The 68,842-nt window shown below is 40.9% G+C and overlaps 1 protein-coding gene across 3 annotated transcripts; it reads left to right on the top strand.

Annotated features, from left to right (window-relative positions):
* Positions 1 to 12,020: 12,020 nt before the first annotated feature.
* On the top strand, positions 12,021 to 60,016 carry DDHD1 (DDHD domain containing 1). 3 transcript variants are annotated; one of them, XR_014490893.1, is made up of 13 exons: positions 12,021 to 12,945; positions 26,179 to 26,349; positions 33,586 to 33,687; positions 36,227 to 36,355; positions 37,110 to 37,257; positions 38,330 to 38,436; positions 40,231 to 40,337; positions 45,712 to 45,974; positions 49,794 to 49,869; positions 51,567 to 51,716; positions 54,726 to 54,978; positions 57,328 to 57,655; positions 58,671 to 58,784. XR_014490893.1 is itself a non-coding variant. In XM_083349965.1 (13 exons), the coding sequence occupies exons 1-13, from the start codon at positions 12,072 to 12,074 to the stop codon at positions 58,853 to 58,855; spliced, it is 2,751 nt and encodes a 916-aa protein (XP_083206091.1). In that variant the 5' UTR covers positions 12,021 to 12,071; the 3' UTR covers positions 58,856 to 60,016. The 3 variants fall into 3 exon arrangements, 2 of the variants coding, with proteins under 2 accessions (XP_083206091.1, XP_083206092.1); XM_083349965.1 differs by having other exon boundaries at positions 57,328 to 57,513; positions 58,671 to 60,016; XM_083349966.1 differs by lacking the exon at positions 33,586 to 33,687 and having other exon boundaries at positions 57,328 to 57,513; positions 58,671 to 60,016.
* The last annotated feature ends 8,826 nt before the right edge of the window (positions 60,017 to 68,842 follow it).

Raw genomic sequence — 68,842 nt, forward strand, 5'->3', positions numbered from 1 at the left:
TGATTAATCCCCTCTTTTTGTACTTGCGTAAGAAACTGCCAACCTTCTGATCGACAAGCTCAGCGTCCCTTTTAGATAGCTTGGCATCTACTAATTTTAAGTATAGAGGTAACTGCTGTTCCTTGCAACCCCCAAACAACAAGACCCAAATGCCAAAAGGAGACACTAGAAAACTGAAGGGAATGAAATCTTTTTTGTTAAAAACCCTTCTGTGGTGTGTGGCATAATGAGTCTCAAATATTCTTGGACATACTCAGTGGCCGACTCAGGGATGCCAAAATGGTAACTGAATTTGGAAGCTTGTGGTGAATGAGAACTGAACATCTTTTTAGGGCTTTTCTCCACTTGTACATAACCATAACATAACTGTGAGCTGGTAAACCTCCATTTTCTGCTGTGTCACCTTGACACTTCAGCCTGTGTGTGAAACAGTAATCTTAGTTGTGCTTGCAATAGTACCATTTTCCCTCTTAAGTTCACACCCTTTAACAGCAGCCATAAGTTGTGTAAAAGTTTATTTAACACCTATTAGTTTGGAATGTAGGACAAGTAATCAGTAGTAGGCAGGATCTGGGTGGTGCTTATTTTTTTCATTTCAGTTTGATACAGGCATATTATTTATTATTATTTATTGAATTTCTATATCGCCCTTCTCCCGAAGGACTCAGGGCAGTGTACAGGGCAATTAAAATGCAACATACAAAAGTTAAAAGTAAAATTAAATTAATTTAGCCCTAACAATAAATAGTTAAAAATAAACCCCAAACCCTTAGTCCAGGCCGGCCTGTTCAAACAACCAGGTTTTCAGGTCATGGCGGAAAGAGCGAAGGTCGGGAGCCATCCGGAGCTCAACAGGCAATTGATTCCAGAGGGCAGGTGCGCCCACAGAGAATGCTTTCCCCCTGGGGGCTGCCAGTCGGCACTCCCTGACCGACAGGCACCCTGAGGAGGCCCTCTCTTTGGGAGCGCACAGGACGAAGGGAAGTTGATGCCAGCAGCAGGTGCTCCCGTAAGTAATCCGGACCCATGCCATTTAGGGCTTTATAGGTCATCACCAGCACCTTGAATCTCCCTCCCAACTCAGTTTTTGGTCAACCTTGTCTATGGCCATTCTGCCCTTGCCTTTCTAAAATCTGAAAGTAGTAAGACTAAGTATCTATGGAGATTCTCAGTCATCCAAGTCCTGGTTGTCCCAAAGGTGCTTTTTCAAGAAGCAATTGGACTTCCTTGTTTTTCTTTGAAAAAAGGAAAACAAACCCAGCAGGACAAGATTCAGCAGTCCATCTGCATTTGAAACACAAAGGCCACTCTTTTGAAGAGAGCAAAGTCCACGTTTTGGACAGAGAGGACTGCTGGTTTGAAAGATGGGTCAAAGAGGCCATCTGTGTCAAAACTGAACAGCCTTCTCGCAACAGAGGGAGGGATAGACATCATCTGTCTTGTGTCTACAACACAGTCCTTTCAGCAGTTCCAAGAAGGCTCCATACCCATTTGCACTATTCAGGTGACCCTGAGGACACAGATAAACCTCCAGATGGCCTCAACGATTCTCTAAAACAGACACATCAAACTCACGATGTCACATGACATCGTATAACATATCGGGACGGTTTTGCCATTGCCAGCAATGGGGTGGACGCGGCTTCTGGATGATGCGTCCGGCCCGTGAGCCGGCAGTTTGACACCCCTGCTCTAAAAGAATGCAAATGAAACCAGCTGTCTGCGAGGAATATAAATCCTTCTGTTTCCCCACCATCCAGTCAGAACTGAAGAAGCTTCTTGGATGAGAAGCGAAACAACTTCAAAGAAAAAATAAGAAAGTCCAAGTTGCCTCTTGAAAAAGCACCTTAGGGATAGAAAGGCTGTACTGGGAATCTATCAGAATGGCATAATAACACAAGAGTGCTCAACCAGCAATAGCTTTAACTTTATAACCCTTGTAAAGTTAGTACAAGATTGTCATAGCAAAACAAGGATTGGCCACAATTGCTTCTACACAGAACATGGATTAATCTGATAATTGGCATTTGGTGCCCTTTTGTAATGGTATAATCTGTGGGAATGATCTTGGGAGATAGAAGGAAGAGTTACAAACTAGAGAACTGGCATGCCAAAAAATAGCCCACAGGTGGTGGGAGGGCATGGGAAACATTTCAGAAGGAATCCTTCATACTTTTTTGGAGAGTAAAAAGAAAGGAGGGAAGAAATACTTTCACTTTCAGTCTTGCAAGTTTCTGTTAATGTTAAGGCCCCCGACCTTCAAAACATTCTTTTTTGAACAAGCTGGCCTGGTCTGACGGGATGGGGTTGGGTTTTTAAAATTAGTTTTAATTTTAATATGTATTGATTTTATGGGCATGATGTTTAATGGCTTTTTAATTTTTGTATTCGGTTTTTTATTGTGTATTGCCCTGTTCACCGCCCTGAGTCCTTCGGGAGAAGGGCGGTATAGAAATCAAATTATTAAATTAAATTAAATTAAATGTAACCTTACAGTAAAAATACTCCTCTTGGTTGCACTTGTCTGGACTACCAGAAAGAGTTAAGACTTATATAAAGGAATGAAAAGAAGGGAGGGAGTACCTTAGTAAAGAGGATAACTCCTATCCTGAGTTATTAATTTTGCTCAATTTTAATTATGAAAGAATAGAATGTAGAAGGAGCACTTTAATCAGCAGTGGGGTAAGGCCATTTGGCTAAATGTGTGGCATTGATATTATTTTTATTTTGACATTCCAGCCTAGTTAGCACTTTGGAATACATCATATAATATGCTGATTGTCCAGCCATAACAAAAAGTATAATTGCCATGGATGCAGCCCAACCTATGGATAACAATCTCTGCTGTCTGTCCTAGAATACACAAAGGATTTTCTCCTAATCACCATACCTAGTTGACGCATCTTAAGGACTAGGCGGCTAGGCTGCTTGGTCTCTCTCCCCCCACCCATCTCTGCTTGTTCAAAATCAGAATACAGCCAGCTTTTCATACATGATTCTCAATAGACTACTAGAGGAAGCATTCAAAAGTTCTGCCCTCTTCTGGCCCATTGGAAAAACTGCAATTAACTGCAGATATTGGGTGCTAAACAAACAGCTGAGCAGGACAATTGTAATCCAATTTTTCTTGGGAAACTAGGGCACATGGATCATCTGAGTTCAGATAATTCAGATATTTTTCATCAGATATGTGAGGACTACAATGTGCAGAACTCCAAGTCAACAAAGATCATAGCAGCTAGGAATTGTTTTAAAAGGTGTAATCTCTGCAAAATTGCACTGCTTTAGAGAACTGTCCATTGGGTAACATAACTAAGGTTACATCAACAGGGTGGCAGAACATAGTTGTTAAAAAAATAAGTTGTTAAAAAAATATGGAGGCCCTCTCCAAAGTGCCTGTAAAATGTTCATTGTAGCCCCAATATGCTTGGATGTTGAATGAAGTCTTTTATCACCTAAGATAAAATCTTTGAATTGAGCTCAGTGCTTGATCACTTCAAGGATATGCAGTTATGCAGTCCTGGGCAATAATATATTGTGTTTTGCTATTGCTTTTTGTGATTTTTTTTTAAATTCTCAAATTAGCAAGCAGCCCTGCAATTCCATGATGGTCTCCTTTCTAGTACTAACCAGACCCAAACCTGCTTAGTTTGAGAACCAAGACAAGGTCAGCAGACACTGCAACCACCTGATGCTCCCATTATCACAGGCAGTGCAAATTACAAAACACAGAACCCACACTTGTTTTTGCTTGCACAGAAGTGCCCACCCCTCTTGTGGTTTTAAGGAAACCCTATCAAATTCTGATAAAAGATACTGCAGCTCTTTTACTGTAGCTTCGCCCACAAAAAGATTCACTACTTGCCAAAAATATTTGTTAATATATACTTTGCACACTACAACATGGTAAGGTAGACTTTTGAAGGGAAAGGAAGTGGTTACTTGGTGATAGAGAACTTCCAAAGAAACTAGATTTTTTTTATTGCAGAGGGAAGGGGACACCGTTTTGTGATTTTAAAGAAACGGGTAAGTAACAAGAGAGCAGAATTGAAGACTTACAGACCTACTGACCACACAAAGCCCTTATAAACAGAAGGACACGGACAGTAACATCCTGTAAATTCCACTGAAGATGTAACCTAGCCTGGTAACAAAACGTTTGGAAACCAACCCACAAGCTTGGAGAATGAATCTCCCCCACTCTCAAGTTACAGCTAAATCAACAATCCATAGAGCAGATACTTGTACAAGTTCTACCTCAGTGCTGACATCTTCAGGGAAAAACAGAGGGTTTTTGATGTATTGTGGAAGTTAGAAAAAGCTCTATATAATATAGTAACTACTGTCAAAATCCCAGTAGTTAAAACGTTCATTTTAAGTTCTGGACCTCAAGTGACCAGATCTGTCCTATGCTTTTCCCTGGTATCTCATCAAAGAAGGAGCTGATGACTTGCCAGAAGTTTGGGCTTGTGAAGATGTATAAAACCTTCCATGTGAAGCTTCTTCTCGAAGACAGTAGCATTTTTGTCACCCTTCTGGGTGACCAGTTTTAGGAAATAGCATGTGAAGACATTCTCTTTCTCAGTGTTATGAAAAGAGAAGCTTTATTTCATTTGTTCCGTAGGTGTGCTTGCTCAGTAAACACCACATTAGCTTTTATGTTTGAGATGCATATAATGTATAAATATTTTCTTTTATTTCTGAATTGGTGTTTTGTGTTTTTTAAAAAAATGTGGTTTGGAGACTACAGGTAGCCCGATAGGCTGTCCTTATTCCTGTACCAAGGCATAAACTCTAGCTCCATTTCTTCCTTTTCTGAAATATCAATTTATTTATTATTTATAGTAACACATTTATCTTATATTTCCTCGTTGTTTCTCAAGGTGGTGTCCATAAAGTTACCCTCATTTTTATTTTCACAACAATCCTGCAGAATACTTTCAAATCAGGGATTATGAGTAATACAGAATAAGTGAGACCTTACACTCCCTAGTCCAGCGTTTCCCAACCTTAGGAACTTGAAGATGCGTGGACTTCAACTATGCTGGCTGGGGAATTCTGGGAGTTGAAGTCCACGCATCTTCAAGTTCCTAAGGTTGGGAAACACTGCCCTAGTCCACATTCAACGTACTATTATGCCACCCTATTTAACTTTTTTTTTAAAAAAAAAAAATGGATTGGTCATCAGAGGACAAGGGATAGCCCCAGGCCTTCTCTTTCTTTGGTGTTACTCAACATTATACAAGTTTTCCTTGCAGTCTTGGTGAAAATGCTGTTTCTGTCCCAGAGCATCATGATGGGCTCTGATTTGGAGTCAGAAGAGGAAACCAAAGATAATAATAAAGTTGGAAGGGACCTTGGAGGTCTTCTAGTCCAACCTGCTGCTCAGGCAGGAAACCCTATACTATTTCAGAAAAATGGCTGTCCAGTCTCTTCTTAAAAATGAGCATTCACAACTTGTTGTTTCACTGATTATTTGTTCTAACTATCAGGAAATTTCTCCTTAGTTCTAGGTGGCTTCTCTCCTTGATTAGTTTCCATCCATTGCTTCTTGTCCTGCCTTCATGTGCTTTGGAGAATAACTTGACTCCCTCTTCTTTGTGGCAGCCTCTGAGATATTGGAACACTGCTATCATGTCACCCCCTCACCCTTCTCTTCATTAGACTAGACATACCCAATTCCAACAACCGTTCCTTGTAAGTTTTAGCCTCCAGTTCCCTAATCATCTTTGTTGCTCTTCTCTGTACTCTTTCTAGAGGCTCAACATCTTATTTACTTTGTGGTGTCCAAAATTGGATGCAGTATGCCAAGTGTGGCCTTACCAAGGCGTTGTAAAGTGGTACTAAACACTTCAGCTCCAGAAGGGCCAACAGACAATGAGCAACTAGCTCTAGCACCACCAGGCAGACCAGTGTTTGAGAGATGGGACAGACCAGTTATCAGCAAACACAGCTGCTGTTGCTCTCAAAGATGAGGGATGCAAGAGCTTGGAGAGTAAAGCAAAAGTGCTCTGTGGATTGCTCTTGTGATAGAAATCCCACATGCTAAATGAGCTACATGGTGTCTTGCTTCTGCTAAAATCCAGCAACAACCACAAGCTCTCCATTGATGGCAGCTGCCTGTTAATTCCCATTCCATGTGTCTTGACTTGATTTTGAACCTGGACCAGCTGATAATTCTGCTACAAGCTTCTGACCTTTAGATTCCTCTTAGCTACTCTCCTGTGTGCCGCTTTGATTTGGAACTTTTGTAAGACGAACTTGCTGAACTCTGAAGGGAACTTGTCTCTATAGTGCAAGCATGGGTGTTTGCAAGCCTCATTTAGTAAAGATAAAAAGAATCTTTTTATGTATTTGTAGGTTGATTTAGAACAGGACACACAGTTTCCATGAATATACAGTAGCAGATTCCATGAAGAAAATGTAATACAGATCTGTAATCTGAATCCCTCTAAACTGGTGCGAGCCTCATTTAGTAAAGATAAAGAATCTTTTTATGTGTTTGTAGGTTGATTTAGAACAGGACACACAGTTTCCATGAATATTCAGTAGCAGATTCCATGAGCAAAATGTAATACAGATCTGTAATCTGAATCCCTCTAAACTGGGATAGCTCCCAACATCCTTCTGCGAGGCCACATTTTTCTCAGTCCAGAGTAACTGCTAAGACACTAGGACAGACATGTCAAACACAAAGCCCGGGGGCCGGATCCGGCCCGCAAAGTGGTTTCATGCGGCCCGCGAAGCCATCTTGGAAACAGTGAGGGAACGGCCCCCACTGCCTTGGCCCTGGCCCAGAGACCCTCCTCCTGCCAGAGACCCTCAGATCTGTCCCACTCCTGCCCAGGCCCCCATAGGCACCCTTGATGCCAACGATGTAGAGCTGACCACGCCCACCCAGTAGGCCATACGCACTCTGGCCACGCCCACCCAGTAGGCCATGCCCACCCAGGCCACACCCACCTGGCCCCTTGAGGGCAACTGCAATGCTGATGCGGCCCTCAGTGAAATTGAGTTTGACACCCCTGCACTAGGACTAGGAGGTCATTAGTAAGCCAGCACACAATGGCTGAATCTAGCCATAAACAACAATGGCTCCAAACACAAGCTGTACTAAGCCCAAATTAAATGAACAAAATAATATTTCATCTACACATTACTAAAATTCTGATTCCTGTAACCTTTGACTTTTACCCACAGGGTAATATTTTTTGACCCCTTCATGGATTACTGCCTTGTCATGGCGAAGGGGCTTGTGTAATTCAATGAAGCTATGAGCTATGCTGTGCAGGGCCACCCAAGACGGACAAGTCATAGCAGAGAGTTCTGAGAAAATGTGATCCACTGGAGAAGGAAATGGCAACCCACTCCAGTATCTTTGCCATGAAAACCCTATGGACAGTACCAAAAGGCAAAACGATATGACGCTGGAAGATGAGCCCCTCAGGTCGGAAGGCGTCCGATATGCTACTGGGGAAGAGCAAAGGGCTAGTACTAGTAGCGCCAGAAAGAATGAAGCGACTGGGCCAAAGCCGAAAGGACGCTCAGCTGTGGATGTATCTGGTGGTGAAAGGAAAGTCCAATGCTGTAAAGATTTTTTTCCATAGGAACCTGGAATGTAAGATCCATGAATCAAGGAAAGCTGGACGTGGTCAAACAAGAGATGACAAGACTGAACATCGACATCTTAGGAATCAGCAAACTAAAATGGACAGTATACCATCAGGTATACTACTGTGGGCAAGAATCTCTCAGAAGAAATGGAGTAGCCTTCATAGTCAATAAAAGTGTAGGAAAAGCAATACTGGGATACAATCCCCAAAATGACAGAATGACATCAGTTTGAATCCAAGGCAAACCATTCAATATCACAATAGTCCAAGTCTATGCCCCAACCACCGGTGCTGAAGAGGATGAAATTGACCGGTTCTATGAAGCCCTACAGCACCTTATAGAACTAACACCAAAAAATTTATTTATTTATTTATTTAATTAGTTTTTTATACCACCCTATTCCCGAAGGACTCAGGGCGGTTTACAGGGCAACATATAAAAGACAATATAAAATTAAGATAAAATAGAATTAAAATGAATTAAATTAATTATAGCCCAAACAATTAAAACAATGTTTAAAAAAGCTTAAAACCCCTTCAGTCCAGGCCTGATAGATCGAAAAGCCAGGTTTTCAGGTCCCGGCGACACAAACGCAGATCGGGGGCGGTCCGGAGTTCCACAGGTAAATCATTCCAAAGGGCAGGCGCGCCCACAGAGAATGCCCTCCCTCTGGGGATCACCCGCCGGCACTCCCTGACCGGCGGCACCCTAAGGAGGCCCTCCCTATGGGAGCGCACAGGACGATGGGAATTTGATGCTGGCAGCAGGTGCTCCCTAAGATAATCCGGACCCATGCCATTTAGGGCTTTATAGGTCATCACCAGCACCTTGATGTCCTTATCATCATGTCCTTACCATCATGGGGGATTGGAATGCTAAAGTAGGAAGCCAAAAGATAACCGGAATAACAGGCAAGTTTGGCCTTGGAGTACAAAATGAAGCAGGGCACAGGCTGACAGAATTTTGTCAAGAGAATACGATGGTCATAGCAAACACTCTTTTTCAACAACCTAAGAGATAGCTCTACACATGGACATCACCAGACGGTCAACACAGAAATCATATTGACTACGGTATATGCTCTGCAGCCAAAGATGAAGAAGCTCTACAGTCAGTAAAAACAAGACCAGGAGCTGACTGTGGCTCAGACCATGAGCTTCTCATGGCAAAATTTAGGCTTAAACTGAAGAAAGTAGGGAAAAGCACTAGGCCACTCAGGTATGAACTAAATCACATCCCTGTCGAATATACAGTAGAGGTGTCAAATAGATTTAAGGAATTAAATCTGATAGACAGAGTGCCTAAAGAACTATGGACAGAGGTTTGCAACACTGTACAAGAGGTAGCAACTAAAACCATCCCAAAGAAAAAGAAATGCAAGAAAGCAAAATGGCTGTCTGAGGAAGCTTTGCAAATAGCTGAGGAAAGGAGGGAAGCGAAAGGCAAGGGAGAAAAAGAAAGATACACCCAATTGAATGCACAATTCCAGAGAATAGCTAGGAGACATCAGAATGCCTTCTTAAATGAACAGTGCAAAGAAAAAGAAAACAATAGAATAGGGAGGACCAGAGATCTCTTCAAGAAAATTGGAGAGATGAAGGGAACATTTCATGCAAAAATGGGCATGATAAAAGGCCAAAATGGCAGGGACCTAACAGAGGCAGAAGAGATTAAGAAGAGGTGGCAAAATTACACAGAAGAACTATATAAGAATGAGCTTAATGTCCCTGATAACAACGATGAGGTGGTCACTGACCTCGAGCCAGACATCCTAGAATGTGAAGTGAAGGGGGCCTTAGGAAAGCTGAGCAACAACAAAGCTAGTGGACAGTATTCCAGCTGAGCTGTTCAAAATGTTAAAAGTGCTACACTCAATTTGCCAGCAAATTTGGAAAACTCAACAGCAACCACAGGATTGGAAAAGATCAGTTTACATCCCAATTCCAAAAAAAGGCAGTGCCAAAGAATGTTCAAACTATCGCACCATTGCACTCATTTCTCATGCTAGTAAAGTTATGCTTAAAATTCTACAAGCTAGACTCCAGCAGTATGTGGATCGAGAACTACCAGAAGTACAGGCAGGATTTCGAAGAGGCAGAGGAACTAGAGATCAAATTGCTAACATACGCTGGATCATGGAGAAAGCTAGGGAGTTCCAGAAAAAAATCTACTTCTGCTTCATTGACTATGCTAAAGCATTCGATTGTGTGGATCACAACAAATTGTGGCAAGTTCTTAAAGAGGTGGGAGTACCAGACCATCTTATTTGTCTCTTGAGAAACCTATATACGGGTCAAGAAGCAACAGTGAGAACTAGACATGGAACCACTGACTGGTTCAAAATTGGGAAAGGAGTCCGGCAAGGCTGTATACTGTCACCCTGCCTGTTTAACTTATATGCAGAGCACATCATGAGAAAGGCAGGGCTAGATGAATCAAAAGTTGGAATCAAGATTGCCGGAAGAAATATCAACAACCTAAGATATTTTTTTATTTTTTTTATTTTTAATTCCATTTATATCCCGCCCTTCTCCGAAGACTCAGGGCGGCTTACAAGCTTAGCAGTAGCCTTCATTCTATGTATATACCTGCTTATTAGGGCTTTCGCCCCCCCCCCAAGTGGCATTATTACAAAGTCAGCTTAATTGCCCCCAACAATCTGGGTCCTCAGATATGCAGATGATATGCAGATGATACCACTCTAATGGCAGAAAGTGAAGAAGAACTAAAGAGCCTCTTGTTGCGGGTGAAGAAGAAGAGTGCCAAACATTAAGAAAACCAAGATCATGGCATCCGACCCTCTCAATTCCTGGCAAATAGATGGGGAAGAAATGGAGGTAGTGACAGATTTTATTTTCCTGGGCTCCAAGATCACTGCAAATGGGGGCTGCAGCCAAGAAATTAAAAGACCCTTGCTCCTGGGGAGGAAAGCCATGGCAAATCTAGACAGCACACTAAAAAGCAGAGACATCACCCTGCCCACAAAAGTGCATATAGTCAAGGCTATGGTCTTCCCAGTTGCAATGTATGGCAGTGAAAGTTGGACCATAAGAAAGGCTGAGCGCCAAAGAATTGAGGCCTTTGAACTGTGGTGCTGGAGAAGACTCCTGCGAGTCCCTTGGACTGCAAGGCGATCAAACCGGTCAGTCCTAGGGGAGATCAACCCTGACTTCTCTTTAGAAGGCCAGATCCTGAAGCTAAAACTCAAATACTTTGGCCACCTAATGAGAAGGAAGGACTCACTGGAGAAGAGCCCAATGCTGGGAAAGGTTGAGGGCAAGAGAAGAAGGGGACGACAGAGAACGAGGTGGCTGGATGGAGTCACTGAAGCAGTAGGTGTGAGCTTAAATGGACTCCAGAAGATGGTAGAGGACAGGAAGGCCTGGAGGAACATTGTCCATGGGGTCGCGATGGGTCGGACACGACTTTGCAACTAACAACAACAAAAATATTTTTTAAATCAAGTTACCTAAAGTGGTCTAACTTACACAATGTGTCCAAATTCCAGGTGGTACTGAAATTTGGCAAATTTCATTAAAACATTTTATAACACAAACATCATTATAAAGCAGTTTGTGGCCTAATGCAAAATGTGACAAAACATTTCCTGTGCTGATGTTTGATTGCGTTTTACACTTCAGCATGGGCTGCAGAATTTATGACATAATACAGAATGTCATAAATTAAAACATTTCCTGGGCTGTTTGATTGTGCTACAGTCAAACATTGGCTTTTGAAAGCAGATACACCTCTTTTCCAGTGAAGACAATGGAAGCTCCGTCCTTGTTGAAAGCATCGAGGAATCTTGATAAGGAAATCTCTCTGAAACGATGACTCAATGGGGCATGGGATTCGTTTGAGTTCATCTTAGACGGGAAACGTTTGGCTTCCTTAACACCCGGGGGGCTCTTACAATCCATTGCTTAAATACGGTCTAGACCAGGGGTAGGCAACCTCGGCTCTTTTATGACTCATGGACTTCAACTCCCAGAATTCCTGAGTCTCTGACTCAGGAATTCTGGGAATTGAAGTCCATGAGTCATAAAAGAGCTGAGGTTGCCTACCCCTGGTCTAGAGGGTGGAAAAGAGGGGATGGCTCCGGAAGTCATGGCGAATAAGCCTCTCCTCCTTACCCACCGTAAACGTGGCGTTCCTACGACCTCATTTTTCCGCCGCGAGGAGTGTACAACTTCCCTCGGGCGCGCATGCGTTTTTACCCCCCCCTGGCGGTGGCTGCAAACCTGGGCGGCGCGGGGAGGCGGAGCTAAGGCGGAGCCGGATCAAGAGCCCGAGCCGGAGACCTCCTCGCCCGGCCTGTGCTTCCTTCGTCCCCCCCCAACTCTCCCCCCCTCCCGACTTCCCTGCCCCTCCGCGGCGGCATGGAGAACCCTGAGGCATCCTCCGCTTCGAACCCGAACGCCGCCTGCCTGGGCGGTTTCCGCAAAGGCGCGAGGAGAATGTGTGATTCTGAGGGGAAACCGCTGGCAGATTCTAAGGCGGCAGCCGAACGCCCGCGCTCTCCTCAGCCGCCGGCGCGGTTGTCGTCTTCGGGCTCCGAGGAAGCGGCGCCGGACCACCCGGAAGGTCCCCAGCGCTTACCCCCGCCGCCCCCCCACCGGCGGCCGCCGCCGCCGCATCACTACCACCACCACCGCCGCCACCATTCCCCGCTTAACGCTTCTCTCCCACAGAGGCGGCGCCGGCGCCGCAGCAACCGCCTCCTGCTCCTCGACCCCGGCGGCGCCGCGCTGATGGACGCGGGCGGCGCTGCCGGGCTGCTCTACCCGCCGTTGGGCCGTGAGGAAGACGGGGAGGAGGAGGACAACGACGACGAGAAGGAGGACGACGACGATGACGACGACGACGACGACGACGAGCTCGACGGAGCGGGCGACGAGGAAGCCGCCGGCGACTTGGCCAGCAGCGAGAGCGCCGGCAGCGGTTTTTCTAGCCAAGGCTGCGCCGTGGCCGAGCGCCGCAAGCGAGCCCGCGGATCGGGCAGCGGGTTGAGCGGCGGGGGCATCTCGGCTTCCTCCTGTATCAGCCGCAATTACGAGGTCGTCCGCGAGCTGGGGGCCGAGGAGGTGCGCTGGTTCTACCGGGAGGACCGCAAGGGCTGGAAGCCGTTTATCGGCTACGACTCGCTGCGCATCGAACTGGCCTATCGCGCCCTTCTGCTTCTTGACGACCAGGGTTCGTCCAGCCCCACAGGTGGGCCTGAGAAACTCGCGCCGCCTTCCAGCATCCTGACCCCTGAGCCGGTTTGTGTCCGTGGAGGTCTCTACGAGGTGGACGTGGTCCACTCCGAGTGCTATCCGGTTTATTGGAACCGTAAGTGGCTTCCTCCTCTTCCATTTTATCATCCTTTAGGGGACTCACTGCTATTGTCTCCGGAGAAGGAATGCCTTGCCCTCGCTTGCTAAAGTGCTGAAATCCTTTGCCTGCCTGGTGAAGAGTGAATCCAGTAGGGTGATGGTTGGCTCCTGGCCGAGTTGGCTGGGACTAGAAGGCTAATGAAATGTTCATCCTGTAAACCTTGCACGAGAAAAAATCAGCTCCCCTGTATTTGGTAGTCATTACTTAACCAAACAATGCATTGTATTTGTAGGTTTAGGATTCTATATGAGCACCGGCCCCTGGAGTTGGAAATGACTAGCACGCATGTGCAGGGGAACCTTTACCTTTTTATAAATGTGTTTGTTCCTTAAAAAATAAAATGCTAGAATCCTGCTTGTAAGCATATAACATAAACACCATAGGAATAGGAGCAGGTGAAGGATGCAGAAGAATGGATATCCAGCATCTTTGCCCTTAATTGAGTGTCCCTTTTTTCCCCTCTGCTTGCATTGGCCATTCTTCAAATATGCACAATCACTGAGCACTTGCTTCATCTTATAGACTCCTGTTTTGTCAAGAAGGCGGCTCATGTCTTAAATACATGTCAGCATCTTCTCTTTATATTGTATTATTTTCTTCTGCTATGCAGCACCTTCCCAAATTTAATTATTATTATTATTATTATTATTATTATTAATTTTATTTGTATACCGCCCTTCTCCGGAAGGACTCAGGGCGGTGAACAGGGGAATACATGTTAAAAGACAAAATACAAAAATTAAAAAAGATTAAACAAAATGCCCACAACTCTTACAATAGGTTAAAACACATTTGAAAGTAATAAAAACCCAACCCCATCCCATCAGGCCAGGCCAGCTTGTTCAAAGAGATACGTCTTTAGATCGCGCCGGAAGGAGCGCAGGTTGGGCGCCATCCGGAGCTCAACCGGGAGACGGTTCCATAAATCCGGCGCGCCCACAGAGATCGCCCTCCCCCTGGGGGCCACCAGTCGGCATTCTTTGACTGGTGGCACCCTGAGGAGGCCCTGTCTGTGGGAGCGTACTGGGCAGAGGGAAGTTGATGCCGGCCGCAGGTGCTCCCCAAGGTATTCCGGACCCATGCCATGTAGGGCTTTGTAGGTCAATACCAGCATCTTGAACCTCACCCGGAAGACAACTGGGAGCCAATGCAGCTCACGGAGCAGAGGTGTAACATGGGAGTATCGGGAGACTCCCAACACAACTCTTGCGGCTGCATTCTGTACCAGTTGGAGCCTCCGAGTGGTCTTCAAGGGCAGCCCCATGTAGAGAGTGTTGCAGTAGTCTAAACAAGAGGTCACGAGCGCATGAGTGACCGTACGCAGGGCATCCCGGTCTAGATAGGGCCGCAACTGGCGCACCAGGCAAACCTGGGCGAAGGCCCCCCTAGTCACAGCCACTATGTGATCTTCCAAAATAAGCCGTGAATCTAGGAGGACTCCCAAGTTGTGAGCCCTATCTACGGGGGGTAATAGCTCACCCCCCATAGAAAGAGATGGAATATTCTGAATATCCCGGGATGCCGGTATGCACTGCCACTCAGTCTTGTCAGGGTTGAGTTGAAGTCTGTTCCTCCCCATCCAGACCCGAACCGCTTCCAGGCAACGGGACATCACGTCGAGGGCATCACTGGGGTGGTTTGGGGTCGAAATAAAAAGCTGGGTATCATCAGCGTACTGATGATACCCAACTCCAAAACCACAAATGATCTCACCCAGCGGTTTCATGTAGATGTTGAACAGGAGAGGCGAGAGGACCGACCCCTGAGGAACTCCACAAGCGAGAGGCCTGGAGGTCAACCTCTGCCCCCCTGCCAACACCGACTGTGAACGTCCCAGGAGATAGGAGGAGAAGCACTGAAAAACTGTGCCTCCCACTCCCAATCCCCTGAGACGCCGCAGCAGGATACCATGGTCGATGGTATCGAACGCCGCTGAGAGGTCTAATAGGACTAGGACAGAGGAATGTCCCCTGTCCTGGGCCCTCCAGAGATCATTCAACAGAGTGACCAATGCCGTCTCCGTGCTGTACCTGGGCCTGAAACCCGATTGGTACGGGTCTAGATAATCTGTTTCATCCAGGACCAGAGGGAGCTGATGCGCCACCACACTCTCAACAACCTTCGCAAGAGGTTGGAGACCGGACGAAAGTTATTCAAGACAGCCGGGTCCAAGGCAGGCTTCTTGAGGAGAGGTCTCACCACCACCTCCTTCAAGACGGCGGGGAAACTGCCCTCACTCAAAGAGGCAGATATAACTGCCTGGAACCAGCCTTGTGTCCCCTCCCGAGCCGCATAAACCAGCCAGGAAGGGCACGGGTCCAATAAACGTGGTGGAGCTCAACCTCCCCATAATCCTGTCCACTTCCTCCGGAGTCACAGAATCAAACTCCTCCCAGATAATATCGACAAGACCACCCGTGTCCTGATCGTCAGACTCTGCCCAGTCGGAGTCCAGACCGGTCCGAATCCGAGCGATTTTGTCCGACAGATGTTGACTAAACCCCTCGGCACGACCCTGCAAGGGTTCCTCCCTCACCTCCTGATTAAGGAGGGAGCGGGTCACCCTAAACAGGGCGGCCGGGCGGTTATCTGCGGACGCGATAAGGGTAGCGAAGTGATTAGACCTCGCCGCCCTTATCGCTGCGAGATAAGACCTCATATAGCTTCTTAGTCACAATTGGTCGGATTCGGATCGGCTGGATCTCCAACAGCTCTCTAGGCCCCGTCTCCAACGCTTCATCTCCCGAAGCTCCACGGAAAACCATGGAGCTCGCTGGGATCTGCACCGAGTCAGGGGCCGCAAGGGTACAACTCGGTCAAGTGCCTCCGTGGCTGCCCTTTCCCAGGCTTCCACTAAGGCATCCGCCGAGTTGTGAGCAACGGATGTCACATGACGTCGTGCAACGCATCGGAACTTTTTTCCCATTGCCAGCAATGGGGTGGGCGCAGTTTCCGTGTGATGCATCCGGCTATGGGCTGGCAGTTTGACACCCCTGGTCTAATGGATTTTTGTTCCAGTGATATATTGACATAATAATTCAGTGTGAAAATATTATGTGCAGTTCTTCACCTCTCTAAATCATGGTATATACAGCATGATTATCTACAATGAGGAATTTTTGTATATTCATGAAAAAAATCCTGATACAGCAAATTTCCAACTACATAGGAGTGTGGGAGTGTGTGTGTGTGTATGTGTGTGTGTGCTCACTGATTCCATGCAGTCATGAAATGTCCATGGAGATTGCCTTTAATAACGTTTCCTTCATGACTCAGAGAAAGGAAGGTATTTCCCTCATACTAAATTGTGTGTGTTGTAATGTGATAATTTTGAAAGAACTTGATGAAAGGTGCTGTTGAATACTTGCCACAGTAAGTTGCATATTCTTAATTGTTGCTTATAAGCTTTTTATATTTGCATCCTTCAAATCAATATCTTTGCTTCCGTCAGTTCTCTTACTGTTTTATTATCCTTCTGCTATCCAGAGAATTTTAGCCTTTTCCTTTGATAGGAAAAGGAAGTATAGGATAGTTTCATTTCCACTTATCCTGAGATATTATGTATTTGTTTTATTATATCGTTTATAGTCTTTCAGAGGACAGATGAAAGCTGTTAGTTTCTCTAATTTGATATAAGCTCTCTTTTATTGACAGTGTAGATTACTGTAAGTGGGAGCTAGCATAACAAAATAGTTTTCCAATGAGTCTGATGAAATGTTACCATTATACTACTTGCTTTTACAAAAGTACATAAAGGCTGTTCATTAATTTACATAATTTCAAGACCAAGAAAAATGCTAGCAAAGGTTTTCTAGTAGTGTATTGTATGTTTTAGTTGGACTGCTGATAAGAAGAAAAAAATAATTTGCTATGTATTTAAAAACGAAGCTAGTGACACAAGTTAACAATATGCATCATGAATACTAAATCTTTTAAATAATTATTCTTAAAGTTACCATATAACCCATGGATTGTTGGGTCATGATTTTAGCGATATTTCCTTATCAGATTCTTTAACGCCTTCAACAATGGTAGAGCTTCTAATGTACAACCTTCACTGGAAAAGTTGGGATACATTCAGAAATGGATTTGCCTTGAAAACCACCCATGTTGAACTGTATAGCACAATCATCAAAACATGTAGATGTTTATGACATTTTCCATTATATCATAAACTGCTTTATGATAATGTTTATGTTATAAAAGGCTCAATCAAATTTACCGAATTTCAGTTCCACAGCAGTCATGGGCCCTGGATTTTGAAGGCATTCTTTAAGTTAGCCCATTTGAAGTACCTTGGTTCAAATGTTTTGCCTAATAATGCACCATTTTGCCTAATTAAAGATTAGAACCAGAGTTTTAGTACAACAATATATAGATAGATTCCACACTAGTAGATAAACCATTAAACAGCTGGAATAAATACTCTCTGTTCTCCCAATAGATTCAATAGTCTATTGCAGAGGTCTCCAACCTATGGGCCACAGCCCACTACCGGGCCAAGGCCACTGGGCCACATGAGTAGCTGGGCAGTGCATGTGCTGCTGTGCGTGTGCTCACCTGCCCTTGTGCCACCGTTGCTGAAAGTGTGACGGCAGTGCTCCTAGTATCGTGCGGGCGGCGGCATTGCCACAAACTTTGCACGGGTGGCAGCAGCTCTGCGAGCAGAAGATGGGCAGTGGCACACCACACCCAGGTGGCGACATTGCCATGAACCTTGTGCAGGTGGTGGCAATGCTGCAAGTAGGCAGGCTGTGGCACAAGCCACGTGCAGGGGCAGCAGCGCGAACCTCGTGCCAGTGGTGGCATTGCTGCAGACTCTGGTGTGAGCCTCATGGGGGGGGGACGTGATGCTTGCGCTGGTGGTAGCATTTCTGTGAGCCTGGCAGAAACCTCACACAGGCACCGGTGTCACTGAGAGCCTTCCGCGCATGCTCAAGCCCCATTTGCGTGGTCTGCATGTTCATGGCCTGTTTGTGCATGCACATGCACATATGGCCACATTCACGTTTGGACATGCGTGCACAAGGCTCCTGCCTCTCCCTCTCCCACCGGGCCACCAAACCAGAAAGTTGGAGACCCCTGGTCTATTGTTACAGGTAGTACTCAACTTATGACTATAATTGAGCCCACAATTATGATCATAAGTGGTGACAGTCATTAAGAGAGATTTTTTTGTGGCAATTGTAAAGTGAACACAATGGTCATTAAATCCATTGTTTGCTGTGGGATGTTTTTTGCTGGAAACAGGAAATAAACACCGATTTCCAGTAAAATTCTCATAAATTGTAATCCTGTGACTAGGACACTGCAAACAGCCACAAATGTGGGTTTTTGCTGAGCAGTCAAAATGTTATCATGTGACTGCAGAGGGGCCCTGCCATCAGAAGTACAAATTTGCATCGTAAGTACCTTTATGGGTCTGTCAGAACCTCGAGCAATTGGTAAGCAACTGGTCATAAGTCAAGGTCTACCTGTATGTCTGTTGTTTACTTATTCTATTGTTTTCAGTTGGTTACTTTTTTCTGTTATTTTAGTCAGGTGTCCCTCACTTTGGAAGTCTTGTGATAGTGAAGTTACAGCAAAATGGCAGTGAGAACATTTTTTAATGTTTTAGAAAGGCACACATGATTCGTGTTAACATTATCAATATTTTATCACTGAGACACAGAGCACCAAATGATTTGTACATATGCTACACCTCTGGCAGCACAAGGAGCTGTGTCTAAAAGATGTGAGCTGCAGTATAGCCTTCTGATTCTCCTGGTATTCGGGGATGTGGTTATATCACAAAACAGGAGGGATTGACAGTTTTTTTTTCTATGTTATCCTGGGTTTTTTAGATAAAAATGGGTAAGTGGGAGGGAATTTTAGTGGTAATGTTTTGAAGTGGTGGCAGGCTATAAGGAGCTTGTGTGGCACAGGAATATATAGTACCTGTAGTCGTAGTTTAACCAATTGGGGCTAGCAACTGAATGGTTAAGCAAAGCCTTTGCTAAATTAAAAATGATGTGATCACAATTGTGCATATGGTTTTACTTCAGCTTTCTTTTCTTTTCTTTTTTACAAAATCAAAATATGGTGCCAAATAGCCAGGTGGGCCCAAATATCAGGGAAGGTCTCCAGAATTTGATTCATAAAGAAGTTGGAGAAAAGGACAAATCCAATAGTCCCTTTCATCCATTCCCATGCTTTTTGGAATGACCAACCCAATGCTGGGATAATTATCAAGAAGAGAATTAATGTTCATATTTACATGTATCGGGAAGGAAACGATTACAAGAAAACAAGCAGGCACACATTGGGAATACACATCGAAAGGAATGCACTAGAGCAGGCATGTCAAACTGCTGGCCAATGAAACTGCACCCACCCCATTGCTGGCAATGGGGAAAAAGTTGTGATACGTCGCACTACGTCACATGACGTTGTGAGTTTGACTTGCCTGCACTAGAGACTCTGCAAACTGCTTAGGAGGCAAAAGAAAGCCTTCCGTGTGAAACTGAATTTCAAGGTCTTAGTGATGCAGTATTTATTTAGCGTATGGCTGGTCACACACAGAATTAAAAGCACTTCATATTTACAGGTTAGAACAGTTAAAACATTTTTTAAAAAAAGAAGCAATTATAAAACCTAAGAGGAAAACAGAAATAACATTTCAGAGTTTAATGTCGAGTTTGGAGATCCAGTCAGTAGCTGCCGTTGTTACACAGAGGAAGTCCTTAAAATCTCCTGGTTATCTTCTATTAGTGCATTCCCTCACTATATGTTGGATAGTCTGTCGGGGAGCCCCGCAATCACATTGTGCTGAAGGTGTCTTTCCCCATTTATACAGAGAATCGGCACACACCCCATGAGTTGTTCTAATTCTGTTGTATGCCACCCATATGTGTCGGGGTAGATTAAATCCTGGAGGTATACTATTAGGATTAATATGCTCAGAAATATCTTGGGAGATATAGCTACTCCATGCTTCCATCCACTTTTGTATAGTGCTCTGATGTTCGGCCAGCAGCTTAAGCGCTGTGATGAGTGGTGGATTTCTTGGCTTTAATCGACATCTTAAGAGATCAGAGGTATAGGCATGAATGGGTAGAGAGGAGTTTAGCAGGATCTTACTATACTCCCGAATGGGAGCTTTTTGTCGTCGTAAGTATGTGGCTAAGAACTGGTAGCCAGCGAATAGGTGTAGATTTTATGCACCCAGTAATTAATCTCATCGTATGGTTGAGTTGAACATCAACAAGTCTTGTATGTGAGCTGTTTATCCATACAGGTGCGCAGTACTCCGCTACAGAGTAGCAAAGCCCAAGGGCTGCACATCGAAGAGTTGGAGTTGAAGCTCCCCAAGTTGTTCCGCATAGTTTTTGCAGAATGTTGTTTTTGCTGTTAACCTTGGCAGCCATATGGGAGCAATTTGTTATTTAGGTATACATTGAGTTCTCTTTTTGCCAGTTTATTATTAAGGTGGAAACATGATGTGACTGTCTTACTTACGCTTGGGATTAACCTCCATTGGTGGAAGTATGTGCTCAGAGTTGTAAGGTCGGCTGTAAGTACACCTTCTGTAACTTCGATGTCCTTGTGGCTATATGCTAATGCCAAGTCATCAGTGTAAGAGAACTTTGTTGATAGCGTGGGTGGTATATCAGAAATATATAAGTTGAATAAGGATGGGGCCAATACAGAGCCCTGAGGGAGTCCGTTATTCAGATGTCTTTGTTTACTAATTTTATCACCCATGATGACTTGATGCAGTAGTTACTGAGAACTAGGAGTTCTAGTCCTGCCTTAGGCACAAAGCCATCTCAATAATCTTGGGCCAGTCACTCTCTCTGAGCCCTAGGAAGAAGGCAATGGCAAACCACTTCCAAAATCTTGTGAAAGAAACTGCAGGGACTTCTGCCAGCTTCTAATCAACTAATTAATGTCACAGAACCAAGTTTGTGGTTAGTACATTTTAAGGGTTGGTGGTTAGTACGTTTTAAGGGTTGGCTGAGCTATAGAGAAAAGCAAGTCAGAAAGAGACAACTTGTTTAGGCAATATCCACTGGGGGCGGTGGAGAAAATGTCAGGCACAGGAGAACATCTACTAAATTACTCTAATGTAATCACTTGAAGGGACACGGTGGCTCAGTGGGTTAGGACGCTGAGCTTGTCGATCAGATGGTCGATCAAATGTTTGATAAAATTGACAGAACATGTTCTAATGAAGTTACAAAATAAGAACAGTGGATATCTATAAAATTAATTTAAAAGATCATTTAAATGTAATACAAAAGGATGTGATTGATGACTTATTCCTTGGAGGAGAGAACAGATATTAAACCAAGAAACTAATTTGGATAATTTGTTTCTTCTGGTCCTAAATGAATGCTCTGCTGAGATTTGGAAAGATGGTTTTAGCAATGACAAACAAAAGGATTAAATTTATTTATTGATATAAAACAATCTCTTAAACTCCTGAAGATTTTTCACTTGGAAACACAGATGATCAGCAAATTATCTCTGGGACTTTGAAATGGTTAATGAATAAATTTAAAAATTCAGAGAAGTTTTATAAGATTGATTTGTTTGACGAAGTTAAAAGAAGAAAATACAGTACATCTGGGTATCCTTACTGGACTTTTGCTGACAACAATTGATTGATGTAGCATTTGGAATTTGTTTTCTTTATCTAAGAGGTGAGTGATGGGGAAAACAGAAATTAGGTTTAATTTAGAGATAGTGATAAGTTACTAAAGTTGTTTTTACATGAAGAGGGAAAAACTATTTCTTTCTCTTTCCTCTTTATTTTCACCACCCCTTTTTTTCTTGTATCTTTCGGATTGTATTTTTTATTCTTTTTTATTTTCTTTTGAAAAAAAAAAAAGATTTTGTCTAAGCCAGATGTGTTTCTTAAAGTGTGTTCCTAAAGTGTGTCTCCTAGATCTTGGAGATCCCTCTAAGACTCTTTCAGGGCTTCTCAGAATCAAAATGATATGTAGATAATACTAAAATGCCATCAAGCAATCATGAGAACCAGTAGCAGCAGCGAATTATTTTATTTTAATATTTAATATGGTAAATATTGATGAATATAACCTATATAAACAAAACCTCTTTGGGGGTCTTGCATAATTTTTAAAAGTAGAAAGGGGTCCTGAGGGAAAAAATGTTTTAAGAAATACTGGTCTAGATCATTACATTTTGACCCTATTGATTCTATTAACCAAATAGTCATTGAATAATATGTAATCTCCATTGAATGTCAAAATACTGCATGTTAAAAGCTGAAGCAGGCAAGGTGGGAATCAGTGCTCAAGCCAGACCCAACACTGAATAAACATTGAATACTGTAGGTGCCACATAATCTTGAAGCTGAGAAAAGAATGGTTCAAAATCTATTAATTTGGAATGACTAAATAAAAGGCTTGGGATTTAAATCTATGACTAATAAAGTTTAAAGGGCTTGATGTATGTGCTTAAAGGTAAAGGTAAAGGTTCCCCCGCACATGCGTGCTAGTCATTTCCAACTCTAGGGGCCGGTGCTCATCTCTGTTTCAAAGCCGAAGAGCCAGCGCTTGTCCGAGGACGTCTCCGTGGTCATGTGGCCGGCATGACTTGACGCCAAAAGCACACGGAACGCTGTTACCTTCCCACTGTAGTGGTCCCTATTTTTCTACTTGCATTTTTACGTGCTTTCGAACTGCTAGGTTGGCAGAAGCTGGGATGAGTAACAGGCGCTCACTCTGTTACGCGGCACTTGGGATTCGACCCGCCAGACTGCCGACCATCTGATCGACAAGCTCAGCGTCCTAACCCACTGAGCCACCGCGTCCCTTTTGTATGTGCTTGGGCAGATGCAAATCTTTAGATGCATAATTTGATTTTTATTTCCATTAAAGCAATTTATTTAGCTATGACTAAGTTGCGAAGCTTCTGTTATAGTTGAATAGGCACTTGAGTTTCTGACGAACAGATTTAATACACCTCTTTCTGAAGTCTGACACTGTTTGCCATGAGAATCAACTTCTCATGCAAGAAAATTTCTGAAATTTATGATAGAATTTGTGCTGCTAGATATCACACACTGACATATTTACTGTCTCTTAAGATTCATATGTTTAGAGTTTCATTTGTGACAAGCAGGCATATACATAGAATGAAGGGTACTGCTAAGTTTGTAAGCTGCCCTGAGTCTTCGGAGAAGGGCGGGATATAAATGGAATTAAAATAAATAAAATAAAAAAAATTGGTGACAATTTATGCCTTTCACTGCTAAGTGGTGAACATTCTTTTTCACTTAGTAGGAACACTTTATAGAACAAGTAACAATTTCCACCATAGGATTCTCTCATACAGTATTTTTCTGCAGTCTTTCTACAAGCCTTATCCAAACCATATGAACAGTTCACTACTTATGACTTGCACCTGTTGTTTCTTGATGCCTATTGTATTACAGAGAGTCCTCAACTTAGAACCACAATTGAGCCCAAAATTTCTGTTGCTAAGTGAGACATTTGTGGAGTGAGTTTTGCCTCATTTTATGACTTTTCTTGCCACAGTTGGTAAGTGAATCACTGCACTTGTTAAGTTAGTAACACAGTTGTTAAGTGAAACTGGCTTCCGCATTGATTTTGCTTGTCAGAAGGTTGCAAATGGTGATCTCATGATCCTGGGACATTGCAACCATCATAAATATGAGTCAGTTGCCAAGCATCTGAATTTTGATCATGCGACCATGGGGATGGTGCAATACCTATAGTCAGACAACTGCCTGACTTTACATAGCGATAACACAGTGTTAGCCCAGGCATCTTATCTAAAGTTATTCAACCATGATTAGTTCTGTTAGTATTTTTTTCCTAAACATCTTACCCATTTGACAATTTATTAATTTCATGGATGCTGGGCTGATTATTGGGTTTTCATCGCCAAGGCTGAAATCTTTAGGCAGAATCTGTTTCATTCTTTTGCAAAGACTTTCAGTCTTTTTTACACATACGGTAGTCTCCCAAGACTCCAAATAGAGGAGTATTCTTGGTGGATCACATATCTAATATTCTTTGAGAGAACTTGCCATTTTTCCTTAAATGTGCAGTTTAAAAAAGAATGCTTGCTTTGTGTAGGCCTTTGAATGATCATACTGTATATGCATTATTGATTATCTGTTTCTGTTCTGTTCTCACATTATCTATTCTCATTTCCCTAGTAAATTTTCATTGCTGCTTCTTAGTTCTTTCTAATATAGCTGTGCTAACCTAGCAGTTTCAAAGCATGCAAATGCAAGTAGATAAATAGGTACCACTTCAGTGGGAAAATAACTGTGTTCCATGTGCCTTGGCATATAATCATGCCAACCACATGATCACAGAAGCGTCCTTGGACAATGCTGGCTCCCTTAGCTAAGAAACGGAGATGAGTCAGACACAACTGGGCCGGGGAAACCATTACTTTTATCTTTTTACCATGTGAATTGTAGCACTGTAGAATGAGAACAGTGTTCCATTGAAAATGCCTTCAAAAATAATGAAGTGATAATTATTAAATAATAATTAATTTAATTAATTAATAATTAAATAATAATTCTGGAGAAGCATCTGCATTCCATTGTTTCATATTCCTCCACCGCATGGACATAGTCTCTGTTTGAAGAGGATCTTTTGGTATCTCCCTTCAGTAATCGCTGTTAAGGGTATATTGAATCTGGCCAAGGATAAAGCCCTTCTATATTTTGGAACTGCTATGTGACTAAGATATCCAGCTGATTGTGCAGAGTGGCTCACAAAGATGTTTCTAGGTAAATCTGCTTGAAGCTCTAAGTCGGCCACTGCTTGAGATCAGCTGCTGCGAGTGCATAGCCCATCAGGGTGATGTCAAGTCATGAAAAGCCATAAAGTTGCAGTTTGTCATATATTGGCTGATGCCAGGAAGACTGAAAGCTGTCATTCACAATTAAAGGGAACAAGCCAGCTGGAAAAAAAGGAGAGCTTAAGCGAATTGGAGAAAATAAAAATCCAGGCAGAAATTTCTAATTTAGGTTGGCCAGGTTCACTGTTCTGAATGCAGCGAAGTACTGGAAAAATTGATCTCAAAAAGTTGGATTGAACTAAGAGGAAGGAATCACCTGTAGGGGCCCAACTGAACTCCACAAAGGAGCTAGGCTCAGATCTTCAACCACTGCAGGTATGTGCTGGGTTCCTTTCGAGAAATAGGATTGTAAAAACAGCACTGTTTTTTTTTCTATGTTTGAGATAACATAATTGACATGAGATGTATTGTTGCCCATAGCATGGGAAAAAATCCCCAGATAGTTAAAGGTCTTAACCTGCTTTGCTGAAATGTTATTTAGCTACCAGATGTGTCTTAGGACACTTAGCAAAAACTAAGGTTTTTGAGACAGGTTCATGGCTATCATGGTATCATGAACTTCAGAGTCGACTTTTTTCCCGGGGAAGATGAGTTGAAATTCCTAAAACCAATGTGTCTCAAGAACTCCAATCCTATAGTAAATTCCAGCAGCTCAAGCAGCAACAAAGAGGATGAAATGAATACAGGTGGTCCTTTACTTATAATCATTCATTTAGTGACTCTTCAAAGTTACAACAGCACTGGGGGAAAATATTTATGTCTGTTTTTCACATTTACAATGTTGCAGCATCTCCATGGTCATGAAATCAAAATTTGGATGCTTGGCAACTGACATGTATTTATTTATGACAGTTGCAATGTCCCGGGGTCATGTGGTCACCTTTTATGACTTTCTAACAAGCAAAATCAATGGGGAAGCCAGTTTCACTTAACAACTCTGGTACTAACTTAACAACTGCCATGATTCACTTAACTGTCACAAAAAAGGTATTACAATGGGACAAAATTCACATAACAACTGTCTTGCTTAGCAATGGAAATTTTGAGCTCATTTGTGATCACAGATTGAGGACTACCAGTATTCTATGTGAGATTTTTCAGCGACATTGATCACTCATTAGTTTCATCCTTATTAGCAATCATCAGACACAGATAGCCTACTAATAAAATTATTTTCCTATTATTTATTTTTATAATACAGCAGAGTTTATTATTTTGTGCTGTATAATCTTAGGAAAATAAATACATTCATGTGGTCTCTGTTGTTGTTTAAATATTCAACCACATTTCTCTAGTCTACATTGGATCTTAATATTCTGTTTCTTTCCATTTTAGAATCTGAAAAGATTCCTGTGATGCGTGGACAATGGTTTATTGATGGCACATGGCAACCACTAGAAGAAGAAGAAAGTAATCTGATAGAACAGGAACATCTCCGCTGTTTCAAGGGGCAGCAGATGCAGAACTCTGACACAAATGTGTCAAAACCTATAGATAGAAAAGAGGGTAAGATTTGCTACAGAAAATTTCCTGATATCTCTTTGTTATGATGGTCATAGCTTTTGCAGGACATCTGATACTTAATTAGATAATTACACTTATATTTCCACATTAATGGACAGAACATCTCCCAGAATGTCAGAAGTCTTCCTCAGCGTACACAGAATTGCCAGGAACCTGTTCTTCCATGAATATATTTTCTCAAAATATACATTCAACATTTTAAAATCAACAATATAATGCAATAAATATATATTAAAATATGGCATTTCTATAAATCTGCTTAGTTGCTTGCTTTTAATATCTGAAAAATGTAGTAACTTGAATAATCTTTAAAGGATCCATTTATTGATTCTAGTTACGGTATAGAAAAAATGATTTATTAAAACTGCATCCATCTGTGTTAAGCAGACTTGTTTGCATTTATTTGGTTTATTTTCCTTTTTGTTAGAGTAAAATTTTAAGTGATTCGACTGAATCTTCACAAACCATTTGGTCTGTTCAGAATAATAATAGTTTGTACTAGTTTAGTGGTAGAATAATGTTAATCAAATACTTATTTGGCTGGTCAACTATTCAGTAAAGCTAAAATTCTGTTTTACTGGTTAAATTCATGATAATATCATGACTTAACAAAGGCAGAACCCTGCCTTTAATTTCAGTGTGTTTGGAGCAGTGACCTTCAACCTTAGTAAATTTAAGATGCATGGATTTCACCTTCCATAATTCCCCCTCGAATTCCCTAGCCAACCAAAATTTTGGGAGTTGAAATCCTTGCATCTTAAATTTGGGGAGATTAAGAGACATTGATCTGAAGTGAGTCAGAACAAATTGATTCTACTAATTACCCTGCACATAAAAGCTCAGTGCATGTTAACAGAAAACCTGCTTAATTGTTATATTGCAGTTATTTGCAATCTTTTAAAGAGATCATTGTTTAGGTGATCTGTTTATGTAGTTTACACAAATCTGGTTCATGATTAAATTATTATTATTAAGGCAGAATTTGAAAAATTAAAGAACAATTTGGTCATATCTCTCTTCACTAGTCACATTCTTAAAAGGATTGTATGATAAACCTGTTTGATAAACCTCATAAAATAGCTGCATTTGAATCATGAAGCTCCTTCAGCAAAGTCAGTAGTTATGGGTAAGCTTATCCATAGAGCTGTCCCATTCTGAAAAACTTAATACCTCTGTGCAATTTTTTACTGTTATAGAGAATGCAACATTCATTATAACTTTAAAAATGTAAAGTTATATAAATAATTTATGTGAAATATGATAGATAGATTTTTTTGGTTTATAGATTATATCTTACTGTCAGAGTTAAGATAACTTCAGGGTAGTTATTGTTTTTGAACTACTATTTTTGAATCATCTTAGTTAAATTTCCCTCACAGAAATCATGTAATTAATAGAGTCCACAGCACAAAAATGAACCCAAGATAGCTGAATTGCAACATGGTTTCTACATGTGGAAATTTACACGGAAATGTAAATTTATTAAGGTTTGCCATTTGACTGCACAATCAATGGTTTATCATACAGATCCAATACATTACAGTTAAAGTAGTGTTTCAAACTTAGCCATGCTGTGTCTCTTAAAATGATAACTAAGTTTGTGGGACATGACCCTGCCTTCAGTGAATAAAATGGATGAATTCATTGGGTTTAGGGCAAGAAATAAATATACCATTAGAAATTAATGTTCCTTTGATTGTATTTTCTTGATTTAAGTATACTTTTAGCAGATGCATAAGCAGTTCGGTCATCTTAGGTTTTATCTTAGTGCATAAAAGAAAATCGGTAACATGGTAAGAAATTCAGGGAGAGAGGAAAATATTGGGAAGAGATTCAGAGGCTCCTCCCTAACTCCTTGGGGTATATGCTGAGGGAAAGGAAAACCCAGGCAGACTTAAAAGATTGATTGTAACCCTACAAAGGTAAATCAGATGAGGAAATCTACTCGATAGAAAGGCAAGAACTATACTTTATAGAGATAGGCTATAATATCAGAATCTTGCAAGTCTGCCTGTGTTTTCCCTTCCCTCCCTCTTAAACCCCAGGGAACAAGTCTAAGTCTCTTTTGAATAGTTTCCCATCTCCCTGAGCTTAATGGGCTGCTGCAACTGATAAATGTCTTAACCATTTCTGAGTGGTTTCTCCAACTCATCTTCATGACTTCCTACAATGCCACACTGGAAGCCATAAATTGGTGGGCTGCTGTAATTGTTGGATTCTTTTTGATCCACATAGAGTAGTCTGCAACCCACGACCACAGTTGAGCCCAAAATTTTGGTTGCTAAGCAAGACAATTAGTTACGTGAGTTTTGCTCCATGTTATGACCTTTCTTGCTATAGTTGTTAAGTGAATCTCTGCTGTTGTTAGTTATACTGTTCTTAAATGAGTCTGGCTTCCCCATTGATTTTGCTCGTCAGAAGGTCACAAAAGGTGATCACACGACCCTAGGACATTGCAGTGGTCATAAATAGGAGCCAGTTGCCAAGCATCTGTATTTTGATCACATAACCATGGGGACGCTACAACAGTTACAAGTGTGAAAAATGATCATAAGTTACTTTTTCTTTGCTGTTGTAACTTTGAGCTGTAACTAAGAACTGATGTAAGTCAAAGATATCTGTATTCAGATATTTCTAAAAGCTTCCTTCAGGTTTTGCTTTTCACTGTTCTTGCATAAACCTACCAAAAGCTGTTTTAAATTACTGCTTTGTCTGCACTAACTTGAGCAGCTGTCAAAAAATGTTGTGACCTCCACCTAAATTGATCATAACCCACAATTTAAGAACTCCTGCCTTAAAGCAAAATGAAATAATTAACAAAATACATATTGCTAATCAACTACTAGGAGAATTGAAGAAAGAAGAGACCAAGTTGTACTCCCACTTCTGAAATGTTAATTTTAGCAGTTTTGAAACTGCAACTTGCGTAACCCCAATGGTTGACCTGGGAGAAGGAGGAGAACCTTTTAGTACAGTTTGTCTCTGTCCAGCTGGAGGTATGAATAAAAAAGTGTTCCATGCTATAATGTCTCCAGTTGAAGGGCATCACTTGGACTAGTCCTTGCGGTTTCCTTGCAAGATTTTCAGAAGTGGTTTACTATTGCCTTTTTATAATAATCTTATAGTTGTATACTTTTATTGTATTGATTATGTGCCATCAAGTCAATGTTGACCCTTAATAGCCACATAAATTTTCTCCAGGAGGCTCTGTCCCTATTCTGATTCTTTACAGTAGATCTTCCAATGGTACACCCATCGCAACTGCAATTGGGGGCCCATCCATCTTGCTGCTTATTTTCCTTTCCTGTTATCTTTCTTTGCATCTTTCCCAGCATTACAGAATTCTCCAGAGAGCCACATCTTCACAAAACACGTCCAAAGTACAGCAGGATAATTTGAGCCTCGTCATTTGTGCCTTGAATGAGAACTGTGGATTCATTTGTTTTATGATCCAGTGATTGTTAATGTAACCTTTCTCAGTAAAGTATAATAATGAAGAATCAGTTTCCTGATTGGGTCTAACTCATACAAGTCACAAAACCTGAGGCTACCTCACATATTTTAATATTTTTTTTAAATGAATCTAAGGATACAAATAAAGAAATGCACATAAAACTTCCATAACTATATGGTGACTATTTATATATTTATGTGATCACCCATCTTCCACAGTGACTTGGCAGGCTTACAAGCAGTAAAAACACAGTATACATATTAAAAAACCAGTAACACCACTATCATCACCCTGGCAACAGCACGTCAGTGAGCCACTTGATGGGTTCCAATCCACTCTGGGTTCCCCATGTCTACTGGCAAAAACAGCTCAGGGCTTTGCAAAAGAGTGACAAAGTAGGGGGCCAGTCTAATTTCTGCAGGGATGTTCCAGCGGGAGGGAACCACCATGGAGAAGGCCCTTCTTTTGGGTCCCATTTCCTTATGGAATGGGACCTGCAACATTTTTTTGCTTCCCTAATGTAGTGGGTCAGGTGGATGTAACTAGCAACGCAACACAGAGTTGGATTTTGCAGCCATAAAGCTTGCTGGATAAATCCCGAGTTGACCAGCAGATTTATATAATAATATTTGTTTGGTTTGATTTCTTGATGTTGGGAAGAATAAAATATAATGAAACTGCAACATTTTTAAAATAACTCCTTTTTGTATTGGGTGATCTTTTTATCCATCACCAGGATAGCAAAGCTATTTGAGACTTCATGAAATCTGTTGCAGTCTGGCTGCAATCAATTTACTGTATCACAGCTTTGAGCCACTGATGGGCAGTTTTTAAGGTGGTTTAATTCATAGAAATAGAAACACAAGAGATAGGTTCTGTTTTTTTTCTACAAAAGTTGAAGTGGTTCTTGTGGCTGACTGCTCTCAGTTTTACCAGCTACTGTAGATCTATTATTTTACCTATCGTACAAATTGAACTTAAATTACTAGGAATAGAAGATACCACGTTTCTTTCGGTGCAGCCTAAGAATCTTCTTTTGCTGGTTATTAAAATCACAAGGGACCTTTTACATTGTAAGATAGGAAAAGCACTTGATCTTATCCCTCCTTTTCTGATTGAATCCAGTCAGCATAAAGGATACTGGTAAGCTTTAATGCTCTTTGCCCAGAGTTAATGGCTAATCAGTGCTGGGAATGCTGCCAACACCATTTCCTGCTCTTTGCTACTGCATTTGTAGCCCTAGGTGTATTATTTGGCATTAGTTTGGCTTATTGTGTAATCTAGGGCAAAGCTACATATTACAGTATATAAATAGTATAGTTTGGTATAACTGTATATAGTATTTTTCTTACCACTTTATTTCAATTTTAGAATAACTGTATTGAGGTTCTTTCATAAACTGTTTGCATGGAACTGAAGCTAGCCCAAGCTTATCTTCTATGTTAAATAGCAGCTGGGATAGCAGCTCACAGTAGCACTATAACATAGGAGAAAGGAGCTTAAAAATAAATATTAGTATGCATATTGATAATAGAGGTAATACGGCAATTAGGATCAGAATGTCTATTACTAAGTGATGCAAACATAATATGCACTTTCACATAATTGCATTCCTTAGTGATGGCAATCCTGGCAGTACGTGTTGATGTCATTAAATAAATCCTATCTCTCATTAGCAAGGACCCAGCCCAATCCAAGTGATTCCCAGCTTAGTCTCTCCCAACCCCAAACCGTGGTTATGTAAAGGGCTGCATAAAGGGCTGCATAAATAAAATCTTCTCTTGTACTACCCCCACCTACCTATCTCCCCCTCCGCTATCTCTGGCCTTTTGGCCATCCACTTATCCGCCACTGCCAGCTGCTCCCATTGTCCTAGGTCAGGGGTAGGCAACCTTGGCTCTTTTATGACTCGTGGACTTCAACTCCCAGAATTCCTGAGCCAGCGTGGAAGTCCACGAGTCATAAAAGAGCCAAGGTTGCCTACCCCTGTGACCTAGGTCAAGCACACACAAATACACAAAGATACTTTTTTCCTCTTTACTTGCTGGTTAGACTCTGGGAAAAGAGAAGAGAAAAAATATTTCAAAGAAAAACATGTTTCATCTGTATTTGCTCCTAGAGTCCATAATGAGATGAAAAGTAGTCTTTCACACACCCTTATCATGTTGTATGTTTTGGCGCAATTCACCCTCCAGTTTCCAATTGCTTCGTTAATTTCTTGGCTGTCTTTTCAGACTTTGGACAATGGGAAGTTGGTAAATTACCAGAAATTTTACAGAATGATTGTACAGTTAAATAGGCAGGAAATCAGAATTCAAAGTTAACAATAACATTTCATCTTAGAACTTCTGAGATTCATCACTCTAATACTTCCCTTTTGTTTCTGCATTAATTAGTATTCTGGGCCTGGAACAGAAATTTCTGCAACGATTTTATATGCCATCTTCCCTGTTTAAAGGATAATATTTTACACAAAATTTTCTATATCATGCCAACCACAGCAAATGGGAAAATATACACAATAATATATCATCAGCAGTCGTTGATTGGAAGGAGATGAGATAGAATAAATGCCGTACAATGAGAGCAATGGATCAGCATTAGTGGTTAAAAGTTTTCATGATGATGTATAATTGCCATTTGGAAATTACGAGAATGACTACTGAGCAATCTTGATAGGAGGGAGTCACTTGTATATATGGACATCTTTCTTTTGGTGCTACTAATTAGTTGCAGCTGCCAACTTCTCTGACCATTCAGAGGTTTGGACAACATTATTCAGTATCTTAATTTATGTTTTTCTTGATTAGATCAGTTGGGTCCAGTAAATGCACCACCGCATCTAATTCTCAGGAACCTACTTAAGGTTTTGTTTTTGTTTTGGGTTCAAACAGAGACTTCCAAACCTATGCTCAGCTGTTTTTTAAATGGTCACGTTTTGTCTTCTTCAAGTGAGCTTGACTCCCTGTTTGAATGCCAACTGACCTTGGTGGTGCTTATTGTTCTCCTGTTTCTTAGGTGGGGCACAGCAGCTTCCTCTTCATTCCTAACTTGCCACTTGTGAGATACCTCAGCATTCATTCACCTTGGGATGTCCCTTCCTACACTGAACAGCACTGGCATCTACCTGTGGGGGTAAGGTAAGTCCATCAAACTACAGCACAGTAATCTTCAGGGGTTTCACTTTTTTCAATATTCTCATTGAATAGCTTGGAAGCTTAAAATGAGTATTGAAAGCGTCACAGTGGATGTGCATTTACCACCACAGGGAAACTCCAGTGCTGTTCAGGAATGGAAGTCTTGTTGTAGATAATGCATGTGGGGAATTTCCTGTCTTTCTTTCAAGAGCTGGAAAGCGACCAGCGGCCTTTTACTTTGTTCCCTTGTTTCTAGCCATCTCTTTAGGCTGCCTAATATCCTGAGCCTACGTTACAGAGTTGCGCTTTATAATCCCAGTAAAATTGCTGAGTGATATATCTATGAATTCACAGGTGATGGATGAACCCATTTATTTTTACATTGGTTATCGGTTGTTTTTCTGCTCTTTAAACATAATCTTACTTGTATCAATGAACAAGTAAGGGAAATTATTTATTTATTTACTTACATATTTAACCGGTTCCCCATAAAATCATTGGTTTTCTGTTTCCATGATATTTTTATTCTGTTTTGTGTGCTCGTTAACTTTTAGGATAATTCCCTATCATTCCCAATTATGAACCTTCTCCAAAGTTCACTTTGAAGCTCGGTCTCTTTACTTTTAGTTGTCAACTATCTACCTATCTTCTCCCTCCATTCTCTGTTCAAATGGAGAGGATTTAAGGAGAATGCAGAGGCAACAGGGGTTAAACGCAAGTGGTCTGAAGGTACAGTAATCACAGATTTGTGTTCTTATCTTCTCCTTGTATAGGAAACTTTACACTGTAGCTAGCGCTGTAGAGCATTTAGATAACCAAATGCTTTCCCCTCTGCACCATTTTGATAGTTCCTGATTCCAAAACAAAACAAAAAGGAGACATTGTGGATCTTAACAAAACCACTCCTGCTTTATTTCTTAACAAAGAAAATTAGAAGCTGGCGGTGCTCTGACAAAGTATATTAACAATTAAAATTCCAAAATATTTTGTATGTTACTAACATAAACATTGGACATGGAATGCCCTCCAATTTCAACAAAAGGGCAAGGGTTTTTTTTAACAAATCCTGTCTAGATAATGATTTGTTTAACGGTTGTTTACTGAAAGATTGATATAGATCATAATTAAATGACTGTTCAGCTAATTGGATACTTTAATAAAATTGCTTTGATTAAACTGACAATAATATATAAAATGTTGAAGTGGATTAATGTAGGAGATTTTAAAAAAATGAAGAGGAAGAGAAATGGGTATTGGGCCAGATGTTTTGCCCCTATGTATCATAGAAATAAGTTCTTTGCTCATTTGCATTTTTTGTTAGACTTGTCGTAAGAATTTTGAATAAAAACTGAATAGAAACAGCACTCTCATTCTCAGAAAGGAACAAAATTATCAAAGCATAAGTAGTAAATACTTTTCCTATCTTTTTACCAGGGCTCATAAGAAAATAATTACTGTTTAAACAACCATAAGTTTTGTCAGGCTTTGTGCTTATCACAGGTCCAGTAAAATAACATTGGGAAGAGTCATCACTGTTTGGGCTTGTTTTAACAAGGGACATCCTTGCATACTTTCCTTGGCAGTTTTGTGTTCTTTACACCTATTTTAACCATTAAAAAAATCAGAGTTGTGCTCAGTGTGCATATTTGGCCTCAGAAATAATTTCTGAAAAATCCATTTTCAAAGTTTGGACTTAATCATCTTATTGTTGATCAGCAACGTTTATATATGCATGCATTTATATGTATATATCCTGCAATTATTTATACAACTCAGGATAAGAGTTGATGAGTTAAAGATTTATAGGATAATTCTACACCTCTTAGGAAACCCTTGGTTGTTCTTAGTAAAATTAGAATATTTAACTCATAACATTCAGTCTTTACGGTCAAAGGTTTTTACTCTGTAGGCTAAATGTACTTAAGGAAGAAGTGTATTTAAAAAAAAAATCCAATGAGATTGGATATAGAAGTTAGAAACTACTAACAGCGAAATACTCTGCCACTTCATATATTCTCCTCCCAAATCTTCTACTCCTTAGAAAGAATAAAAATGAAACAGGTGGGATTCAGACTCCTTTTTTATATAACGTCTAATTTACCACATCATAATGTATTATCAGGGACGCGGTGGCTCAGTGGGTTAGGACGCTGAGCTTGTCGATCAGAAGGTCGGCAGTTTGGCGGGTCGAATCCCGAGTGCTGCGTAACAGAGTGAGCGCCTGTTACTCGTCCCAGCTTCTGCCAACCTAGCAGTTCGAAAGCACGTAAAAATGCAAGTAGAAAAATAGGGACCACTACGGTGGGAAGGTAACAGCGTTCCGTGCGCCTTTGGCGTCTAGTCATGCCGGCCACATGACCACGGAGATGTCCTTGGACAAGCGCTGGCTCTTCGGCTTTGAAACGGAGATGAGCACCGGCCCCTAGAGTCGGAAACGACTAGCACGCATGTGCGGGGGAACCTTTACCTTTACCTTTTTAATGTATTATCTTATGTTTATCATCTAGTAGCATTTATGTGAGAATGGCTAAAAAGTGTGTACCTTTTAAAGCACAATTTTCTTTTGCTCCAAAAACTATTCATGTGAACATCTTATCTTTTCAACAGATGTGTCATCTTGTTTGTCTTTGTTCTATCATGGGAATCTTTAGTAGTACATAAATATTTTAAACTCCTAGATGATGGCATTAGACTTTTGAGAACTGCAGGCAGCTAACATTTATTTAAGGAACAGCAGAGGGACCAAACATTTAACCAAACATTCCCTATTTTAAATAATAAATGCATGCTACACAGAAGTTAAGTGCGGAATATTTTTATGTGAACTGAATAGTCTCATCTTCAGTTATATCCAGGAGATGTATACTCTACACACTCTTCATTTATCTGTCCAGAGGAAAATTACATAGCTGGAAGTGCTATGCTAACTCATAACAAGTTATTAAAATCAAAATAAGCATAGTTAAAATTACAATACTTAAACAGAAGCAATGAAATAAGTGATGAAAGGGTTCTTTAACTATGATCAACAAAAAAATTCCCACGTTTTTGAGCTTTTAGAAAAAAATGGATCATTTTGGAAATTACTGGCTACAAATGTGTTTTCCATTATTCACAATTTGATATTTGAGTAACATGCTAATAGGTAGTGTTGATACTCTTGTTTTTGTGTTTCCTTCTCCCTGTTTTTTTTTCTATGCCTAGTTCCGGAAGAGGTGCAGTTCCTGTTCTGTTTTTTTTTAATTAAAAGCCTTTTTTTTTGCTACAGCTGTTCATAGTTTAAAGCTGAGTCGCAATCATGTGGATTGGCACAGTGTCGAAGAGGTATATCTGTATAGCGATGCAACAACTTCAAAAATTGCAAGAACAGTTTCTCAGAAGCTAGGTTTTTCTAAAGGTAAAACTAGAGTTTTCTGTGTATTGTCAAAATATCTCTGCTGAATATATTGTATGTTCTGAGAAAAATGTGATAAACTGGACTGGTTATTTCTCTAAACTGTACTTAATAATGAACATATGCTACTCAGAAAGGCAACTATAAAATTAGCCTTCTAACCTAAAATGATAAAGTATGGGGGTTTTTTTTGTTTCTGCCAAACTTACTAAATGTTTGTGATAAAGGGATGTTTTTCAACTGTAATATAGTTGACCAGCCCAAGATAAAAAAACATACAGTATTTTATATATATAATATTAGTTATTCATAGCAACTATATTTCTTTTCTTTTGTAATCCAAAATCTTGTTTGAGTTTTCCTTTCCTTTCATCTTCACAAACTCTTTAAGTAGAATAGGCAGAAACGTAACAACTGGCATAAAGATATCTAGTGAGCTTATGGTTTAAACTTGGATTTCCTCAGTCTTAGTAACCTTAGTATTTCATTACATACAAATATCTGCTATTGAAGTAGTAACATTGCAGGGTTAAAGTTAATATGCTAATAAATCTACTCAAATTATGGACCCTTCTTCCTGCAGTACGCGTATATATCTTGTGTATGTATATTTTTCAGTATGCAATATAATGTATTTAAAGCAAATGAGGAAAAAATATTTAAAGAAACTTTTCTACTTGGGCACTTGGAAGATGGTTTTGCACAAAGTAATTGGCTTTTCGAGACAGAATTAAATGATGCCAATTGCATTCTGCAGCTTCAAGTAGTGGGACCAGACTTCATAGAGGTTATGTTGAAGAAGCTACATTAGAAGACAAGCCTTCTCCAACAACTCACATTGTATTTGTTGTGCATGGCATTGGACAGAAAATAGAGCAAGGAAGGATTATAAGGAATACTGCCATGTAAGTTCTTCATTTGTTTTTTGCAACCTGTATTTTAATGTACATCAGTAAATGGGAAGAATGCTGCAACATATAAATACGTTAATTTTGTGTTAAATATACATAAGAGCTGTTTAAGGAATTGTGTGTGCTATTTAATTAGACTACAAAATATCTTTTTGTACTGATTTTAAATTGCAATGTCTTACAGTTTATGTTAGATGATTTACAGTACTGATTTTTTTTAATTTATCAGATAAACATAGAGTTTTTACCTGATATTTAGACAGTTGAGCAGTGTTTTGCTCTGATCTAGACCTTTGAATACTGCAAAAAACTTTGCTTCTCAGAAGTGAAATTAAATCAGACTTTGATAAGAGGTTGGGGGGAGGAGAAGGAGGGTGGGGGAGAGAGAGAGGAAAAAAGAGAGGGAGGGAGGAAGGAAGGACGGAAGGAAGGAAGGAAGGAAGGAAGGAAGGAAGGAAGGAAGGAAGGAAGGAAGGAAGGAAGGAGCTCTCACTTCCACTATTTTTTTTGCCCACCCATAGTCATTCTGTTTCCCTGTTTAGGCACAGGTTGCACAATATGAGGGTTAAAAATAATGGAATAAAAATAAGAAAAAGCAAACAATAATAAATACAAGTCACCAGGGATTTAAACAAAATCTTAATTGAACACCAAAATGTACTATCATAGAATCACCTCACTTTCTCCCAGGAGCTGCTGAAAAGGCCAGATTTTTACAGATTTGTGAAAGCACAACAGGCTTAGGGCTATGCAGATCACAGGAAGATTCCTATTCCACAGGAGAGATACAGCTATTAAGAAGGTGTACCTCCTGGGTCCTGCAAGATGATGGAGCTTTACAGCTGGGACCTGGATGGAGCATGTTGCCTTTACCAGAACTTTCTGGTCAAGCAGAAACAATAGGAAATAGGTGGTTCTTAAGATAACCAGATCCCAAGAATATCCTTTGTTGGGTAGCTTTGGGCAAGATCATTTCCTATAAATGTCTGTGTTGCATATTATTGTTATTCATGGGAAGTATTCATTTTTCAATCTAACATTTGTTTGTTTTCTTTGAATGTACTAGGATGCGGGAAACTGCAAGAAAAATTGAAGACAAATATTTTAGTAACCTTGCAACACATGTTGAATTCTTGCCAGTGGAATGGCGATCTAAACTTACACTTGATGGAGGTATTTTTTTCTCTTTTTTTAAACCTGATGACAGTGGTGATACTTGGAAAGCAGCATTTTTATATTTTTTCTACCATTGAATTTTACTTGTTCATTTATCCATATCGTAAATGTTTCTGGATACTATCTGCTCACTTTAATATAGGGTTGTTTTTAGGTCAGTTGGCTCTAAACTTAATCCCAAACATCCTTCAGCTCCCTAAACTGATATAAAAGGAAAACATTAGTAGTGATGAACCAGCAAATTATCACAGCACTTGAGCAATTTCCAGAGGACTGAAAAAGAGCTGATGTAGTTAGTTCCCATCTTCAAAAAAGAAAAAAAAATAGATCCAGGAAACTACAGACCTATCAGCCTGACCTCAATACTTGGGAAGATTCTGGAAAAGATGATCAAAGAACGAATCACTGAATACCTAGAGGCAAACAAAGTCATTACCAAAAGCCAACATGAGTTTGTCAAAAACAAATCATGCCAGACAAATCTTATTGCATTCTTTGATCAGGTGACAAAATTAGTGAACCAGAAGAATGCTGTGGATATAATTTACTTGGATTTCAGTAAGGCATTTGATAAAGTAGACCACAACCTACTACTTGATAAGATAGAAAAATGTGGGTTAGACAGCATCACCACCAGATGGATTTGTAGCTGGCTGACAGGCCGTACTCAGCGTGTGGTCCTCAATGGAACTGCATCTACATGGAAGGAAGTGTGTAGTGGGGTTCTAGGCCCAGTGCTCTTCAACATCTTCTTCAACAATTTGGACGAGGGGATAGATGGGGAACTCATCAAATTTGCAGATGACACCAAGCTGGCAGGAATAGCCAACACTCCAGAAGACAGGCTTAAGATACAGGAGGATGTGAACAAACTGGCACACTGGGCGCTATCTAACAAAATGAAATTCAGTGGTGAAAAAAGTAAGGCTCTACATTTAGGCAGGAAAAACCAAATGCACAGGTACAGTATAGGTGGTACCTTGCTCAATATTTGTAACCATGAGAGGAATCTCAGAGTCCTAGTGGACAATCACTTAAATATGATCTAGCAGTGTGCTGCAGCTGCCAAAAAAGCCAACACAGTGCTAGGTTGCATTAAGAGAGGGATAGAATCAAGATGACGTGAAGTGTTAATACCACTTTACAATGCCTTGGTAAGGCCACACTTGGAATACTGCATCCAGTTTTGGTCACCACAATGTAAAAAAGATGTTGAGAGACTAGAAAGAGTACAGAAAAGAGCAACTAAGATGATTAGGGGACTGGAGGCTAAAACATAATTAACAGTTGCTGGAATTGGATATGTCTAGTTTAATGAAGAGAAGGGTGAGGGGTGACATGATAGCAGTGTTCCAGTATCTCAGGGGCTGCCACAAAGAAGAGGGAGTCAAGCTAGTCTCCAAAACACATGAAGGTAGGACAAGAAGCAATGGATGGAAACTAATCAAAGAGAGAAGCAACCTAAAATTAAGGAGAAACTTCCTGACAGTTAGAACAATTAATCAGCGGAACAACCTGCCTCCAGAAGTGGTGAATGCTCCAACACTGGAAGTTTCTAAGAAGAGACTGGACAGCCATTTCTCTAAAATGGTATAGGGTTCCCTACCTGAATAGGAAGTTGGACTAGAAGACCTCCAAGGTCCCTTCCAACTCTATTATGATTATTATGGTTTTTATGATTATGATTATGATTATTTTCCATAGTTATGGATTTAGATATTTTAAATTTTTGATTTTGAACTATTTAAGATTTTATCACACCTTAATCTCATTCTCCTTTTTTTATTTTAGACACTGTTGACTCTATTACTCCAGATAAAGTTCGTGGACTAAGGGATTTGCTTAACAGTAGTGCAATGGACATAATGTATTACACAAGTCCCCTCTATAGAGATGAGGTATGTGTGTTGTTAACTGTTTTTTTAAGTGTGAACAAATAATTGGCTAGCAAAAACCTTTTTAATTAAACATACTTCAGGTTCTCTACTACCTTAAAGTGTGAAGTTCCATTGCATAGGAACAAAATAACTGCTAGTCCTCTGTTTTATTTAAAAACCAGGTACAATCCTCTTACCATATTCTTCAGTTAATGAAAGGACATATGTTCTGTATGTCACAGTTTTCAAATTTTTATTTTGACTATGGGTGAATTAAATGACAACTGAGAATTGGGTGGTAAAAGCAGTAGTGAGAGAAATTCAAATAGAATGTCAAAAAAGATTGTCTTTCAGTCAGGTTGGCATGATTATATCATTTAAAATATTAAAGAGTGTACAGATGATAGGGCATCCTCCAGGAAATAATTGCACATATATAAATGTTGTATAAATTAGATGAAATAAATAAATAAAAATGATGTCTTGGGTCAAACCATTCAATGGAATTCTCTAATCAAGAAGGAAAAGTGAAGGTTTAGAACTGACCTCCTAATTTCTCTGATTTGGTTCTTAGCCTCATGATAACCAGGGTTCAGGTTAATAGAAGGACTCTAAAAGGGGGAGTCCTTAGTGTCAAACAAGAAAGAGAAGAGAGGTTGTTTAGAAAAGAAGCTATTGCATAGAGCACCTCCACACTCATTGCTTCTTTATTTGAGACCACATATTTCCTGCACTCTAGGGCTCTGCGTGTCATGGTTCCAACTGATGAAACCCTTCAAAAGAACTTTGAGACATTGTTTTCCTTAAAGAGTCTTTTATTTGGGAAACAGAGTATCGGCACTACATAGTTGACCCCAAAACTAAATTCCCCTCCCCCGGATACAAAGTTTCAAAGTACAATTTCCACCCTCAACAACCTGTCATAAAGCACATTCCCCAATAAGCTTATAGCGCGGGCTTTCTCCCCAGCTCTCCAGCCCACCAAAACGTTCTCAGCTCCGGACCCAGTTTGTCCTTGATTTCCCACGGCAGAGTTATCATTATGGCTAACTGAGCTCGCATCCCAATCCCCCCTCTCTGCACCAACTAACTGTAAAAGCAAGAAAAAAGGAAAAGAGAAAATGGCTGCTTTTTCATCTGTTGTCAAAGCAAGGACATCCAATGATAGCAGCGTTGACACTGCGGTTGGAAGTCCTACAATCAAATCACAAACTGTGTGATTGCGTAGGGTCAGTAACTTTTCCAGACAGTGTGTGCCAAGAGAAACAACGATAACATCAGTTGGGATGTTGGAAATAATTTGATGCCCATGATTGCTAAACCTGACCTTACAAGTATCAGCTCATAGTCCCCCATTTACCAATCAAGAGGCAAGGGAGAAGTATGGTAAGTGATGCTGTGATAGTGGGATGTAATAATAATTAAATATGTCATCCTCTTTGAGTATCTATAGTCCAGCTACACAGTGAAGCAATTGAGTAGCCCAATACAGACTTGATTTAGAGCACATGTAATTTGTGGAGTAGATCCATTAAATAAATCTCACTTTTTTGTCAGCATTGGGGGGAATGTGCAATTAATCATGGTTATTGTTGGTAAATTTTTATAGTCCATTCTTATAATGTGATGGCTACACAGGTTATCAAATATATAACTGTCCATGTCTTAAGTCAACATGTTTGATTTGCAGTGACTTGTGAGGTAGATGAGACTGAAAATTGTTTGCCTTAGGCTGTTGTGTTATTGCAGATGTAGTTATAGATACCCAATATGCCATGAAATTATGGAATTACAGTAAGTATCACAGATGCAGTAATGATAACTAGTTTGACTTGGAAGGGATTTAGATACATCTATAACAAATACCGTATATACTTGAGTATAAGCCGAATTTTTCAGCCCACTTTTTGGGCTGAAAAATTCCACTTCGGCTTATACTCCAGTCAACAAAAAAACTTACCGAGGACTTGTGCGCGGCCGAGGCTTTGGTGCTACTTTCAGAGCCTTCTCCGCTAATCAGCTGTCTGCCCATCAGCTGTCCATAGGGATGCTGCAAAGCTCTCCTTCTCTAGGCCTTGGACTCCCTCCTGGCTGAAGAGTAGATGAACCAAGCCAGCAAGGAGACAAAATGTTTCTGCAGCTGTTTTTCCTCTGAAGTTTTTTTTTTTTTTAAAGTAATCTCCGAAGGTTATGCCAGAAAATGGAGGACGCTGGGTCTTTGCAAGCTTTAGCTGTCCGCCTGGCTGCCTGAAGGCCGCCCTTTTCAGGCAGTCTGACAGACAGCTAAAACTTGCAAAGACCCAGCGTCCTCCATTTTCTGGCACAACTTTTAGGTCTTTGCAAGCTTTAGCTGTCCGCCTGGCTGCCTGAAGGCCGCCCTTTTCAGGCAGTCTGACAGACAGCTAAAACTTGCAAAGACCCAGCGTCCTCTATTTTCTGGCACAACTTTTAGGGATTTATTATTATTATTCCTACTACTACTATTACTACTACTACTACTTCAGGAGTAAAAAGTTGCAGAAAAAAATTCTCTCCTTACTAGCTTAGTTCCTCTACTCTTCCATCTGGAGCCAAGGTAAGATTTTAAAAAGGGATATTGGTTGGAAGGCAGAGGGAGAGTTTAGTTTTAGCATCTAAAAAAAGGGGGGGGGGAAATCAGCGAGTACATCCCAACCAGCTTTTTATGTTTTTGTTATTGAAGAAATATGGGGGAGGGGGAGGGGTTCTGGGGTGGGTTGGGGAGGGGATAATATTGTAACTTCAATACAAATTTTCAATAAAAAAAAAGAAATATGGCTTTCTGGGGGAAGGTGGGGAGGGCGTTAAGGAAGGAAAGGGTTTTTGGAAGCTCGTCCTGAAGCTGCCTTTTGTGCAAGGGGCCTTTTCTCAAAGCCTAGAGAGGCAGCTTTGTTGCCTCCCCGTAGACAGCTGATGGGCGAACACCAAAAGCTCCAAAAGGCTAGGGAACTAGTCCCAGAACAAAACGGAGACCTGCCTGGCGGCAGAGGCTTGCAGAGCGCGGATCCAGCCTCCGAGGCATGCAGAACGGCGGATCGGCTTATACTCGAGTCAACAACTTTTCCCAGTTTTTGGGGGTGAAATTGGGGGTCTCGGCTTATACTCGAGTCGGCTTATACTCAAGTATATACGGTAAATCTATCAGTAGCTACCTTATTCCAAGATTAGAAGTGGCATGAAATATTGTTTCAACAAAAGACATCAGTGGGAACGTTTCTTCCCTTCACACTCTACTTTAAGTGTGGTTGGCTACTGTTTGAACAAAAAGCCAAATATGTTGGGCTTTATAGCCAGATTCGGCAGGATGTTTTGTATGCTTCGATGACTGAATATGGAATTAAACCCAACTTTAATTATCCTCTACCACTTCTGTAATAATCCAACTTTATGTAAAAATGCAACTTTAATTATCCTTTACAAAAATAATTCCATGATTTTTCTAATGGAATTCTCACTGATAATTTTCTCACACAGTATAAGCACAGTAGTAGTTCCATTGCTGTTTGAGTGTGTTGGATTGCTTATTTAATTAGTAGGCATGGACTAGGAAGTGGACCAAGGAGCAGTTTGCAAATAATGAGATCACAGTGTTTATCCTACAAAGAATCAGTTGTTAGCTGCAGCAAAAAGCTGCAATGTAGAAGTAGGAAATAGTTCTACGGTATGAGGAGACAAATTCCCCTTCAGTATTTTTGCATGAGAGTACGCTATTTCCTTTGGTTCCAAATGAAATTAACTATGCATTGGATGAGAGGATAACAATCTCTTTAAGAGATTTTCCTAAAGAATTCAAAAATGTTCAATGGTTTAAGAAGGTAATCCAGCAACTGGGATGAGAAATTTAATTGTAGGAGTGAGAGAGAAATGTGCTTTGTAAGCTACATAAAAAAATCAATCAGATAGTATAGTGTCAGTAGACATTTTAAAATTTAAACAGGAAACTATTTTTGAAGAATAATAAAACAAACAAAAGATGGATTCTAGCATCCAGGATATTCTTGGAATGATAAATAGAATAAATATTTATGTAGCGAAGAGGTGTACAACCTTTGGTGGTCATGCTGTGAAAAAGAAGAAAGATATTTAAAAGGTACGATAGAGTCAGAAAGCAAAAACTAAGCAGGGTCGGCCACACATCTGAAGTTTACTTAGTTAGAAAGGGTCAGGCTAACATTGTAATAAGAAATTTCCATAGTAGGAAGTAGGTCGAAAGCAGGTTAGATTCTTCTCATATACCAAATAAATATTTCATTATCGACTTCTAACAAATTAAGTATACTACTGTATATTACAAAAAGTCACTACTATCTTTTTCTTATTTTGCAATTTTTCTCTTTTTTCATAGCCAGGCCATTTATTTTATCTCATATCGCAAATCATATTTCAGGTCTCCCTCCCCTACACTTGGAACTTATGCATTAAAAAACTATATCTTTTCAAATGGACTGCACCGCTCAACAGAAACAGATCATAAATATGCTTGCCAAAGAGATGATTGTTCTGACCTTCTGAGATGGGGCTTATTTACTTATTTATTAAATGTTTATCCCATCTTTTATGTTGGGACAATTCAATGTTGCTACCTCCTATGTTCCCAACAACAATCCTGTGAGATGTGTTGGGCTAAGAGTGAGTGTCTGGCCCAGAGTCACTTAGCTAGCTTTCATTCCTAAGGGGACTAAAATAGCATGCAAATTTCTAGCCCAACCCTTTTATCTGCTACCTGAGATATTTCTTTACATATTTGTGCCGCTTGATCTGATTACATCAAAGTAGAAAACATGATGATACTTGGTGCCTCCAAGCAGATGTTCCACAAAGTTTATTTTAATCCCCTGTTGCAAATTACTTTGCCTCAATCTGTTCTAATTTGTTAATCATCTAAATAGCCTCGGTATCTTCTACCTGGAAACAGGTTGCTTGTGATTAATACATATTGTTAAATAGTTGGCATTTTAAAGGGTTAAGATGCAAGCGTGATAATTTTAAGTAGGAATCTTTATGTTTTAGCTTTTTAGAAGACTTTGCTCTTTGTTCACTTAAACCAGGGGTAGGCAACCTTGGCTCTTTTATGACTCGTGGACTTCAACTCCCAGAATTCCTGAGCCAGCATGGCTGGCTCAGGAATTCTGGGAGTTGAAGTCCACAAGTCATAAAAGAGCCATGGTTGCCTACCCCTGACTTAAATGATACATTTAAAAGCTACTATTCCGTTAAATGTGGAGGCTATAACTGGTTGCTCTACATAGGTTTTTCTGACCATCTGATTGGCCATAAAATTTGCAGGAATGCAGAACCTAACAATATGCAGAATAGTTTTAAATGATTTTTCCCCCCCTCTCTCTCTCTGTTTCTTTTCCTGACACTTTTAACACAGCTGGTAAAAGGCCTTCAGCAAGAGATGAATCGTTTGTACACACTTTTCTGTTCCCGGAATCCAGAATTTACAGAAAAAGAAGGAAAAGTGTCTATTGTATCACATTCCTTAGGTTGTGTGATTACGTATGATATCATGACAGGATGGAATCCAGTCAGACTCTATGAACAGTTACTTGAGAAGGAATATGATGTTCTGGAGCACTCTTGGATGACCTATGAGGAGCAGCGTTTGCTAGAAGAGTTTTACTTAACCAAGAAACAGTAAGAAAATATCCTTGAATTCCTAAAGAGATTTGTAGCATGAAGAAAATGCATGAGTAGATTCAGCACCATTTTGAGAAAACAGGTTTGATACTTAGGCAGATCATAGTTCAGCTGTGCCTCGGTAAAATAACTATTGAAGGCCATTTCTATCCATGTTTTTTATTTTTAGGCTTCACTGGCAGAAGTAATATAATGATGCATGCATCACTTCGCGGGCTTCAGTCTACATAAAGGCCTTTTAGGAAGGACATTTCTTATTTATTTATTTATTTATTAATGGGACTTATATCCCGCCCTATCTCCTGAAGGACTCAGGGCAGCTAACAACAATAACATATAACAGAAATTAAGATAAAATTAAATTAAAGTCATCTGTGCAATAAATTAAAATTAAAAATTAAAAATAAATTAAAAATTGTAAACATAATTAAAATGCCTGTCAGTCCAGGTCAGCCAGGTGGAAAAGGAGTGTTTTGAGGCCGCGGCGAAAGGACTGGAGATCTTGGGCCATCCTAAGCTCAGGGGGGAGCTGATTCCATAGGACTGGTGCTCCCACAGAGAAGGCCCTTCCCCTGGGGTTCGCCAGCCGACATTGTCTAGCCGACGGTACCCTGAGGAGGCCTTCTCTGTGTGAGCGTACTGGGCGATGGGAATTCGTTCCCGGTAGCAGATGGTCCTGCAAGTATCCCGGGCCTAAGCCATGTAGGGCTTTAAAGGTAAGTACCAGCACCTTAAATCTCACCCAGAGGGCAACCGGTAACCAATGCAGCTCATGGAGCAGAGGTGTTATGTGGGAGTATCGGGGAGCTCCCATCACTACCCGTGCAGCCTCATTCTGCACCAGCTGAAGCCTCCGGGTGGTTTTCAAGGGCAGCCCCATGTAGAGAGCATTGCAGTAGTCTATACGGGAGGTAACGAGTGCGTGGGTGACTGTACGTAGGACATCTCGGTCCAGAAAGGGGCGCAATTGGTATATTAGGCGAATCTGGGCAAATGCCCCCCTAGCTACGACTCCAATATGATCTTCAAAACTGAGTCGTGAATCTAGGAGGACGCCCAGATTGCGTGCTTTATCAATGGGAGGTAACATCTCTCCGCCTATGATCAAAGATGGAACCTCTTGGACTAAACGAGATGATGGTATGTAAAGCCACTCAGTCTTGGCCGGGTTGAGCCGAAGCCTGTTCTTTCCCATCCAAATCTGTACCGCTTCCAGGCAACGGGATATCACATCGAGGGCATCACTGGGTTGGTTCGGGGTGGAGATGAAAAGCTGGGTATCATCAGCATATTGATGATACTTCACCCCGAAGCCACGGATGATCTCTCCCAGCGGCTTCATATAGATGTTGAACAGGAGGGGCGAGAGCACCGATCCCTGAGGTACTCCACAACTAAGGGGCCTAGGGCTTGACCTCTGCCCCCCTGCTAACACCCTCTGCGAACGGCCCGAGAGGTAGGAGGAGAACCACCGCAGAACGGTGCCTCCCACTCCCAACCCCTCAAGACGACGCAGTAAGATACCATGGTCGATGGTATCAAAAGCCGCTGAGAGATCTAATAGGACCAGGACAGAGGAGTAACCTCTATCTTGGGCCCACCAGAGATCATTCACCAGCGCGACCAATGCCGTCTCCGTGCTATACCCTGGTCTGAAACCCGATTGGTACGGATCCAGATACTCAGCTTCCTCCAGGACCAAAGGGAGCTGCCGTGCCACCACGCTCTCAACGACCTTTGCAAGAAAGCGAAGGTTGGAGACAGGACGGAAGTTGTTTAAAATAGCTGGATCCAATGCAGGTTTCTTAAGGAGGGGTCTTACCACCGCCTCTTTCAAGGCGGCAGGGAAGCACCCTTCACTCAGTGAGGCATTGATAACTGCTGGGAGCCAGCCTCGTGTAACCTCCCGAGATGCATAGACCAGCCAGGAGGGACACGGGTCCAACAAACATGTGGCGGCACTTAGTTTCCCCATGATCTTGTCCACTTCATCCGGGGTCACAGGATCAAACTCTTCCCAAATGTTCTCGGCCAAATTCATCGTTTTCCTCTCGTCAGATACTGCCCAGTCAGAGTCCAGACCAGCCCAAATCTGAGCAATTTTGTCCACCAGATATTTACTAAATTCCTCAGCCCGTCCTCGTAAGGGGTCCTCTCCCATCCCTTGATTTAAAAGGGAGCGGACCACTCTAAATAGGGCGGCTGGGCGGTTATCTGCGGACGCAATGAGGGTGGTGAAGTAAGCGCGCTTTGCCACCTTCATTGCCACAAGATAAGATCTAGAAAAGGATCTTAACTGTGTTCGGTCAGACTCGGACCGACTGGTTCTCCAAATGCTCTCTAGGCCCCTTCTCCGGCGTTTCATCTCTCGCAGGTCCTTGGAGAACCAAGGAGCGATTCGGGACCTGCGCCGGGTCAGAGGCCGCAAAGGGACAACGCGGTCGAGAGCCTCCGAAGCAGCCTGTTGCCAGGCATTAACTAAGGACTCGACCGGGCTGTGGGAGAGGGAGGTGGGAATCGATCCAAGCGCCATCTGGAATTTATCTGGGTCCATCAGGCGCCTGGGGCGGAACCATCTGGTCGGTTCCGCCTCCTGACAGCGGGGGGGTGACGTGACGGAGGCCCAACCGCAGGAGATAATGGTCTGTCCATGAAAGGGGTTGAGATGTTGGAGTAACCCCACCCAGCCCATTAAGCCATTGCCCAGAGATAAAAATAAGATCAGGCATGTTTCCTCCCTCGTGAGTTGGGTCCTGAATAATTTGGGTCAGGTCCATGGTCGTCATGGAAGCCATGAACTCTCGGGCCACCTCCGATGCACTGCCCAGGGAAGGTAGATTAAAGTCTCCCAGAACCATAAGTTTTGGAAATTCAACCACCAATCCTGAGAGGGCGTCAAGTAGCCTGGGTAGAACCGTTGCTGCGCAGCTTGGAGAGAGGTATACCAGAAGTAGGCCCAACTGACCACCAGGACCCCACCTTAAGAGGAGGGATTCACATCCGTCTATCTGAGGGGCAGTGGCCTCCCGCGGATGGAGGGTCTCTCTGATAACGACCGCCACACCACCTCCCCTACCCTGAGCTCGAGGTTGATGTAGCACACGGAAACCTGGAGGGCATAAATCAGTCAGAGGGACCCCTCCCTCCGGGCCCAACCAGGTTTCCGTGATGCACGCCAGGTCTGCGTCTTCCTCCTCGATCAAATCATGGATGAGGGGAGCTTTATTCACAACAGACCTGGCATTAAAATAGATCAGCCTGAGCTCAGGTGTCTGCCCTCCCTCTTCCCCAGGGCAGGTGAGAGCCAGAGGGTCGGAGCGCGCCACAGCTCGAAAATAGCAGGGGCGTGATCTCAGATTACGATATGGCCCTCTTCTCATCCATCTGCTGCCATTCCCAATCACCGTGGGGATCGGTATCCCTACCCCATCCCCCTGGGTCCCAAGACTCTCCCCGGCCCTCATATTGCCGTGGCCGTTGGCCAACCTAGACTGAGACAGGTCCGGTAGGATCTTCTTCTCATTCTGCCCGGCCTGACCCTCCCCCCTCCCTAACCCTTCAAAAAAAATTAAAAGAAAACCCATTTTCTTTTAAATAATCATTCAGTTCTTCACTAGGGGATGGGCCAGGTGGGCCATGGGGAGATGGGTGATTTTTTTCTCTCTCCACTGTTCTAAATAAAATCTCTTCACTTCTGCTGTTACCTTGTGTGTGTGTGTGTGTGTGTGTGTGTGTGTCTGTAAAACAACAGATTTAAATAAAATGGACTGGGTGTTCTAATTAAAAGCGTTCATGCCAGTGTTAATTTTCTCCTAGGTTGAAGGAGATAGAAGATAGATTGCATGGACTAAAGAAATCAACTGTAGCCAAAACACCTGCCTTAAAATTCAAGGTATGAATAGATAAGGAATGTTTTTTTTTCTTTCTGATAAGTGACTTTTAATAAGCTGGTTAACTTTTTTTTTTACCAATTCTACTTTCAATTTAGATAAATCTATAAATACATTTTCCATACACAAAATTTCTTAATTCAAATATTACCAGGAACTGGATTATTTTCAAACAGAAAAGGCACTATTGTATATAATAACAGAGGATAGGAGGAAATAACCAAGGAGTGACGTCTGTGGCACTTGTTGATCTGAGTCAGGCTATCAAACATCATTTAGCTGGTCTTGGCTGTACATCATGAATTGTTTTCAATATATGCACTCCCAGTGAAGAGAAGCTGTACAAATTTGGATAGTGTTTTTGCCTCAAGCCTTTTTGTCCCTGCAACATTAAAAGATACACCACCAAAAATTGTGTGAATTTAGCTTTTTCTCGCCAGTTTTGTTCTCCCTTGTCACCTCAATCCAACTAGCAGTTCGTATGTTTTTTTTAAAAGAATCATTTTTAAAAGCAGTTTATACAAAGAAATATGAGCATAATAGGAAGCTGGCATCTATTACCATCAACTAATCAGAATATCTGCAAGTTGTGATCAGATTGTTTTGAAGAAGTCACATCTCTGATATTGAACACAGCTTAATAACTGTAGTTTAATTTTATGAGAAATTACTGTACAATAATTATATTTGGTATTGGACTTTTTAAAAGATCTTCAATTGTTATATCCTGGCATGTAGGATTCGCTAGGATCTGAAATATTAAAAATGTTAAGACAGATTTGTTGTTCATCTTCTGGCAGTCTTGCATGGTAATCCAGGCAGAAAGCACACCCACATGAGCCAGAATTCTACTTTAAGGCTACAACAACAGAATCTTGCAAGTTTGAAAGTAATTGCTCCCCAATTGCCTTTAAAACCCAAGAAATTAGGGAGGGTCCCTTCTGGGATGTTTGCCACACCCACATTCCTGCTGCTGATTAAGCTGCCTCTTATTTGTTTATTTATTCAGTTTCTATAGCCACCAATCTCAGACAAGTGACTCAGGACTGTAACAGTTATAAGATCAGTTAGAACCAAGTGCAAACGCAACACATAAATAAATGTATGTTTCTGTCTATCAGCTGCAAAAAAAATTATAACTATAACTACCAATATAACCAGGAAACGGTCCTTAAACGTTTGGGACCCCACATGCAGGCATATAACATATCTGATTGTCCCCTAGCTGTGACTCTACTCCCTGTTTCCCATGGCCCTTCCCTCATATCTCTATGTCTTCCTTGAACTTTTTGTTAGAGGAAAAAAAACCCAGCTTTCCTAAGATGCAGTTAAGTAATCGCTATATCCTTCTTAATATGGACACAGCAAAGCAGATTTCTGTTCTGCTTTGGAAATATTCTGAAGAGTTGTTTTTAAGCACCCAGGTTCCCCCAACCTTTCATGAAATATTTCTTTTAGTTGAAATGTTATCAGGAAACCAAAAACATGCTATAGTATTTTTCTAACATAGCTTTCTTTGGTTATCATACAGTGCAAAAGTATTATCAATTCATTATTAAACTGTGGCTTTCTTCAATTTGTATTGTTTCTCAAGGCAATGAGATCACAGCTCTTCTTCCTTACCTCAAAGTTTCCTGCTATGTGCTAGACCAGCTGCCTATTACTCTGCCTGTTAATATCAAATGAAATGTTTCCATAGGTGGACAATTTCTTCTGTATGGGATCTCCATTAGCAGTGTTTTTGGCCTTGCGTGGCATCCGTCCAGGAAACAGTGGAACTCAAGATCACATTCTACCCAGAAAAATGTGTAACCGGTTGCTAAACATTTTTCATCCAACAGATCCAGTGGTGAGTGTTAGTATAGTAGCAAGCTTTCACAGAACAGAGGCAGCTGTCATGGAGCCAGTTGAGGTAACCGCTCAGATAGCAAAATTTTGATTAAAATGGCAGTGAAGTTTATTAGGCCATAGTACGTCAGGATTTTTTTCTAAGGGAAATAAATTGAAGGATTCAATGGATGGAAGTCCTGGAGGGAAAAACAATTCAAGATGGTTGGGAAATTCTGAAAGATGAGGTAGTTTAAGGATCAAACACAATATCAAAGAGGAAGAAAAATAGGAAACAGCTAATGAGACCAGTATGGTGGCATAAAGAGCTTTCTGAGAAATAGAGAAACAAAACATGGGATTTAAAAATGGAAAGAGGGGATCGTAAAAAAAACAGAAAATGGGAAAATAGTTCAAACCCTTAAAACCTATTTTACAATTTTTAGAAAGGCTAAGGCTTAGAATGAACTGAATGTTACAATTAAACCCTTTTTTAAAAAAATGCTCTTTGGGGTATATGCAGCACAGGAAGAATGTGAAGAAAATGGTCAGTCTGCTGCTTGGAGAAGTCTGAACTGCTTAATTCTTATTTTGCATCTGTCTTTTCACAAAAAGAAATTCAGCTTCAGAAATGGGGCAGTAGAGCCATGCAGGTCAAAATAGGCCAGGAATTTGTGACAGAACACTTAGCTGCTTTGAATAAATTCAAGTCTAATTGCCTGGATGGATTACATCCCAGGATGCTAAAGAAACTGCTGCCTCTTCTGCCCCATTTCAGAGCAACAAAAGTTCCAGGAGACTGGAGAAGAGATAATGTTGCAGTTTTATGAAAAGTGAAAAAAGTGGCCCAGAACACAGCCCAATGAGCTTGACACCTTAATGTCTGGGAAAATTTAAGAAAGGTTTGTTCAAATTGTGAGTTTGAAAGCATTTAGAAAGAAACAGAGTGATTACTAGAACCCAGTATTATTTGTTAAAAATAGGTTGTGCCGAACAAATTTTATTACATTTTACATTACAAAATAACTAGATTAGTAGGCCAAGAGAATGTTATGGATGAAGTATGCTTACTTAGGCTGTAGTAAAGCATTTGGTAAACTGGACGATGACCATTTTTGATGGCCCCATTACAGATGAATTCAGATTGATTGATAATGTACAAGGATAAGTCACACATTTATAGGTGTGGTTTTTTTTTGAAGTTGGATATCACAGGCTACCAAGCAATTGTCACTTCTAGTTGAACTTGGCAGAAACATTTTCCTTAATGAATTCAGTCACACAAAAGAATAGCTTTTTAAAATTAAGTTCTGCAAAGGGACTTGTTCTAGTACATAATGTGTGTCTTGGCCTTCAGTCTTTCTTCAGGGTCTCACTATCTTTTTTTTTTCTTGGTCATGTGGTTCGACTGGTGCGCCAACTACGGCCTTATCTGGACCTGGATGTCTTACGTACAGTCACCCATGCCCTTGTGACCTCTCGCCTAGACTACTGTAACGCTCTCTACATGGGGCTGCCCTTGAGATCCACTCGGAAGCTTCAACTGGTGCAAAGTGCAGCTGCACGGACACTTTTGGGAGCCTCCCGATACTCCCATATCACACCTCTCCTCCGTGCACTGCACTGGCTTCCAGTTGCCTTCCGAGTGAAGTTCAAGGTGCTAACAATGACATACAAAGCCCTACATGGCGTGGGTCCGGACTACCTACGGGAGCACCTTCTGCCAATGTCAACACCCCACCGCCCTGTGCGCTCCCACAGAGAGGGCCTCCTCAGGGTGCCACCGCTCAAGGAATGTTGGCTGGTGGCCCCCAGGGGGAGGGCATTCTCAGTGGGTGCGCCAGCCCTCTGGAACTCCTTACCAACTGAAATCTGGATGGCCCCCGACCTCCGCACCTTCCGGCGCGACTTAAAGACTTACCTATTCCAGCAGTCCGGCCTGGCCTGATAGCTCTAATTGGGGTCCCAGTTTGTTTTGATTATTGTTTTTCTGTACTGTTTCATTATGTTTGCCTACCTTACTCTGTACACCGCCCCGAGTCCCTCGGGAGAAGGGCGGTTTATAAAAACAAATAAATAAATAAATAAATATTTATTTATTTATTTATTTATTAAATTTATAGCTGCCTCACTCCCAATAACTCAAATATGAAAGAAAATACGAAGAAATGTCTAAACATCAAAAATGACAACTGCATGAACTAAATGTATTATACTAGTAGAAAATCAAAGCATCAATTCTTGGATTTTTCTTTTAATAATTGGGGGGTGGTTGTTTTAGAAACGTTAAAAGGAAACAATTTATTCAAAAACTTACTTGATCTTTAATGCACTAGTATCCTTAGCAAGACCTAGCAAAGCAAATTGCTCATTATTTTCATGTATATTGCTGATGTTTCTTGTCCTTGTGCAAATGTGCCAAATCAACATATGTTGCTTATTTTAAAACAAAGGTGTAGTACAAATTATAAACTATTGTCAATTCTAACAAAAACAAAAATGATTGTTTGTGTAAAGCTCACATGAAGCTGCAAGACAGTAATTCTTTTTTTTCCCTTCTAGGCAGCAGGATCTTTAGATCAGTCATATTGCGAATGAAGGCAAATACTGTATATGTGTCCCAGGATAATGTTGCAGAATCCATTCGGGACCAGAGGTTTAATCTTCCGATTTTTTGGACTCATGCTGGAGCCCATCAGGGAACTTCTCTCTAACATAATATTTGCTTTGGACTATTCTATGCATGCTATTTATGTGATGCCTGGTTGTGTGTGGCACCACGTAAATACTATGCATAGAATAATCCCTCGAATGGAATAGAGAAGTTCCCTGTGGACGGGCTCTGGCACAAGTCCGAAAACTCAGAAGACCCAGATTGGATTCTGCATCAGTCATATTGTTTAAAACTTAAATGGAGGTGAAAAGAGAAGTAGTTAAGTGATAAATGGGTAGATATTTTGACCAGATGAAGAATGTATATATCTAAAATGTTCCCTGTTCACAGTCTCTTTCTTTGTCTTCTTATTTGCAGGCCTATAGACTAGAACCTTTAATTCTGAAGCACTACAGTAATATTTCTCCTGTGCAGATACATTGGTATAACACCACAAATCCACTACCTTACGAACACATGAAGCCAAGTTTTCTCAATCTAGCAAAAGAATCTACCTCTGTTTCTGACCCTGAATCTCTCACAACATTACCCAGTCCAACAACATCCCCTGTCATGTCTCGGCGGCATTATGGGGAGTCCATAACAAATATAGGCAAAGCAAGCATATTGGGTAACTATATGCTAAACTAAACCTTTCTTTGTTGATGTGTTTATCTTCCTCTAAAGCAGTGGTTCTTGCATTGAGGAGAATTTAGGCATTATCCTGGAGGTAATGGAGCAATATGTAATTGCTTATTTATGACTCAAAATACAGTTTGAGACTGCTGCTGTGAAGAGCAGGATCTTTTGGGGTTTTTTGTTGTTTGTTTTTATGAAGTAATGACAATTTCCTGAGATCAGGAAAAGGGGTAATTGAGTGAAATAGTTTTAAAACCCTCCACTCTAAAAAATAGAATTCCTGGAGTTGTGAGGCTTATAGTGACATTGGACCAATCACTGTATCTCAGATTAATCTACTGCACAGAAATAACAGAGGCAGCATAAGCACAAGATACTGATAATTTAAATTTCCTGGTATGGTTTTCTTTGATATTTTTGCTGTTTAAAAAAGATATATATTAAATAAAAATGAAAATAAGATGAAGAAATGTGCTCCTATAAATGGTGCTGCAAGGAAGCATAAATGTTTAATGATAATGTTGTTAATCCTCATTTAGTGACTGCCTTGTACAGCAACCGTTCACAGTTCTGACGGCAATGAAAAAGTAACTTTGCAAACAGTCCTCACATTTATGACCTTTTCACATCTGTAAAGCAAAGGAAAGCTGTAGTAAGATGATAAGCACAGTTTCACTTAGCAACCACTTCGCATAATGACCAAGTTCTGGTCCCAATAGTGGTTGCTAAATAAAGACTACCTGTATTACATTTCAGACACACTCTTTCTTCAAGAGTTCATAATCCTATATAGAATATTGAAATTTGAAACATTGCTGTGTGGGCTAGTGGATAGCACTTTTTAATCACTTGGGCTAAAAGCACTGTCCCATAAATGACTCTTATGCAACTCAGTTCCACATCATTTCATGATTCCACTAAGTGGAGGAAAGGATTTTTTTATATGCATCCAGTTTTGGTCACCATGGTATAAAAAAAATGTTGAGACTCTAGAAGGAGTGCAGAGAAGAGCCACAAAGATGATTGGGGGACTAGAGGCTAAAACACATGAAAGAACGGTTGCAAGAATTGGGTATGTCTAGTCTTAACAAAGAGAAGGACTGAGGGTGACATGATAGCAGTCTTCCAATATTTGAGAAGAGAAAAGGGGGTCAACCTAGTCTCCAAAACACCTGAAGACAGAGCAAGAAGCAATGGGTGGAAACTAATCAAGGAAAGAACCCTTGGATTGAGGATGAGACTCTTTTCCGTATTAGCACAACTCTGTCATAAAGCCTGGATCCCACCCCAAATAAACAAGTAACAACTTGGTTGTGAATGGATTCTATAATAATAATAATAATAATAATAATAATAATAATAATAATAATAATAATAATAATAATAATAATAAAGTTGGAAGGGACCTTGGAGGTCATCTAGTCCAACCCCTTGCTTAGGCAGGAAACCCTATACCATTTCAGACAAATGGCTGTCCAGTCTCTTCTTAAAAACTTCCAGTGTTGGATCTTTTTTTTTTAAATCCCATTTATATCCCGCCCTTCTCCGAAGACTCAGGGCGGCTTACAATCTAAGAAGCACAAATCAATGTGCTTAGCAATAGCCTTCATTCTATGTATATGCCTGCTTATTAGGGCTTTCGCCCCCCCCCCCCAAGCGGCATTATTACAAAGTCAGCTTATTGCCCCCAACAATCTGGGTCCTCATTTTACCTACCTCGGAAGGATGGAAGGCTGAGTCAACCTTGAGTCTGGTGGGACTCGAACCTGCACTAATTGCAGGCAGCTGGTGTTACTTAAGGAGGCATTAGCTCACTGCTCCACCAAGGATCATTGCTTGCTTCTGGAGGCAGGTTGTTCCACTGATTACTTGCTAATACATGGGCATTAATAGGTGCAGCAGACAGCTCCAATTGATGCATTTTTAATGAAATGCTGACCCTGGAATACAGTATCTGAGAACGACACTAATAGTTTCATGGTAAAACTATCCGCATGGGGGCAGCAGACGCAAAAGAAAAAAAACTCAGTGTTATAGTCCTTAAGGGCGAATAACTGCAGTTTCAGTAACACTGTTTTAGTCAAATAGTTCTATACACATGATGAAGGAAAGCTCTGGGTTGGCAATGCACAAAAAAAACAGTTACACAGCCACTGAATGTTACAATCAGACTGTGAAAAAATAGTCATGAGATACGGACACTAGTCGGTTATACTTGAAGTGGCATGTAGAGAAAACCTGTGATTTCTGCTACAGGGAGGAGTTGCGGTCTTATCACTAATCCTGGAGTGCTGGTGGCTGCAGAATAACATGGACTTGTTTTACTGTGCTAATTGAATAGGGGCAGCTAGCATTGGGAAAGGCCTCGGAGGGATGCTGTTCTCGAGATTTGGACGTTCCACCTCACAAGTGCCTGAGCCAGGAAAAGAAGGAACAGAAGCGGAGGACAAGAAGCCAGTTCTGAGTCAAACATCAGTCGGGACTCAGACTTTTCCACACAGCAGTTCTGGCTTCCTAGATCCAACAAGTAAGTAGATTTGGTTCTTTACTTTGCTAATTATGTTTTCACCTTTCTATCTAGGGCAGGGATCACCAACCCCTGGTCTGTATTGGCCCACTAGGAACCACGCAAGTGAGCGATGCTTCGTCTGTGCATGCGCAGGACCTAGGTAGCACCCTCCCTCCCTCCCTCCCTAAAAGTTGGGGGCCACTGATCTAAGAACTCGATTAGCAGTGAGCAAGCTTTATGAGTTGACAAGAGAAGGAATCATGACAAGCTTCAGTGCAGAATTGAACTCCAGTTCATTTAGTTCTAGAGGTTCTGGCCCTACACGTTAGAAAGCAAAGTAATATCTAAGCTCTAAATATCTCACAGGGACGCGGTGGCTCAGTGGGTTAGGACACTGAGCTTGTCGATCAGAAGGTCGGTAGTTTGGCGGGTCGAATTCCGAGTGCCGCGTAACAGAGTGAGCGCCTATTACTCATCCCAGCTTCTGCCAACCTAGCAGTTCGAAAGCACATAAAAATGCAAGTAGAAAAATAGGGACCACTATGGTGGGAAGGTAACAGCGTTCCGTGCACCTTTGGCGTCTAGTCATGCCGGCCACATGACCACGGAGACGTCCTCGGACAAGCGCTGGCTCTTCGGCTTTGAAATGGAGATGAGCACTGGCCCCTAGAGTCGGAAACGACTAGCACGCATGTGCGGGGGAACCTTTACCTTTACCTAAATATCTCACTCTCCAGTTTTTAGCTCTTGCTCTTATGAGACAATCCTTGCCGCTTCAGTTTTCAGTTTTACTGATATTTCCCTATTCTTCAGTTGCTCTTCCTGAGTCCTTCAGGAAAGGGCGGTATATAAATCTAAATAATAAATAAATAAATAAACTAGCATAGCTTCTTTGGCTGATACGTAGCTTCTAATGTTTTGGCTGGAAACTACTTTCTAGTGGCACTGCTGCCGAGCCTCACAATTTCCATTCTGTTACGTGGTTGGGGGGCATTTTGTATCTGATTCTGTATCTTATTTAGCAACTTTAGGAGATGAAGGGGGCCACTTCATAGTGCTGCTTCCAGTCTTATTTCCACCCCCACCCCCTCAAATGTTAGGTAGATGTGAAGAATAAAATATGCAGCAAAGGACAAGAGGACAGTTCTGCAGTAATGGTTTTGTTTCCTGCCTAGTTGAGCTGGACCACAGGATCGACTTTGAGCTCAGGGAAGGCCTGGTGGAAAGCAGGTACTGGTCTGCCGTTACATCGCATACAGCTTACTGGTCATCAATGGACGTCGCGCTCTTCCTTCTTACCTTCATGTACAAGCAGGACCAAGGGGAGGATAACATCAAGCCCCGCTTAGATCCCCTTTGATTAGGGATAGGGCAGGAATTAGGGAGGAGTGGGAAGGGGAGAAAGGATGAAACCTGGCAATTGGCACAGAAACAGTCAGACAACATCTGTTTTTAAGGCATGGTGGTTTCAGTTTCAATGCATGCCTGGTTTCCTTCCTTCCAAGGTTGTTTGTCCTTCGATGCACCTATCCATTTCTGTGCTAACTGAGGCCTTCTTGAAAGATCATTCTCAGCTCCCACCCTTCCAGCTTTCAAACAAGCCAGCAGTAGTTGTTTTAGCATCCCTGTAGAATAACATCTTTGCAGATTAACATATCTGTTTAAGAGTAGCTGCTTTTTTTTTCCAATACCGAGGTTAATCTGTTACAATGGAATTTGTTTTCATTTAAGAGAAATGCCTGCAGATCTGAAAGAGCCATGTTCTGTGTCCTTTGTATGAATTAAATTAAGAAGCAAATGGGTACCATTGCCCTCGATTGCATTGAAACTCCATCATGTAAGTGGCAGATACAAAGGGTATAACACAACTCATTCCATGTACTAAACTGGCAAGCAGTCCTTTGGAAATGTTGTTAACAATAATTTATTATTACCTCTTTGTTTTCTCCAATGTATTAAAAATGTTAGTTTTCTACAGTTTTTTCCCTTTTGTTTTCTTTGAAGCAGAGGAACATTTAAAAAAAACACCACATTTATTTTCTACAGTGTTAAGACTTTATTCCTCAGATGACGTATGTCATACCTTTGTACTATTTCAATGGAGCTATGGACACTCTGGCACACTTTTCAGTATTTTTTTCATTAAAAATAAACTTTTGTGATATCACACAAGCATTATTTGTTAAATCCTGTTTCTCCAAGACAAGATATGTTTTCTCTTTGATTTTTGCATGTGTTCATTTTGCTGTCTTCTCAATTTGTAAAATACCTGCACTCAACTTCTCAATTTGTAAAATACCTACAGTCAACTTCTCAATTTGTAAAATACCTGCACTCAACTTCTTGGAGACTAAGTGGTGGAAAGTAAGTCTTAATTTGTGGTTCCTCAGTATCAAGCAGATTCTTAAGATGCGTGTTTGACTTTGAACAATTAGACCATTGTTAAGCTCTTTTGATAAAATGATGCTGGCGAGTATCCAAAGAAGAGGCATTCGTACTCAACTACTCAACATATTTTTCTTTCAGCTATTCAGGCTGTAAATGAAGCCATCTGCTTTTCAAACTGCAGGGTGTTTGCTTCTTCACAAGGGCAGCCCAAAACACTAAAAGTATTTCTTAATTCTTTCTTCAACAAGACTCTCAGTTCATTCTCTCACATGCGTGCTCCTTCATTTTGCATGCAGTTATTCCTAAATCTGTAAATGTGACACCGAATTTACTTGATTTATATATGAATTTAGTCTTTATTCTTGGATATTCAGGGAACTTGGAAAAAAACATTGATTAAAATTTAGGAAAACATAAAAACAGGATAATTGATATAATTACCACCAGTACATGGACAGAAAATTCTAAATCAGGGGTGTCCAACTTTGGAGACTTTTAAGACTCGTGGACTGCAACTCAGGCTGACTGGGGAATTCTGGGAGTTGAAGTCCACAAGTCTTAAAGTTGCCAAGGTATGAATGACACTTCTGTTCTAAATCATAGACTTAAAAGCCATTACTGAGAATTACAAAGCTTCCCTAAGAAGTGGCCGCCTCAGAGTCATACTTGACTCTTCAGAGGAATCGGATCATTTGGTTACATTGTGTGAACTGGCAATTAATGGTACTTGGGGTAGTTTATGTGAGGACACCAGCATTCCTCCTTTTCTGCCACAGTAAAGGGCAGACATTCAAGTAGCACAGTTACTTCCTTCAAGAGTTAAATGCTTCTTATGTGCTGGAATGTTAAGTTGGCTTCATTTAACATCACTCTGGAATCTACATTAGTAGAGTCCATTATTGTAGTAATCTTAGTCATGAAAGGGCTTAGATTCCACTGAGTCCTTCTGGGATCTTTGTTTATCTCAGATTCCTAAGATAAGCTTTTTCCTGGAGTCATTTCACAAGATGAAGATGCTTCAAAATGATAAGAGGAGTGGCTTATGGAGGACTGAGATGCCCCATAAGTTTTCTGTGCCATTATCGGTCATAATAATACATAAGGGAGAGGAAAAAACAGTAAATGAAAGCCCTATTGAGTTGGTTCAAAATCCATTTAAACTTACCACTAATTAAACAAAATCTACAGTGCGTGGTCCTTGATGCTCTCTGAGCTTGGTTGTTTCCTTGCAGGCATTTCATTACCCAAATTAGGTAACGTCATCAGTGCTCTGCAAGAGAACATCCAAGCTCAGAGAGCAACAAGGATCCCTCTTTTCAACGCTGAGCTACAAATATTCTCCTTTGTTAGAATTTACAGTCCTCAGGAACTAGAGCCAGGACTGTATAACTTGGGTGTGTAACCAGGTTTTGGCGACACATAAAAATGGTAGTAGGGAAGCACTGAATTTTCTACAATGAGCTGCCAGGCACTTTAACCTCACCATTCACCTCTTGTCTTTGTCCCCACTCCTGTTTTCATAATTCCTGCTATTGCCAACTTTCCTCTGTTGTATCTTCTTCCTGATCTCTGACTATCCTGGTGTCCACCTGCACAAAGTACTCTATGATCTTGGAGCCAGCTAGACAAGTTGCAGGCAGTGGTGGGATTCAGCTGGTTCGCACCACTTCGGCAGAACCGGTAGCTAATTTTTTGTTGCCCAGGCCCAGAATGGACTTCCGGAAGCAGCATCCACACAGAGAACCGGTTATTCACATATTTGAATCTCGCCACTGGTTGCAAGGGTTTCTGGTTTTCATTTTTTTTTCATTTTTTTTAGGGGGTGCAGACAGCATTTCAGATTTTTTTAACAAAATTTCTGGAACCGTTGAACATAAATTTATTTAAAATTGGTTTAAAATAAAAGTAAAGACAGAAAGTGGCAAAAGAATGAAATGTATTTATGAGAAACAAGGAAAAGAGGGTGAGGAAGTTGTAGTTTTATCTCTCTGCAATTTTTTTTTGTCTAATGGAGCCCCATGCAAAATAAAATAATGATTGGCTTGCTAAAAAAGCTAGAGAATGCAATACCACTTAGCATTCGTAATAGTAAGCTTTTCATACAGTCCCAGACACATCTAACGAGTCTGAATATGACTTTCAACTTAGAATAATGTGTCCAGGTTTTGGGATCTGATAGTTCCCACCAGACATTAGTATTAGCATGTACTTTCTGTATTTAAGGATGCAGCACTCTGGCTGACAACTAGGGCTTAAGTGTGATATATCTTAACTGCAACAAAGATGGTAGTATCCATTTGTAGCAATACTATATATACATCTATAATTCTTGCAGATAAAGTCATTAGGCACAGAACTGTGGTCAGGTGCCTTGTAGTAACTTGATGGCTTTAACTGTAAGTGTTAGGGAAAGAAGACTATGACTGTTGGACAAAAAGCAGGAATTTAAAGAAACTGCCTCCGCCCCTCCCCAAGAAAGTCATAAATTTGGCCAGGGTGAAAGAATAACAATAAAGGAGAATATTTGTAGCTCAGGGTTGACATGAAGGGTCCTTGGTGCTCTCTGAGCATGCTTGTTTTCTTGCAGATATTTCATTACCCAAACTAGGTAACGTCATCAGTGCTAGTAGGAGTGCTGTTTGCTGTCATTTTATATTCTAGTGCCTTTCCCTGACAGTGTTGGTCTTTGAGGTAGAAGCAAACAGCCCAACAACACTGACAGACAAGCCACTAGAACAATGATGGCGAACCTTTTAGAGACCGAGTGCCCAAACTGCAACCCAAAACCCACTTATTTATCGCAAAGTGCCAGGACCACATCAGGGGGGGGCAGGGAGGCGTTTCTGAGTGCCACCTCTGGCACGCAAAAACCGGGGGCGCAAAAATGGGCCACTGTGCTGCAAGGCACAAAAACAGCTGCTACCATGCCGCGGGGTGCAGATACAAAGCTTGGGTGGGTCTCCTGCTCTGGGCAGCGGTGATGGCCTGATGGACCTACTGCTGGCGGCAGTGGCGTACGTGCCAACAGAGAGGGGCTCTGAGTGCCACCTCTGGCACGCGTGCCATAGGTTTGCCACCACTGCACTAGAATATAAACTGTCAGCAAACAGCAGTCCGTACTAGCACTGCTGATGTTACCTAGTTTGGGTAATGAAACGTGTGCAAGAAAACAAGCAAACTCAGAGAGCACCAAGGACCCTTTCATGAAAGAAGAACTGGCTGGTGTTTTTTACTTACATAGACCCTCAGTAAACTGTTAAAATTCTAGTGTTTGGTACATAAACCTAGCTAGAATGGATTCTGTCCTAAATATTTTAGTGTAATTAATCAAAGGAATAAAATATGTATATGAACTTATTTTCCTTGGGTGTGGTCCTCATCATTAAAGATCAGATCTTACTTGCCAAGTAGTTCACCTCTGTCCTATGTCTTGACTCTGCTGGCAGCCCCGAGCAGTCAGCTGTGCTTGTGAAATTATTTATATCTATTAGATATCATATGTAGTTAGGTTCTTCACAGCCTGATGGAAGCTTTCTGTGCTTTCAAAGTTTTGATAGTCTGCTCAAGAATATTTTAGTCAACAAAATAGCTCTGTGTGTGTGTGTGTGTGTGTGTGTGAGAGAGAGAGAGAGAGAGAGAGAGAGAGAGAGAGAGAGAAGGCACACCTGGCCATTTTGACTTTGTTTGAAAAGTCGAGTACAATATACAGAATGTTTTACAGCGACTCCAGCTATATCTTGACTTGTCTCCAAATCCCTCTACTAAGCAGTATGTCATTCTCTGCTAGATGACTAGGCCTGGTCAGCTGTTTTTCTCTGATCCAGTTTTGTATTTATATGGGTAGGAAAGCTGCCTCTTTTATCTCTGCCCCTTAATAGAACACCCATGAGTCATAGGAGACTTTCCTCCAATTTTGGTTTTGTGGGGGGGAGGGGCTGGGGGGGTAGAGACGTTTATTAGTGCCTTCTGGCTCTTCATTAAGTAAAGGGTGCAACTTTCAGTTTCTCCTGCATCCCCTTTGTCCCTGTCTTGCTGATTTGTTTTCAGAAATAGTTTCTGTCCAGAATGTATTTTTATGTTTTCCAGGATTCTGTAGTTAATAATGAACTTTCCCCTTTTCACTGGAAACTCTTATTATTTCAAAGGTTTGTGTCTTCTGTAATGCTAGTCTGGGTGAACTATAATCCTGGTTTTCATGTTATTAGCCATTTGGAGGACAGAAGTAGCATAAAAATAATTGTGCTATAAATATAATAAACCTAATCCATTGAAAATTGTAAGGGATCTTAAAAATTCTATTTTTGTGGGTTCTACTTTAATATAAGAGATGCAGCATTAAATCGGGAGAACATGTAGCCCTTAGGGTGTACAGTGGTCCGAACCCCAAAGCTTAGTTTTCTAACATTCAGTGATAAAACACCAATTTATGAGAAGAAATGTCTCTTCCCCACCCCACCTCCGGCATCAGAGGAGAAAAGTCAAAGGATTTATCTCATCTGGTGATGTTGCATGTCACATTCTCAGGTACTCCAAAAGTAAATAAATTCATGAAATACAGCTGCAGAAAAAATTGCTGTTTGAGTTACACTCTCCCTACAAGTAGTGCTTGCTAAAAGTATGCCAACAATTAAACATTTCTTTAGTTATTAGAACCAAGCACAAACAATTTGGATTAAGACATGGGCAGATTTCAAGGAACATTTAATTTGTACCTCTTACATTTAGAAATAAATAGAACTTCTTTCCTCAACCCACCAATGGCATATCAACACACAGTTGTGATCCATGGTCAGAATTTCCAAGTCTCTGATGAAAAAAATCAGCTGTCCTAATTAACCGAGTTGCAACTGGTGTATGCAAATACGAACCATTGCATTTTGAGGATCAGGAAATTAGAAGGCTTGAGCCTTGGTGGAGCAGTGGGCTAATGCCTCCTTAAGTAACACCAGCTGCCTGCAATTAGTGCAGGTTCGCGTCCCACCAGGCTCAAGGTTGACTCAGCCTTCCATCCTTCCGAGGTAGGTAAAATGAGGACCCAGATTGTTGGGGGCAATTAAGCTGACTTTGTAATAATGCCGCTTGGGGTGTGTGTGAAAGCCCTAATAAGCAGGCATATACATAGAATGAAGGCTACTGCTAAGCTTGTAAGCCGCCCTGAGTCTTCGGAGAAGGGCGGGATATAAATGGAAATAAAATAAATAAAATAAATAAATAAATATATTATGATTATTTATTTTAATCTGAATTCAGGTAGTCCTTGACTTAGTTCATTTAGTGACTGTTCAAAGTTACAACGGCACTGACTCATGACCATTTTTCACACTTACGACCATTGCATCATCCCCATCATCCCCATAGTCATGTGACTTGGCAACTGACTAACGATGGTTACAGTGTCTCGGGCTCACGTGATCACCTTTTGCAACCTAACAAGCAAAGTCAATGGAGAAGCCAAATTCACTTAACAATTGTGTTACTAACCTTAACTACTGCAGTGATTCACTTAAAACGGTGGCAAGAAAGGTTGTAAAATGGTTCAAAATTCACTTAACAAACGTCTCACTTAGCAACAGAAATGTTGGGCTCAATTAAGGTTGTAAGTCGAGGACTTACATTCAAAAGTATGAATATACATTTTTGGTAAAACATTCTTAAACTGGCAGCAAATTAATTGGCTAGGAAACTGTACATTCAAAGAGCAGTTTTTCGAATCAATATAAAGCATGGTATATTAGCCATTTATCCTTTGAGCAGCTGCAAGCAGAGGAATACCAGCATCTTAAATAAAGAGAAAGTTTTATATATAGTAATGGTTGGACTAGAAACTGAGAAATTATTTAATTCTAGTCCTTCCTTAAGCATGAAAGCTGGCTGGGTGACTTCAAATCCAATAAATGAAATCAACCACTTCACTCAGTCCAGCTCACCTGACAGGGTTGCCACTTGAAATATGAAGTAGTTCCTCATAATGGCTACATCCTGAGTGTTTCCCCTCTGCCCCTCCCTGAAGAACTGCAAGAAGTGCTGCCAAGAAGCTGAAGTTATAAAAGCGCTCACTTGCAATATGTTCAAATATTTTTTAAAAAAGGATTATTTGATTGCATTTAGATTTCGGTCCTAGTTTTTCTGCTAGGGAGACACTTAAAAGTACTTGATATTTGAAATCATAGCCTCCTGGAATTTATTTAAATTACACAAAATTAGATAAATGTGATATTAAAACATTTCTTAAAAGTCAGTCACTAAAACAGAGAAGTAACTGTGAGCTAGATCCCATAGGATCTCTCTGAGCTGTTCCCAGGATCATCCAATGTGGCACAGTATATGTCAGGAATACCAGAATGTCTGTCAAGAGCATTGGCCTTAAAGGAAGAGCCATCTATCTACCAAGTCAATTATTAGGTATGAGGACTTTAAGTCTGGGCCAAGAAAAAAAACTTGAGAAAAATTGTAGCATTGCTTTAAAAAAAAACTATATTTATATTCTGCTTTTTTAAAGGCAGTTTTCATGACAGTATCTCCTAATTTTATCCTCACAACAATTTCACACTTCTTTTGGACACAGTCCAAGTTTAATACCATAACCAATGCAGTACACCTTATTTAAATGGATATGTGTGTATGGAGCACGCCAAGTGATTGTAGACTAAGATTGTAAATTAATTCAAAACGGAGGGAAATCAAGATTAGAGTGGGTCTCAAAATCAGTTTCGTCACCGGAATAAACTGAATTATGGGAAGCTGTTATCTGTTAGACAAGGAATTGAAGATTTTTTTTTTTATTGAAAAGTTTTAAAATACAGTGTTCCTTTAAAAAAACCCCCTTCCCCCTCCCTGTACCCCCCTCCCTCCCCCCAACCTCCCTCCCTCCCCCCCTCCCTCCACCCCCCCTCCCCCCCCCGACTTCCCAGAGCTAAATACAAGGTATATATATATAAAAAGGCAATCATAAACAACCATATACTAACAACTATAAGTTCTAAAATCCATCACTCTCTAGCTTATATAGGATAAAACACACCTTAACAATATTAAATATATATAAAAAACTAGAATAAAAAAAGAAAGAAAAACGAAAGAAGACTTATTCGAATGCTACATAAAACTTCTTAACCCTATACTTGTTCTGGATAAACTCAATCCATTTTCTCCATTCCATAATATAACGTTCTTGCGAATGATCTTTCAAATAGGCCGAAATCTTTGCCATCTCTGCCAGGTCGGAAACCTTTAAAGTCCACTCTTCTATGGTTGGCAGCTCCTCTTTCTTCCAATATTGGCCTATCAAAAGTCTTGCCGCCGTAATTAAGTTCAACATCAGCTTGGTGTCCACAACTGTAGCGTCTGCAATTATTCCCAGCAAAAAAAGTTGCGGACAAAACTTTATCCTCTGTTTAAAAATCTTCTGCATATTCCACCAGATTTTTATCCAAAAAGCCTTAACCTTCTTACATGTCCACCATATGTGAAAATATGTTGCATCTTCATCACCACACCTCCAACATTTAGGCTGATAATTCGGATACATACTTGCAAGCTTTTTAGGATCTAGATGCCATCTATAAAACATTTTGTAAAAGTTCTCTCTTAGATTTTGAGCTTGAGTAAATTTTACGTTTCTCACCCAAATCTCTTCCCACATGTCCATTGTAATAACTTCCTGGATATTTTGGGCCCATTTAATCATACAATCCTTAACAAGCTCTGTTTCCGAGTCAATCTCTATCAATGCAAGATATATCCGTTTAATATGTGCTGGTCCCTGATTTCTAATCTGCTTTATCAAATTTTCATCAGTCATTGTAAATCCATTTTTCTGGTCTTCTTTCCACCTGGCCTGTAATTGAATATATTGAAACCAAGTTTGAACAACCTTCTCTTCTCACAAGAGGCTATATGATTTCAAACACCAAACGTTCCTTTCCAAGCTTAAAATTTCCTTGTACGTAGTCACATCATGTTTGAAACCAGCATGTATATTTTCTATTGCGTGTTTTGGAATTGCCCACAATGGTATCTTGCTGCTTAGCTTATGTCTATACTTCTTCCAAACTCTCAGCAATGCCTGTCTTAAAATATGCATCCTAAACACAGTATCTACCTTCTTATCATACAACAAATATGCATGCCAGCCAAACAACAAATCATGGCCCTCAAGATTTAATAGCCTCAATTGCGTCAAATTAATCCAATCGCTTATTCCTACTAGTGCAGCAGCTTCATAATATAATTTAAAATTAGGCAGTTTAAGGCCACCTCTCTCACGAGTATCCTGCATAATCTTAAGTTTAACTCGTGGCTTTTTCCCTGCCCACACAAATTTATTGATACCACGCTGCCATTCCTCCAAGTTGGAATCCTTCTTAAGAATCGGTATCATTTGAAACAAAAATAAAAATTTGGGCAGGACATTCATTTTCACTGCTGCAATCCGTCCCAACAAAGACAGTTGCAATTTTTGCCAACTCTCCAGTTCTTTTTGAATCTTCCCCCATAGTTTTTCATAATTATTTTTATATAGCTTTGTATTAGAGGGCGACAAAATCACCCCCAGATATTTAACCCTTTTAACAATCTCAAATCCAGTTAATCCTTCTAAGAGAGCCTTCTGTGAAACTGTCATATTTCTAGCCAAAATTTTAGTTTTCTGTATATTTACTTTAAATCCAGAAACATTCCCATATTGTGTTATTATCTCCATCAGGTCCACAACAGAATTCTCTGGCTGGGTCACTGTAACAACCAGATCATCTGCAAATGCTCTCAATCTATAGTCCTGATCTCCAACTTGTATCCCCTTAATTTTTTCCGAATTCCGAATCTTAACCAATAGTATCTCTAATGTTAACACAAATAACAAGGGCGATAACGGACACCCTTGCCTTGTGCCCTTCTCAATATTACATGCTGCTGTCAGGCTATTGTTAACTATAATTCGGGCAGTTTGTTTTTGATATAA

The sequence above is a fragment of the Vipera ursinii genome (assembly GCF_947247035.1).
Source record: "Vipera ursinii genome assembly, chromosome: 1".
Taxonomy (NCBI): Eukaryota; Metazoa; Chordata; class Lepidosauria; order Squamata; family Viperidae; genus Vipera; species Vipera ursinii.

Bases quoted from the DNA above. Each gene is read 5' to 3' on its own strand.
- DDHD1 (XM_083349965.1), top strand. From the start codon at position 12,072: ATGTGTGATTCTGAGGGGAAACCGCTGGCAGATTCTAAGGCGGCAGCC. The intron at 26,350-33,585 runs GTAAGATTTGCT...CTTTACTTTTAG, and splicing joins ACCTATAGATAGAAAAGAGG to TTGTCAACTATCTACCTATC. The intron at 51,717-54,725 runs GTGAGTGTTAGT...TCTTATTTGCAG, and splicing joins TTCATCCAACAGATCCAGTG to GCCTATAGACTAGAACCTTT.